The sequence below is a fragment of the Podarcis pityusensis genome (genome assembly GCF_964106645.2).
Source record: "Podarcis pityusensis genome assembly, chromosome: 2".
Lineage (NCBI taxonomy): Eukaryota > Metazoa > Chordata > Lepidosauria > Squamata > Lacertidae > Podarcis > Podarcis pityusensis.
In genome coordinates, this window is record NC_138029.1 from 87809544 (window position 1) to 87881632 (window position 72089).

The following is a 72089-nucleotide window of genomic DNA, read 5'->3' on the forward strand; positions in this document are numbered from 1 at the left end:
GCCCATATCTCTCTGTTAATCATCTCAGAGTTGAATTTTATGTGTCACTTGCCTGTCTACTTCAGATGACATCAGTTTCCATTTGGCCCCAGCCTCTATAGCGAGGGCACCCTGGCTCCTCGTGCCTATGGTAACTCATGCAAGTACTGAGATGAAGCCCTTCAAGCATGAATAATAAACTAAAACACACTCTGGAAGATAAATTAAAGCACCCCAGCACTTTGAGATAGTGTTTGTAATGCAGATAAAGCACTTGTACTTTAATTTTCCAGCCACCGACAACAAAATAAGCAAGTGCGCAGGAAAAGCATTTTTCTTTTAAAACCAGCTCCCAAAATTATTCATATTGAAAGAAAACAAGTGAAAATGGGTTTTTGAGCAACACGGGAGGCGCATGCAGAAAGATTATGCTGCCTTATCAGCATCGCAACTGTAACCTGTCCGTTGGAAACACGAAGCATGAAGAAGACACAAAGCTGTTTTGTAAAGGATCAGAGTGTGCTTTAAGTCTAATTAAACAATAGATTAATGGGGTTTGTGGAGGACTTGGAGACTATTGGAAGGAGAGCCAAATATGATCACAGCAGACATAAAAGAATAATTTATGGTGGGCGCTGCTGTGGTTTATATATATTACCTTTCTCTACCAGCATTTCTCCAAGGTTCTTGCAGTGGCTTATGTGGTCCTCTCCCTTCTTTCCTTTTATCTTCACAACAACCTCATAAAATAGGAGAGAGAGAGAGAGAGAGAGAGAGAGAGAGAGAGACTGCTCCAAGGTCACTCGGTGAGTTCCCTGTCAGTGCAGAGTTTAGAAGCCAGAGGCAGGAGGCAGTATTTGCTGCTAGCCCTACTCAGAGTAATAGGCTTGTCTAACTTAGGTGCATTAATATCAATGGGTCTACTCTGAGTAGGACTTAGTTGACTATAACCCCCTGAGATTAGAATCAAGTCGTATTGCTGGTCCTAGTCCAACATCTAACCCAGGAGCTCTCAAATCTTCTATCTCCAGGGCCCACTTGAGAGGACAGAAAATTACTAAGGCCCACCTGTCACAAAATGTTGGTGCAGGGGCAGAGCCAGTCACAAACTGGTGGCAGCGTTTGGCATAATCAGCTAGCTGGCAGTTACTGACTTTCTTTTCTATAGATACCTAATCTCTCTGTCAAAACTGCTGGGAGGGTTTGCCATAGCCTTCAAGGTCCACAGTTTAGCTGTGTAGGTATTTGCATTAACATCACCACACACCACCATTAGACCAGACTAGCTCTTTTTAGGTTAAATAACTAAGAGGTGCTTTGCTTGTGCCTCAGACCAGCTGGGACCTGTGCCATGACAAAAAGAGTGTGAGAGGAAACTCATGTCAGTTTGGAAGCAGAAGAGGTAACTAGAGCTCCAAATGAATGCAGCAACACTGATACACTGCAACATGTTACAGATGCAAACAGGAATATTGTTGCAAAAAACCCAGCTTTTACAGCAAGGACCACTGCTCCCCTCTCCCCATTACAGTGGTACCTTGGTTCTCAAACTTAATCCGTTCCAGGAGTCCGTTCGAAAACCAAGGCGCAGCTTCTGATTGGCTGCAGGAGCTTCCTGCACTCAAGCGGAAGCTGCATTGGACGTTCGGCTTCTGGAAAATGTTCTCAAACCGGAACACTTACTTCCGGGTTTGTGGCATTCGGGAGCCAATTTGTTCAACAACTAAGCCGTTCAGGAACCAAGGTACCACTGTATATTACACCAGCTTTCACCAACCTGGGGCTCTCTCCAGATGTTTTCAACTGCATGGAAACTGTGTGCCAAAACATCTGGCAGGTGCCAGGTTAGCAAAGTTGCATTACACATTCCAGAACACTGTGCTTTGTCCACAGCAGAGTCTTCTGCACTGATTGAAATGCAGATAAGGACCTGTTTCTCTGAGTAAAAGATACACTAGAAAAGCAGCCCTGCTATGAAATGTCAGCTCTGCACTACACGCAGTCTTGCTCTTTATGCGCATGCATCAAGATGTGTGTGCATTAGAGTCTTGGAGTCAGTAGCGTCTGGTGTAGGGAGGCAAAGCCACAGAGCTGTGCCCACCCAACACTGGCATTGCTTTTGCCTACCTAGGCAGCACTGAGGTGGGCCAGGGAGGCAACATTGTCCAGGCTGCATCCACACAAACTTGACTTCACCACTGCCCCACTCCTATGCATCAAGGTAAGCTGTCAGGGGAGCTCTGCCCCAGCACATGGGCCAATACCACTCTGAGTTGTATCCAATGGTTGCATGGGTTGATATTTCTTGGTTAATTTTCCTGAGCATTTTTTAAAAACAAAATTTCACATAGTAATGTGGAAATGTGGGGGACAGAACTTAAGACTAGAAAAACCAAAATTAATTGAATCATCTATCCCAACTCCTGAAGAATGATTTCTGCAGCAACCCACATTAACAACATTTGAAGAAGCCACCTCCCCAATGTAAAAACAGAGCCAAAATGAAGACAGTGATTTACCCCAAGACAAGGACTGGAAAATATGGGCTATTTACCTGATCCAAGTGAGCAGTTTGTGTAAATGTACATATTTGCCAATAAAGTAAGACTGATTATTCGAATTAACAACTCTGATCATGCAGAGGCTTTGGAAGAAGAAGAAGAAGAAGAAGAAGAAGAAGAAGAAGAAGAAGAAGAAGAAGAAGAACTGGACGCAAAGCTAGAAGTAATAGTTGCTATTGGACTAGTAGCTAATAAAAAGCCAAGAGGCCGACTTCCGGGTTGGTGCCTCCAGCGATGGCGGAATTCCTCTGATCGGGAGGAATTTGCCCCGTGGGAATTTGTGTCTGTACCGCCATGGCGAAGGCGGAGACCCGTAAAAATCACAGGCGGGAGAAGCCTGTGAACATGGGATTCGGCGGGCACCTTTTGCACCTCCCCTACTCACGGGGAAACCCAGTTTCAGGGATCCGGAGCGATGTGGGGTGAGTGGCGCGGTGCTTCGAATCGTCTGCTTCTTCCACGGAGCGAAGCCGCATAGCTGTTGTCGGAGAGCACTGACTTTTTCCTGTGGACAATTTGACTATAAAGTAATTACCCGTGAGTAGAGCTGAATCGGGAAGAATTGGATTTTTAAACGTTTAATCTGGCATCGAAACGGGGAGGTTCAATACAGGAAGTCCGCCTCCCTCTTTTGTAGATTAACTGAAGCAAGGAGACTGCAAGCTAAAGTCTTGGAAAGCCTTTTGTAAAGGACTAAGTTTCCATCGGTAAAGAACTAAATCCCCCCTTTTTGGAGGCAGGAGAAGAGGGGGGGAAGTGGTGGACTGAATATGCCTGTAGGAGAGAGTTAAGAGAGTTAAAATACCGCCGCTCTGACCCTGGAAATGGGCTGCTAGCAGGATTGATGTTTTTTGGAACATCCATTGACAGCGTTTAGAACGTTCATTGACAGGTAGCTAATCAAGAGAATACATTGTTTCTACTGTCTCAGGTTGTTTTTTAAAAAGGAGGAAAGTAACTGAAAATTGAAACTAACTTTGGATTATTGAAACTGTGTTTAAAAGAGGACATACTGACTGATACAAATACAACCTGTTTTCCCCTAGTGGAAGCTTTTGAAATTGGTTACTTTATAGGAGCTGGGCTAGGGGAATTTTCCAGCTGCAAGATAAAAAAGTGTGAGACTTTGGAATTGACCTTGAATCTCTTAAGTGTTATGGCAAACGGAAAGGAAAAAACAGACGGGATGTCGACAGAGGAGGCCTTAGTGGCTGCATTATTGAAAATAAACGATTCGCTGGAACAACTCCATAAGAAAACAGATGTGATAAATGTGAAATTGGATGTTGTAAATATTGAAATTGATTTAATTGTAGAAAGTTTAGATAACTTGGGACAAAAAGTGAATACCAATTCAGAAACCACCCAGAAACTGACACAGGAATCTACTTTGATACGGCAAACTGCAGATGAAGTCAGGGAAAAAACCCTTGCTGGTGAATCTAAAGTAATACAACTGGAGAGGAGAGTCCCATCCATACAAAGACAACTTGATGAACATAAGCTGACATTCGTTATGATTGAACTTAAAGAAGAACGGATGAATTTGAGGACCAGAGCCCTATCTGAATTGGAAAAGGAAAGCTTGACAGAGTTTCAGGAGGCGACAGGACTAACATTGGTTGAGAAAGAGAGGTATTTGGGGGTTAGTATGACCGCCAAAAATGTGAATCTGCTTAAGGATAACTGTGAAGGATGTTGGATTGAAGAGAAGGGGGATTTGGAAATATGGACAAATCAGAAGTTGTTACTGTTGGGCCGAGTTATTGTGGTGGGGATGAGGGCTGCTGTGTTGCTGGGGATGTTGCTTTTGTTTCAAACATTGCAAGCTTTGGATGGGATGGAGGGTTTCAGGAGGTGGCAGAGGGATGCTCCTAGAGTTGTATGGCAGGGCAGGAAGCCTCGAGTAAAATTTAAGATATTGATGGATGCCAAAGAAGGAGGTGGACCTGCCCTGCCAGACCTTTAAACTTCGCTGTGAACCATCTGCTTTTTGCTGGTTGAGAGAATGGTTGCTTTTTGAAAACACTGAAGTGTTGGACAATGGCAGACGAAGTTGATGGACTATATGGAATTGGCGGAAATGACTGGCAAGATCCGAGACCAGGGTGAAGAGTCGGTGGAAGAAGATTGGAAAAAGTTTAAAGACTATTTATAGAAATATTGTAAAATTAAGGAATGTTAGAAAAATGTTGGAATGAAATTACATGGCTTTAGTAGAAATGTCATAAGGAATTAAGTATAAATAGATTAATAGAAAATTAAAGGAAAAGTATGGCAAGAATGTGTTAAGATAATTATAGAACAGAAAACAGAGTAAGATGGAAAGGAATTGCTGAAACAAATAATAGAAGTGGAATACAAAAAGGGAGGTGGGAGGAGGTCGCTGGAAATAAGTGAATGAAATATAAGATATTGAAAATGTTTGACGTGTTTTTAAATTGTTTTTGTTTGTTTTGTCAGTCCATGTAGCGTTTTTGTATTGTATTTGTATTGTTTTTCTCTTTTTTTCTTTTTTTGTTGTAGTGTTGTGTTGGAAATGTTGAAAAAGTAATAAATATCATTTAAAAAAAAAAAAAAAGCCAAGAGGCCCAAAAGCCACACAAACTCTCTTCTAGAGCTTGTAGTAAAATCCATTAGAATAAATCTCTGCACTTTTAATGCTAGTGTTCCAGGAAGGTTTTTTCCTCCCCCCCCCCCCACCTGCTTTTAACCGTTGGCTTGGTAACAGCAGCTGTTACTGTCAGGGGTGGCATGAGGGCAACAGCAACGCTTATCACTTCAGTTCTTCAGGAGAGCCTCACAGTGTCTCTGGCTGGCTGGCAAGATTTAATAACAGCAGGACCCTCCCTAGAGCAATGCCACCGCGCTTCTCTCAGGTTACGATCTCGTATGCAATTTGGCGAGGCTTCCTTTGCCCACGTTTCACAGGCAGGCGAGAGGGCAGAGCCCTGGGCTGTGCTGCCACTGCACTGGGCCAGCCAACAGGGGCCGTTTTGACACAAGATGGTGGGGAAGCCAAACGTTGGCTTAGCAGAGAGCCGAGGGCAGGGGCCGCAGCTCAGCGGGAGAGCGTGTGCTTTGCATGTCAGAAAGGCCCCCAGGTCCAATCTCTGGCATTTCCAGTTAAAAGGATCAGAGCGCAGGCAATGGGGAGGCACACTTTGCCCGAACCCCATAGGAAGCCACTACCTATAGCTCCTGAATGTGGCCTGCGTTCCTGAATAATAACAATAAAGGCGCAGTGTTTAAACACAGCTACACAGAGGGATGAAGCAAGAGAAATAATACAATAACAGCTAGCGGCTGTGAGATGTTTTCAGGAGCACTGAATGGTAAATTAAATGAAGGACCAGCCCTGCGAGCAAGCTTACAATCTGATGGGGAAAGGGAATCTAGAAGGAACACAAAGGGAAGCGAAGGATGGGGAAGAAGAAGCTAATTGACGGCGGCCAGGGCGGGGGAACAAATGTGTCTTCTTCCGCCGCTGTTTCAAAAAACCAAACCTGATGGAGATGTTCTAATCAAGAGGCAGGGCGTCCCGGAGAGAAGGAATGAGAGGAGGGGAAAGGGTGCCAACCCAAATAACAGAAGAGATGCCAGTTTTGACAAGAAGCTCTGTACGTGGAGAGCTCTGTGTGGATAGAGCAAGAGGGAGGATAAAGAAATAAGAAAGCAGAAAGATAAGAAGGACTCGGAGTATGAAGACATTTATAAGTTAACAAAAGAAGTTTAAATTGAATCCTAGAGAAATGGAATTCAATGCAGGGCAGAGAGAAGAAAAACTCGGATAAAATGAGGAATTGGGAGGGCTGAAGAGCGGGGGATGGGGGCAGGTGTGGAGGAACAAAAACAAATGAGCTGCAGAAATTAAAATGGAGGAAAACAGCTGAAAGTAAGAAAAAGGGAAGGCCAGATAGAAAGATCATTACGATAATCGTTACCAGTCTAGACACTGTAGGAGAATTAAGCAGAATCTTTCTAGTATCAATTGAAAGCAAAGAACAAAGTGGATGAGAGATATCGAAAAAGTTGAAAATTGTGAGATTTAGCTGTAGCAGAAAGGGAGAGATAGGAGACCAAAAAATAACCCTAAAATAATAATAATAATTGATTTTTTTTTGTATTATTATTATCTTAGGGTGGTGGTTTTAGTTGTGATGATGATGATGATGATGATGACTAGATTTCTTACTGGCCCTTCACCATAAGGTCCCTGGGTGGATTACAATGATATAAGAATACAGTGTTAGACTTAGAACAATTGTGAACTGATAAGGAAAGGAAAGTGCATTTAGATCTAAAAGAAAGAAAGGAAAAACATTGAAGGAAGAGAAGCAGAACTGGGAAGACAAATGAAAACTTTACTCATAAATAGCAATATTCCCAAAGGAAACATTTTCCTAGAATATGAATAATGCTCAGTTGCATTACAAAATCAAGCAGCCTTTCTCAAAAACGCTTGGAAGAACCCGCACTCCGGTCCTGCTTGCAGGCTTCCCATAGGCATCTTGTTGGCCACTGTGAGAACAGGATATTGGGCTAGATGGGCCTTGGGCCTGATCCAGCACAACTCTTCTTATGTTCTTAAGGCAAAACCAAGCTCCTCAGTGGTGATGTCACCAAAGTTTGTCATCATCTGGTAGTGAATATAAATCTGACCAATTCATGATGCTCTGGTGAATAATGGAGCATAATTCATCTGCCCCCCCCCCCAAAGGTAAACTAAGAATTTGCAGGTGCATTTGCTAAGCAACATTCAGACTGTTTTGTAGACTCATATGTAAAATTATGGTCCATAAGGGACAACCTTTCATTGACCAGCTAAGCAAATCACAGTAAAGTGTTGCTTTCCTTTTCAGCTTGAGTCTATTTTTTGTTCAAGTCATAGACAGTAATCACAGCTCAGACAGAGCTGTGAAAACACCCCCAGAGGGTGATTTTTAAGGCTCCAGGAATTGTGGGAAATCCCAGGGAAGCTCCAGAGCCTGTGATTAGCCTCCACAACTACAACAAAAATAGATGAAATTGTGAGGAACAGTCAATAATAGGAGTATGTTAAAGTACAGTCATTTTTATGAGTCAGTTTAGACTCTAACCACTCCCCCCCACACAATGTCACTATTTCTGAGCATGCACAGTTCCTCACAGAGCTTTGTGACATGTAGTTTTCCAGGTGCCTGGGGATGCAGCAAGGATTTCAGGTGCCCTGAAAAATAAATGTCTCAGGGTGTATAGACATCACACTCCTGGTGCTGTTTAGTAAATGAAGGACTGTAGCTTAATGGTAGAGCATCTGCTTTGCATGCAGAAGGTCCCCGGTTCAATTCCCGCCATCTCCAGGAAAACATCACCCAGCTGAAACTCTGGAGAGCCACTGCCATCCAGCGTAGACCAGAGGCAGCCAACATTGCTCCATCCAGATGTCATTGGACCACAACTCTCATTATCCCTGGCCATTGGCTGGGGCTGATGGGAATTGGAGTCCAATAACCTCTGGAGGGCACAACACGGACAGACCCTGGTGTGGACAATAATAAGGCTGCTTGTTAAAGTGCAGCAAAGCTGATGTGCTTGTGAGTAGAGAACATGGAAGGCTCAGGTGAGAGACTGCAAGGTCCACAGCACGGGGTCAGGAGGAGATCAAGCCCTGTCGTACATCTTCTAAATCTTATCCGGAATGCAGTGAAGTCTCTGAATTTTGGAACTGGGCTTGGAAAAATGACAAGACTCTTACTGAGTTCCAGACTGAGCCAAGGGCAGTTTGCCCTGTCATTTGTTTTCTTAGATAAATTTGTGTTTTTCAATAATAATAATAATAATAATAATAATAATAATAGATGGATATCTTTGATGAGTCAACTGTCAGACAGGCAGGGATAAGAAGAAGAGTATATCAGGAGTGGAAAGATGACAGCTGTAGATCATAAACACAGAAATGATAAAGGAACAGGCAAGGGAGCCCAAATGAAGTAAATAACTAGAAATGGACCCAGAACAAAACTCTGCTAAACATAATGAAAGGGTTAGAGGGCCTGTCAGTTAGGAAGTTAGATGAGAAAGGTACAATATTGCCTTCTTACACAAGAATAATGGGAACGATAAGGGGAAGCTCCTGGTTTGGGATACTGACCACAGTTACGAGCTATGGGTATGAAGGGCCATAGCTCAGTGGTAGAGCATCAGCTTCCATGCAAAAGGTTCCAGGATGGATCCCCAGCATCTCCCAGGTAGGCTGAGAAAGATTCCCCAGAGCTGCTGACAGTCAGTGTAGACAATTCTGAACTCAGTAAGCCAATGGTCTGGCTCACCACAAGTCAGTTCTTATATTCCAAACATCAAGAAGCAAATTACGCACGATGTATATGATCGTCGGATTTTTGAGGCTGTCATGCGTGTTCAGTGGGTTTGATTGCGGCTGCTGGAAATGGTGATTAGTTGTAGTTGTTTGATTTTGTTACAAATGCCCAAATGTGAGTTAAGTTGGGCAATTTAAAAGTTTTATAATAAAGTAAGTTTGGTTTGGTTTTATGAGTTTCCAAAAAAAGAAAAAAAAGAAGCAAATTAAGTCTAAAGTCTAAAGCCACCTAGTGACTAAGGTATGTAATGAAACTATCCAGAGGGAGAGGGGCATTTTTCACAGAATCCTTCTTCCCCTCCAGCCACTTCTGTCCCCAAAAAGCATGCTCAGTTAGGTTCTGGAGACCCCCAGCATAGCGTAGGAGTGAGTGTTGGGAGTGGTGAAGTCTGCAGTGGGAAAGGGAAATCACCTCTCCCCTCTATAGGATCCTCTGCTGGATCCCAGCACCTTTCCATGAACAGAAAGAGCTCTTTCTGTTTGCAGACACTATATCTGCAAAGGATTGCATGTCCCCAAAACTGTGGGAAGCACGGCTGTAGCCCTCGTTCCTCTCCCACTCACACAATCCTTTTGACGGTCCCAACATGATCTTATAAAGAAGAAAAGATAGGGACCTTGGGGGCCTCTCTGCCGCACCACCCCCAGTGCTTTCTGAAGAAACAGAAACTGTCTCTGCACTGGCATCAGGCAATTGGCCACCACTCAAGGGAAGCACAATTTTCTGCATGCTGACACTTTAACAGGATGGTGACATGACAAGGAACCATCAGTCGCAGCATTAGCCAGAGAAGAGGACAGAGAGGTACAAGAGTAAAAGGGGAGCATTTAGCTTTTCAGAAGCTGGCCCCATAATTTAAGTGTCAGTACTCAAATGTTAGGTCAGCTGTTTTGATCAAATGTCAGGAGGAATGGTGTGCCAGGGAGTTGTGCTTCGCACTTATCTGACACCGCCAAATAATGGGAAAATATTCCAAAGTGACATATTTTTGTCCCCAACCTTTTTCAAAAGAGAGAGGTGGGAGGAGGAGTATGAGAGAGAGAGAGAAAGAGAGATGAATCAAATATGAATAGGCAATGGCCCTACATTGTTTCAATAAATGTGAAGCTTCTCCTTGCAGAGCACATTTCAAAAATGAAAACAGTGGTAGGCCAACCTAACCAGAAAAGAAGCATGATTTGTATTTCCCCGCTGATGTTTTCTCTTGATCTTTCTTAGGCAGCCAGCTTTTCCTCTTAAGAAAGACACTGCTAATTTGCCAGCTCACGTGACTTGAACAGAGCACAATTCTGTAACCTTTTAGCATTTCACGCAGAGTACCTGTGTGTGACTTACTTTTGGCTCATCAAATTATGCAATGATGACACAAGACCCTGATGAGATGCTTTAAATAGTATATGCCAGAAATCCGTTCTTATTATTTATTTATTTTTATTAAAGATTTTCTGGTTTTACAGAAGTGTATGTAATGTCTCTCATATTTTTTCCATGTAACATTTTTACAAATCAGTTTCGTTTGTTGAGACATTAGGAAGAAAAGGGGTGGGGGGGAAGATGGGTGGGGTTGGGTGGCGATGTTTCTATTTTGCTTAATGTATGTAGGGTTTGGTGTCAGTGTTACTCATGCCGGTTCTCTGCTGTTCACTTGTGTTCCTTTGGTGGTGAGAGAGGTTGGGGGTTGGCCTAGGGTGTGGTTGTTTGTTTGTGATTGGCTGTGGTGATCTTTGTTTTTGTGTGTGAGTGGGGTGGGTGGGTGTTTTGAATCATTCTTATGAGGTCCAAACTGTTATGTACTGAAGTTCTCACCCTGGGCCAGCAGCGGGATACTGTAGATAGTTATGCAAATAAGGGATCAAAAGTGACGTTCAGTGATTGGATAGTTTGTATGCAAATGAAGGATCGAAAGTGACGTTCAGTGATTGGATAGTTTTAGAAAGTTGCAACAGTTACGTTGTATTGAAGCAGGCTGACTGAACCCTTCAGTTCAGTTCTGTTCTGGCCTGTGAATAAACAAGAGCTGTTTGAAGATTCGCTGTGTCGTCTGATATGTTCACCCACAACCTAACACAACCTAGACACAACAAGGAATTGGAATGTCTTTCTCCCAGTGGTTTGTGGTTGTCGCTTACTGGGGGTGGGATTGCCTTGGAGGCTGTAGTCAGAAGTGGAAGAGGACTGGGGAGCAGAAAAGCATTGGGCAGAGAGCTGTTTAACCCTTTCTCTTACTGCCAGATTCATGCGCAATCTACTTCCCTGTAAAGAAACACAGGAACCCTTTTGTCTAGGAGTGCCTTCTGCAATTTAGTCGCCTCCAGATGTTGTTGGACTATGGCTGACCTGGCGGTGGCTGATGGCAGTCATGGTCCAAAATATCGGGAAGTCTGGATTGGTGAGGGCTATGCTAGAGCACCAGAAATTGAACTGAGCATCTCGGATCACTGTCTATTATGCTCAAATTATGTGGTTTCTGGACTTCCATTACTTTTTCTCTGCTTTTTTTCCTAGGCATGCAGCATCAGTGGAAGAACACCCTCCTTCCATTGTTTCTTCCAGCTGTTTCTCACGTCATTTTTAAATTATTTATATTTTTTATCGATATATAAAATATGCCCTTCAATATTGCTACATCCAAGTGCAGAAAGTCACTCAAAAAATTAAAAATATACAATAAAAAGGCAGGATTGAAAACAGCCATGTCAAACACATCCGGGTAGAGAATAGCAGGAAATCATGGCAATGAAATAAAGCACAAATTTGGAAAGCCTGGAAAAAGAAAAAGGATTTCACTCAGAGCCAAAAAGACATAGGAGTAGGCATGAGGCAAATCTCTATGGAGAAGCCATTTCAAAAACAAGATGCCACCGCTAACAAGTCATCAACCACCTAACTTTTGACAGCAAGGGTCCCCAATATGGGTCTTTGAATATGATCTTTGGTGTACTGACTGATTTATGTGAAGAACATGCTCCTTGCCACCTCCAAACTGATTGTTTATCTGGAAATAGAGAGAATCTGAGATAACTTAGTCACATAGATGAAAAAGCATCTTGGGGAAAGTGAGAAGCCCTCTTTATGATCTGTTTATAGTTAACACACCTGGATAGGGATGTGGCTGAGTTTGGGTCTCTGATGCAGTTGGGTCTTTTCTTTTTCCCAACCAAGCCCCACCTTGAAAGCCTGGACTCATTGACTCATTGTAGGGAATAGTAAAAGGAGCCCAAAGACACCTGAAAACCTTGTCAGGTCACCAATTCTGTTGTTCACAGCATTCAGATTGGCTCTCTTTCTCTGAGCCTGACTCCCGGGTCGTTCTTTGACCATGTACAAATTTGTGTACAAGACTGGACTTTGCCTCTGGCCTACTGGTTTGACCCTTGACCCAACCCTGACCTATGTTCCTGCTTGGTGATTGTATTACTTTTGCAACTGACATTGCAATTTGACCCACTGACCGTTTCAACTTGCTCTGTCCTACTTTCCTCGCTGCTTCCGCCCCAGACACTGCTCTCCATTGGAGGTGGCTGGTTAATATATTGCAGTGGTGTGCACAGTCTGGTAAGACTGCTGAGTGAAGGGGAAATGAAAAATTAAGGTTAATTGTTGTTGTTTAGTCGTTTAGTCGTGTCCAACTCTTCATGACCCCATGGACCAGAGCACTCCTGGCACTCCTGTCTACCACTGCCTCCTGCAGTTTGGTCAAACTCATGTTCGTAGCTTCGAGAACACTATTCAACCATCTCGTCCTCTGTCGTCCCATTCTCCTTGTGCCCTCAATCTTTCCCAACATCAGGGTCTTTTCCAGGGAGTCTTCTCTTCTCTTCTCATGAGGTGGCCAAAGTATTGGAGCCTCGGACTTCCGGTCGGCGCCAGCGTTAATGGCGGTCCTCTTTCCGAGCTCCGGAGGAGGACTGCTCTGCGAGTTCGGGTCTGACCCGCTACGGCAAGCGGGGGACCCCTAAAATCACAGGCGCGGAAGCCTGTGAACAAGGAGACTCGGTGGGCACCAGAAGCGCCCCCCCTTACTGCGAAAGAGCCTTTTTAAAGGCTCCGGAACGGCATCGGGAGAGCGCGGTGCTGAGAGTCGCTACCCAGCCCGCAGAGTGAAGCCGCGTCGCCATGAACGGAGAGCGCCGATTCCTTCCTGTAAACCTGGGACTGAAAAACCTGTGAGTAAGACTGAACGTCAATTTGGAAAATTTTAAATCTGAAATTCGGCTGAAAACGGGGAAGGTGAAAATTAAGGAAGTCTGCCTTCCCCCGACTGCATGACAGTCAAAGCAACGGAACTTTAAAGCTGCATCTGTATGAAGTACTTTTGGATTAGTTAAACCTGACATTGGATTTAGTTTTCCCCTCTAGCAAGCAGGGCAAAGGGGAAGAAGAAGGGACATTAGGAACCTGCACGATTTATCTAAAAGGAAAAAGCCTTCCGCTGTCTTAATACCCTGAAATGGACTGCCAAATAAGACACTAGGACACTGAACTGTCTTTAAACTTTTGGGAAAGTTACATGGTTGAAGTTTTGTGTGATACAAAGTTTTAAGACTTTACTGTTACAGTGTGCTGAAAGAGTATCTATTGGAAAAAGTGTTGCAGCATATATTTTCAAGCCTCCTGATATACTTGTTTTCAACTTCTTTGTTCCCTTACTTGGACATTTTGCCTTGCTCCCCCTAGAGGGCTGAAAGTAACGGTTGCAACGGTTTAAGACAGTGGGATTTTCCATCAGGGAATTGCTTTTGTGGGAACATCCTTGGGACATGAGTGGCTCAGCAGAAGAGATAACTACCAGAGCCAAAGCTAAACAGCAACAACAGCAACAACAGCAACAAAAGAAAAGAGGCTCAATTTCAAGTTTAACTCCCACAGGAACAGCAGGACAAGAAAAAGTGACAGCTGCCTCCATGGAGTCAGTGACACAGGCGTTACTCAAGATAAATCAATCTTTGGAGACTTTGACAAAGCAGAGTACAGAAAATACACAGAAATTAACAGAACTAACAGCGAGATTGGACTTGAACACAAAAAGTGTGACAAGTAATACAGAATCTATAAATAGGTTGATTGAAGAAAACTCTGCAACACGTAAAATTGCAGAGGACGCCAGAAGTATTGCTGGAGAGACACAGGAGAAGCTAGAACCGATTGCTAAAAAGGTTTATGAACATGATGCAACTTTGTCTTTGATGGAATTACAGAGAAAGGAAAGAAACCTGAAATTAAGATTAATTCCTGAGAGCGAAGGGGACAGCCTTGCGGAGTTCCTAACACAAAAGTTTGCTGACTTTTGGGAAGACTTGGAGGAGGAGGAATTTAAGATAACAACAGCATTCAGATTGGGCAGGAGACTGAACAGAAAGACCCCGAGGGATTGCCTGATTACCCTTAGATCCAAGGAAGAAAGAGACAAAATATTAAAACTACATTACCAAAAGGCCTTGGAAATTGAAAATTCACCTATACAAATTTTCAAAGACATCCCTAAATATATCTTGGAGGTGAGAACCTTCTATAAGGATCTGGTCTACCTGCTGAAGAAGAACAACATCCTCTTTAGGTGGGAGTTCCCACAAGGACTGTCCTTTAACTACAAGGGAAAGAAGGTGAAAATAAAGACAATTCAAGATAAAGAGAAGTTTTTGGAGAGAAATCAAGAGGACCTACAGAAGGGAACGGTGGATCCAATTGCAGAACAAAGGAGAGCACTAGATATTCTGAACCTATCGTTTGGACTAAACCCACCACCATCAGAGGAAGAGCAACAACTTGGAGCGGTTGGAGGAGTAACAGGAAAGTAACAAGATGGCCCTGCAATTCCTTAGTTGGAATTGTAATGGGCTAAATATGCCTTTGAAGAGACGCCAAGTGTTTCATATTCTGAAAAGAGAACAATTGGATTTGATTTGCCTACAAGAAACCCATGTAACCAGGGTACACAGGAAACTACTTATAAACAAAAGATTAGGACAAGAATTTATTTCATCGGACAAAGTCAAGAAAAGAGGAGTTGTGATTTATGTAAAAGAGAAATGGGCTCCAAAAATGATGTTTAAAGATGAACAAGGAAGATACCTGGCAGTTGAAATACAAGTACAAGGAGAAAAATTGTTAATAGTTGGAGTTTATGCACCAAATGAAGGCAAGGCGGAATTCTTTAAGAAGCTTCATGAAACTCTGATGGATTATTTGGATTATAATGTAATAATTATGGGAGATATGAATGGTGTGGTCTCTACAAATATGGACAAGGCACAAAGACTGACAATCTCCAAGGAAGGGAGACTTCCGAAGACCTTCTTTGAAATGACTGAAAATATGGACCTAATAGACATATGGAGAACGAGGAACCCTCTTGAGAGAGAGGGAACTTTTTTCTCTCAAGCAATGATGACCTGGACCAGAATTGATCAAATTTGGATTACTAGTGGGATGGCTCCAAAGATTAAGAAGGTAGAAATCTGCCCAAAAACTTGCTCCGACCATAACGCCGTGAAGATGGAAATGAAACTTACAACAACTGGTCAATTTAGATGGAGGATGAATGACACCCTGTTTCGAGATGAGGAGATCCACATGAAGGCCCAAAAAACTTTAAAGGACTACTTTGAAATAAATCTAAAGGCCGATGTGGAAAAAAGAGTGATCTGGGACGCAAGCAAAGCTGTGATGTGAGGATTTCTGATTCAACAAAATTCAATAAAAAAGAGAAAGCAGAATGAGAAGAAGGAAAAGATTTTGGAAAAGATAAAAGAAGGAGAGAAAAAATTAAGATCAAAACCAAAGTCCCAGGAGATTTTGAGAGAGATTAAGTTATATCAAACACAATATATGGAATTGATGAATCAAGAGATTGAGTGGAAGATAAAGCAAATGAAACAAAAGACATTCGAATCGGCAGATAAATGTGGCAAACTTCTGGCTTGGCAATTGAAGAAAAGGCAGAAATTAAATACAGTTACAAGCCTAGAAGTGGATGGAAAGAATATATCTAAACCTAACGAGATTAGAAACTGTTTTTTGAGCTATTTTAAAAAACTATACTCTCAAGGGCCACAAAATGAAAAGGACATAGATGAATTCCTTAATAAATATGGATTACAAAAAATCTCTCATCAAAGTAAGGTGGATTTAAACCAGAGAATAACAGAACAAGAGATAGAGGGTGCCATTCAGGACATGCAACTGGGCAAATCTCCAGGACCAGATGGACTGACTTCCAGATATTACAAAGCCTTGAAGGAGTGGTTGGTTCAACCGTTAAAGGAAGTCTGTAACGAGATTTTAGAGGGGGAAAAGGCACCAGAGTCGTGGAAAGAAGCTTATATTACACTCATACCAAAGACAGAGACTGAAAAGACTCAACTTAAGAACTACCGCCCAATATCATTACTCAATGTGGATTATAAAATTTTTGCAGACATTTTGGCAAAAAGATTTAAAAGAGTGTTGATGGAGAAGATTCACAAGGATCAAGCAGGCTTTCTCCCAAAAAGGCATTTATCAGACAATGTAAGGAATATAATAGACATTTTGGAACTACTAGAGGTGAACTTAAACACTAAAGCAGTGTTGATCTTTGTGGACGCGGAGAAAGCCTTTGACAATATTTCTTGGAGTTTTATGAAAAAGAATCTTCATGGGATGGGGGTAGGTCAAGGTTTTGAGAACGGTATGGGTGCGATATATTCTGAACAAAAAGCTAAGCTGATTGTAAATAATGTGATAACTGAGGAACTTAAGATAGAAAAAGGAACACGACAGGGGTGCCCAATTTCCCCATTGCTTTTCATTTCTGTTCTGGAGGTGTTGCTAAATATGATTAGAGATGACCAGCAGGTTAAAGGTGTACAGGTCGGAGCCAAACATTACAAGTTAAGGGCCTTTGCAGATGACTTAGTATTGACCTTACAAGAGCCAGACACTAGTACGAAAAGGGTGTTGGAGATAATTCAACAATTTGGCCAGGTAGCCGGATTTAAACTGAACAAACAGAAGACTAAAGTCTTAGAAAAAAATCTAACAGTTATGGAGAAGGAGAAATTTCAAGAAGAGACAGGTTTGACAGTGGTTAAGAAGGTGAAATACCTAGGGGTTTACTTGACATCTAAAAATTTGAACTTGTATAAAGACAATTATGAAAAGTGTTGGTCAGAAATTAAAAAAGATCTAGAAATATGGTCAAATTTGAAATTGTCAATGTTAGGCCGGATTGCAGTTATTAAGATGAATGTATTGCCTAGAATGTTATTTTTGTTTCAAACTTTGCAGATTCTTGACAAGATGGACTGTTTCAAGAGGTGGCAGAAAGACATTGCGAAATTTGTCTGGCAGGGCAAAAAGCCCAGAATAAAATTTAAAGTACTTACAGATGCAAAAGAAAGAGGGGGATTTGCCCTGCCGGACTTAAAACTGTATTATGAAGCAGCAGCGTTTTGCTGGCTGAAAGAGTGGATGCTCCTCGAGAACACAGATATCTTGGATTTAGAAGGTTTCAATAATACATGTGGTTGGCATGCATATCTATGGTATGATAAAATCAAAGTGCATAGGGCCTTTAAAAATCACATTGTCAGAAAAGCGTTATTTAATGTTTGGATAAGATATAAAGACTTGTTGGAAAACAAAACCCCTAGATGGTGTCACCCTTGGAGGCTAAGGCATTGAAGAAACTCAATATGGAGGCCGAATGGCCAAAGTATTGGGAAATCTTGGAACAAGATGGAGACAAATTGAAATTACAGAGTCATGAGAAATTGAAACCTAAAGTACGAGACTGGCTCCATTATTATCAAATAATGGAGGTTTACAAACAAGATAGGAAAATTGGCTTCCAGGTGGAGAAATCAAAATTAGAAACTGAATTGTTAGAACCCAATACCAAGAATTTATCAAGAATGTATAATTTGCTGCTGAAATGGAATACACAAGATGAAATAGTTAAATCGGCTATGATTAAGTGGGCACAGGACATTGGTCATAACATTATGTTTGCTGACTGGGAATGGTTGTGGAACACCGGTATAAAATTTACGGCATGTAATGCCTTAAAGGAAAATATTATGAAAATGATCTATAGGTGGTACATGACCCCAGTCAAGCTAGCAAAAATTTATCATTTGCCTGATAATAAGTGTTGGAAGTGTAAAGAAACTGAAGGTACTTTCTATCACCTTAGGTGGACGTGCCCGAAGATTAAGGCTTTCTGGGAAATGATATATAACGAAATGAAAAAGGTACTTAAATGTACTTTCCCGAAGAAACCAGAAGCCTTTCTCTTGGGCATTGTCGGCCAATTGGTGTCAAAGAAAGATAGAATCTTTTTTATGTATGCTACGACAGCAGCAAGAATACTCATCGCAAAGTATTGGAAGACACAAGACCTACCCACTCTGGAAGAATGGCAGATGAAAGTGATGGACTATATGACACTGGCTGAGATGACTGGCAGAATCCGCGACCAGGGGAAGGAGACGGCGGAAGAAGAATGGAAGAAATTTAAAATCTATCTTAAGGACTATTATAAACTTGATGAATGTTAGAATGTCGAGGTTTTGAGAAAGAAAGGGTTACAGTGATATAAGATTAGACTGAAGGAAAGATTAAGAAGACATATGTTTGACAGAACTACTTAGAAGTTGCTGGAAAATTTTGGACATTGGGATGCAGAAAGGGGAGGTATGGGGGAGTCCGAGAAAGAAGGTTTATGAAAAAAAAAGGTCATGAAACTATACGTGTTTGTATGTCTTTTTATATGTTTGTATTGTTTTAAAAATTTTGTAAAACCAAAAAAAATTTATATATAAAACAAAGTATTGGAGCCTCAGCTTCACAATCTGTCCTTCCAGTGAGCACTCAGGGCTGATTTCCCTCAGAATGGATAGGTTTGGTCTTCTCACAGTCCATGGGACTCTCAAGAGTCTCCTCCAGCACCATAATTCAAAAGCATCAATTCTTCTGTGATCAGCCTTCTTTATGGTCCAGCTCTCACTTCCATACATCACTACTGGGAAAACCATAGCTTTGACTATACAGACCTTTGTTGGCAAGGTGATGTCTCTGCTTTTTAAGATGCTGTCTAGGTTTGTCATTGCTTATCTCCCAAGAAGCAGGCGTCTTTTAATTTTGTAACTGCTCTCACCATCTGCAGTGATCATGGAACCCAAGAAAGTAAAATCTCTCACTGCCTCCATTTCTTCCCCTTCTATTTGCCAGGAGGTGATGGAACCAGTGGCCATGATCTTAGTTTTTTTGATGTTGAGCTTCAGACCATATTTATTACACATAGCAAACAAAGTCATTATAAGTACTGTGCAGGCTGACATGTGGCCAGGATGGAGCCAAGAAGTTAGCACCAGCACATGATATGTCATACTCATACTGGCTTCAACCAACTAACTTGGGGAAGAAGCAGGAAGTAAAGTCTAAACGGAAGTGCTCTGCTTCACCAGCAAGTGGTTAATTAAAGAGGAATTAAAGAGGAATCAGTGAGGGGAGAATGGGTTGCCTTTCTATCGCCCCCAACTGGTTCAGGTAATGTATTGCAAGCATGGTTGCTTTCTTCCCAACATCCATCCCATACACACTGCCCATGGCTCAGCATGATGCAGTAAAAGGAAACAAAATGTAGAGGAAAGGATCACAGAACTCTGCATAAGACATATATTAAGCCTTTGATTCATGTAATATGTGCACAACATAAACGCTGTTATGTTTTTACTTCAGTTGCCTGTGGAGCATTTGTAGTCACTGAGAAGTAGGATGGTCCAGGAAGCAAGCAAACTGGCTTAGATCAAAGGGGTTGTCGTCTTTCTCAACTGTAGTCTCAAAGAATAATTGTGCATGAAACATAGCATTGCATCATTTTCCAGCATGTAAAACAGAAATTGCAATGCTTGATCTTGCACCATAGTTATTCTGAAGACGCATGGGTAAAAGCCATAATTTTTAAATTGCCATATAAATTATCAGCTGTAATAAGTGTCTTGCAATGATGCTACAAGTGTAGTTTCCTATACAGAGAAAAAAGAAATAGTGTTAAATATTCCTACAGAAGAAGAGGAGCCAGAGAAACAAACTGATTTATTTATTCCCCGCCAAGTCTATTAACTAGATGCCTTTCCCATAAAAATGCTGGAGGCAATGAACAGTCAAATGTTTAAATACAAAAATCACACAACATCAATATGAAAAATCACATTAAAGTCATGTAACACCCTCCCCAACCCAGCACTCGAATAACCCAAGAGCAGTGATAACAACATCCCAAAGCTGAAACACGTTCTGAGGTCAGTTGAAATCTAAACTAAATAGCAAGTGATTTTTTTTTTAAAAAATTGCTTTTACTTCCCAGATATAACACTGAGCGTAGTGATTATTTATTGTTGTTGCTTTCATTTGTTTGGGGACAGGGGTGCCAACTTGAATAAATTATTGATGGGGGGCAGGTAAGTCCTGCCCTGCATAATCGACCAGAAGATGGGGTGCACATACACCATTTGAATGGCAATGTCCATCAACTTGGGGGGCAGCCCCCTCAAATATTTTATTGTAGGGGCCAAGGAGTTGGCTCCTATGTCTGTTGGACAGACACAAAATCTGTGCCACTCCAGATGTTGTCAGACTCCAACTCCCATCAACCCCACCCATTGGTCAGGGAAGATGGGCACCGGTGTCCAATGATAACTGGAGAGCTACAAGTTCCTCATCCCAGCACTGTGGAGATCTCTCAGTGCCAGCATATTATGTGCTCAGGCAAGGAAGGGTCATGTCCATAATATCTGTTTTAACCTAGTATTGCTCTGTGTCTGGAAAACCACCACAGGACCATGCCTAACGTTTGCAGTTTGGGAGCATTTATATACTTTTCTATATATGAGCGTATGTATATTTTGTATTTTTTTATATTTATTTGTATAGTTTCTGTACTTATTTTTGCATATTCCCCTTTTGTTCAAAATAAGAGGATGCAGCAAATTCTTTTTTCCATTTTCAGAGCAGCACAGGATAGCAACTGCATCTGGAAACAGTGTATGTGTGTTGAAAATCAGTCAATTTGTAATTATCTTACACATGCTTCCTGCTTTACGTGATCCGATCTCATGACCAACAACATCTGGACCATTCTTGTCTCCATAATATGTGCCTGGCTTCACCACAGTTATCTGTTGCTAGAGAGATCAGCAATGAAGCACAGTTGATAAAGGAAAGCTGCAACGCCAGTACCAACATCAGCATCTGTGGAACCTGAAGATCCTGAGAACAAGATACCACCCCTTGAAAAATAATCAGATAATTCAGGATGTCTCTGCAACTCTTGAGCTGGAATATTAATGGTTGTAACATTCCGGAAAAAAGGAAGAAAATATTTCATATATTAAAAAAAGAACAATTGGACATTATTTGTTTACAAGAAACACATGTGACGAGGCTCCACAGAAAAGTGTTAATAAATAAAAGATTGGGCCAGGAATTTGTATCGTCGGACAAAGTTAAGAAGAGAGGCGTGGTGATATATGCAAAAGAGAGCCTGTCACCTAAATTCCTATTTAAAGATGAACATGGAAGAATTTTGGCTATTGAGATACAATATCAAGGAGAGAAATTGCTGATATTAGGAATCTATGCACCTAATGAAGGGAAATCGGAATTTTACAAGAAGTTGCAGGAGACAATGCTGGACTATCTGGACTACAACAACATCATAATGATGGGAGATATGAATGGGGTCGTATCAACTAACATGGACAAGTCACAAAGTCAAAATGTTACAAAAGACGGCAGACTACCTAAAACCTTTTTTGAAATGACTGACAACATGGATTTGATTGACATTTGGAGGATAAAGAACCCACTAGGAAGAGAGGGAACATTCTTTTCTGAAGCCCAACTGACCTGGACAAGAATCGACCAAATATGGATTTCTAGAGGCCTGGCACCTAAGGTCAGAAAAGTGGAAATCTGCCCAAAGACCTGCTCCGACCATAATGCAGTAAAGATGGATATGACACTATTACCAACTGGATCCTTTAGATGGAAGATGAATGACAATTTGTTTAGAGATCAGGAAATTACCAAGAAGGCCCAAAAAGTTTTGAAGGACTATTTTGAGATAAATATGAATAATATGGTGGAAAAAAGAATAATCTGGGACGCAAGCAAAGCTGTAATGAGGGGATTCTTGATACAACAGAATGCAGTAAAGAAAAGAACACAAAATGAGAAAAAAGATAAGATCTTGGATAAAATAAAAGAATTAGAGAAGAAATTAAGAGTGAATCCGAAGTCACAGCCAACTCTGAGAGAAATTAAACTTTATCAAACGCAATATTCTAAATTGATAAATCAGGAAATTGAATGGAAGGTTAAATTAATGAAACAAAAAACGTTTGAGTCGGCGAATAAATGTGGAAAACTGCTAGCTTGGCAGTTGAAGAGAAGACAAAGATTAAATACTGTTACGAACTTAGAGGTTGATGGAAAAAACATCCAGAATCCAGTGGATATTAGAAAGTGTTTCCAGAGATATTTCAAAAAATTATACACCCAAGGGCCGCAAGATGATATTGAGATTAAACAATTTTTGGCAAAAAACGGACTATCTAAATTGTCACAAGAAAATAGGACAATCCTGAATTCTAAAATAACACAACAGGAGATCGAACAAGCCATCCAGAACATGCAACTTGGCAAATCTCCAGGACCAGATGGGCTGACCTCCAAGTACTATAAGACATTAAAAGACTATTTGATACAACCTTTGATGGAGGTCAGCAATGAAATTATGGAGGGGAAGAGGGCACCGGAGTCGTGGAAGGAAGCGTTCATCACATTAATACCAAAGTCGGAAGCTGAAAAGACACAACTTAAGAACTACCGTCCCATCTCTCTTTTAAATGTGGATTACAAAATATTTGCAGACATTTTGGCAAATAGATTTAAAAAAGTTTTAAATGAAGTAATTCATAAGGACCAGGCCGGCTTTCTCCCAGGAAGACATCTGTTTGCTAATACAAGGAACATTATTGACATTTTGGAACTTTTGCAAACAGACATAAATACAAAAGCAGTTTTAATTTTTATAGACGCGGAGAAGGCCTTTGACAATATCTCTTGGAAATTTATGATGGGAAATTTAAGAGAGATGGGAGTGGGACGGGGTTTTGAGAATGGGATTGAGGCGATATATTCAGAACAGAAAGCTAAACTGATAGTTAATAATGTGGTCACAGAAGAGTTTAAAATTGAAAAAGGGACACGACAAGGTTGCCCTATTTCCCCTTTGTTATTTATTTCGGTTCTGGAAGTGCTATTGAACATGATTAGAGGGGATCGGTTGGTGGAAGGAATTCAGGTCGGTCAGAAACAATATAAATTAAAAGCTTTTGCAGATGACCTGGTTTTGACTTTGCAGAAGCCAGAGCCCAGTACGAAAAGAGTATTACAACTGATTAATGACTTTGGTCGGGTGGCTGGATTTAAACTAAATAAACAGAAAACTAAGGTTTTGGGGAAAAATTTGACTGATACAGAGTCAGAACGGTTTCAGAATGAGACGGAACTTAATGTGGTTAAAAAAGTAAAATACCTAGGGGTAAACATAACAGCAAAAAATCTAAGTCTATTTAAGGACAATTATGAAAAATGCTGGACAGAAATTAAGAGAGACTTAGATAGTTGGTCAAAATTGAAACTTTCTTTGTTAGGCCGAATTGCTGCTATCAAGATGAATGTATTGCCAAGGATGTTGTTTTTATTTCAAACACTTCAGGTTTTGGATAAAACGGAGTGCTTTCAGAAGTGGCAGAGAGACATTTCTAAGTTTGTCTGGCAGGGCAAAAAGCCCAGAATTAAGTTTAAGATATTAACCGATGCAAAACAAAGAGGGGGCTTTGCCCTGCCAGACTTAAAGTTGTATTATGAAGCCGCAGCGTTCTGCTGGCTAAAAGACTGGCTACTTCTTGAGGACACTGATGTGTTAGATTTGGAAGGGTTTAACAATGCTTTTGGATGGCATGCATATTTATGGTATGACAAGGTTAAAGCAAACAAGGCCTTTAAGAACCATATTGTCAGAAAATCATTGTTTAATGTCTGGACAAAATATAAAGACTTGCTGGAAAATAAAACACCAAGGTGGCTTTCACCTTTGGAAGCCAAGGCCCGAAAAAGACCCAATATGGAGGCTAAATGGCCAAAATATTGGGAAATACTAGAAAAGGATGGAGACAATTGGAAATTGCAGAGTTTGGAGAAAATGAAAGACAAAGTGCGAGATTGGTTACATTACGCTCAGATTAAAGAAGTTTTTAAAAATGATAAGAAACTAGGGTTCCAGGTGGAGAAATCGAAATTAGAAACAGAATTGTTAGAACCAAAGATTAAGGTACTTTCAAGGATGTATAACTTGCTGTTGAAATGGAATACACAAGACGAAACGGTTAAATCGGCTATGATAAGGTGGGCACAGGATATTGGGCATAATATCATGTTTGAGGACTGGGAGAGGTTGTGGAGTAATGGATTGAAATTTACTGCATGTAACGCTCTGAAAGAAAATGTAATGAAAATGATTTATAGATGGTATATGACCCCAGTCAAACTTGCCAAAATTTACCACCTGTCTGATAATAAGTGTTGGAAATGCAAAGAGTGTGAGGGAACGTTCTTCCACCTCTGGTGGACTTGCCCTAAAGTGAAGGCGTTCTGGGAAATGATTTATAATGAACTGAAAAAGGTATTTAAATATACCTTCACTAAGAAACCAGAGGCTTTCCTTTTGGGTATTGTCGGCCAAGGGGTGGCAAAGAAGGACCAGACATTTTTTATGTATGCAACAACAGCAGCAAGGATACTTCTCGCAAAACATTGGAAAACTCAAGATCTACCCACACTGGAAGAATGGCAGATACAACTGATAGACTACATGGAACTGGCTGAAATGACCGGCAGAATCCGTGACCTGGGAGAAGAGAGGATTGAGGAGGACTGGAAGAAATTTAAGAACTATTTACAAAAGTATTGTAATTTGAGTGAATGCTAAATAAGATGCTAGATCAAAATAACTGAGCACCACTAAATTTAGAAGTTTTTAAGAAAATAAGTAAAACTGTGAAATTTAGCTCCCTCTGAGAATTATAAGATTATGAAATATAGAAGGGATATAAGAACTTAAATAAGATGATAAATTGCTGACAAAATGTTATAACGATGAAAGTGGGAGCGGGAGATGTGAGGAAGTCCAAAGAAAATGTGAAAATATGTTAAGATCAATGTTATATTGCTTACTATGTTTATTTTTATTGTAAAACCTAATAAATTGCTTTAAAAAAAAAAGATAAAGGAAAGCTGGCATTTATGAACTAGGGAGACAGTAAATAAATGTAAAATGGTTTGTTGAATTGAGCAGTAGGGTGCCATAAGAGGCTTCGCAAAGCAGACTGTGGCTTTTGCATCGTCTTTCTCCAGTTTTCCCAATCGTCATTTTTTGTGTGTTGGTTTATATGCGACAATGGCTGCAAGAATTTTAATAGCGTCAAATTGGAAAGGAGAAAAGGTACTAACAAAATTGGCGTGGCAACAAAAACTAATGGAGTATGCAGAACTGGCCAAAATATCAGGAAGAATAAGAGACCATGCAGATCAAGCATTTTTTAATAAATGGGGTTTATTTTAAAATTATATAAAATATGACAACAACATAAAATCTGTGGCAGCTTTTGAATAACTTCTGTTATACATTGAACAGGACTAAGAAAGTACAATATCTTAGCTAGGCAATTATTTAAAATAGATACAAATAGTGTGCTAGATAAATAAACATTCAAAGCAAGATGGAATTGGCAGGAAGTCAACGGAACTAGAAGAAGACTGTGATAAAGTGTAAAGGATATTGACAATTTTTTAATGTTTATTTGTTATGGATAACTTTGATTGTATGTTAGTTTTTTTTTCTTTTTAAAGTTCAATAAAGCAATAAAAAAAATTTGTGTGCATGTTGAACTTACAGCAGTACTAACAAGGCTGACTCTGGGCTTCTGGGGGAAAGCAGAGACTTCCCCAAAATGCTTTCTGGTGGCCTCAGTAGCAGAAGGCTAAGTCACTGCTGTTGGAAGGAGAGGGGGAGGCAGCAACAGGATCATCCGTGTGACCAGGAATGCTTTTTACCAGCTCTGGCCAGGATACCAGCTACAGTCATTCATAGACCACGGCAGCCTGACCACATTGGACCATGTATTGGTCTGATTACTGTCATGCACTTTATGTGGGGCTGTCCTAGTATCTGGTCCTGAAGCTTCAACTGGTCCAGAACGCAGCAGCCAGATTGCATTAATTCACAAAGCCCTAAACAACCTGAGCCCAAGAGGGCTACCTGATTCCTTATACTCCACCTTGATCACTGAGAGTCTCTGATGGAGCACTCCCAGTGGTTACCCACACCCCTGAAGTTTCGTTGGCCATCACCAAGGGCAGAGCCTTAAGCGTGGCAGCCCCTGTCCTGTGGAACTCCCTACCTGGAGAAGAAGCAAGGTGAGATACCAATGCTGTATGCAAATTTGGGTTGAGATGCTTTGGACATCCCATAGTTTGTACAAAAACAAACAGTATAACCCGAAAGGACTGACTGCATAATCACTATTTTGATATATTACATATACCAGAACATAATTTTGATCACCCCCCCCCCCCAATTTTGCAGATGGGAAACCAAATCTGTGCGACATTACCAAGAGAGCCAATGGTAAGAAACCAGAACTGCAAAGTCCAAATTCAGTTCTGTTCTCTTGAGCACACCAGCTTCCTATGAATCCAGGTGTAGACTGTTCCAGCTCCTCTTCGTAGCCTCATTTTAAAAAGCTGCCTTCTCAGTATCATTTTGATGCATCTAAGTTCATCTCATCTTGCTGAAGTTAACTATAAAGGTAAAGGTAAAGGGACCCCTAACCATTAGGTCCAGTCGTGACTGACTCTGGGGTTGCGGCGCTCATCTCGCTTTACTGACCGAGGGAGCCGGCGTACAGCTTCTGGGTCATGTGGCCAGCATGACTAAGCCGCTTCTGGTGAACCAGAGCAGCGCACAGAAACGCCGTTTACCTTCCCGCCGGAGCGGTACCTATTTATCTACTTGCACTTTGACGGGCTTTCGAACTGCTAGGTTGGCAGGAGCAGGGACTGAGCAATGGGAGCTCACCCCGTTGCGGGGATTCGAACCGCTGACTTTCTGATCAGCAAGTCCTAGGCTCTGTGGTTTAACCCACAGCACCACCTGCGTCCCTGAAATTAACTATAGCTTTTCCCAATTTAGATTATTCAATCCTGTCATGTAAACTTTCTCTCTCTCTCTCTCTCTCTCTCTCTCTCTCTCTCTCTCTCTCTTACAGATATACAGGATCCAGAAGTTGCAATACTTAATTCTTTACCATTCTGGTCACTGGTGATTAAAATTCTTTAGTTCTCTTACAGTGTTAAGTGGCTCTGATGTTGAGCAAAAATGCTTCCCATCCAACCCTGTTAGGCTTTGATGCACGGCACTGAAAGAATCTGCTGAGAATGCCTTTGAAACGCAGCCATATATACATGGGCATACATATATCATACCCAGTCACATACAGATGCAGGGATTACTATATAAATAACATTTACAAACAAACAAACAAAACCTGTTACATGCTACACTGGCTTCATGAATTTATAGCATATGGCACCGAAGCAGTCGGAAAAACTGTAAACTATAAAGAGGGTTTACACAATTCCTTCATTTATCAAGTTGCAATGAGTAATTTGTTCACCAGGCAGGAAGGAGGAAATATGCACAGCCAGAATGAGTATGCATCTCCAAGGTTCACACTAGAGATTGTCTTAGAAAACACACGCATGATTTGAATTCCAACTTGAAAGAACTCAGCAGCAGTCCCAGAGCTAATGTTATTACAGCAGCAACAGAAGTGCTTTAAAACCTAAAATCTGGATCTGGCTCACCAAAAGTAGTCCATGGAACCTGGAGGGGCATCCCCATGCTAGTCTACAGTTAAGGGATATTCAGACGAAGAAGAGGAGGAGGAGGAGGAGGAGGAGGAGGAGGAGGAGTTTGGAGTTGATATCCCGCCTTTCACTCCCCTTAAGGAGTCTCAAAGTGGCTAACAATCTCCTTTCCCTCCCCCCCCCCCACAACAAACACTCTGTGAGGTGAGTAAGGCTGAGAGACTTCAGAGAAGTGTGACTAGCCCAAGGGCACCCAGCAGCCGCATGTGGAGGAGCAGGGAAGTGAACCCCGTTCACCAGATTACGAGTCCACCACTCTTAACCACTACACTATGCTGGGAGTTCTAAGCTGCATACCAGGAAACTACAAGATGTTACAGTCACATATGTGGGTAGTGAAGATTGTGCTTACTACCGGAGAAGGTGAAGCAAGTTTGGGGAAGTGAGTTGGTTTCACAAGAGCTCCACCTCAGCTTTAATTGTGCAGCCAGAATTTCCTGGCATGTGGCTGAATCCCATCCCTAAAGAGTGACTGTCTGGAAGCACCCTCTGATACAAGTTGCATCTTGTGGTTGGTGCATTCACATCAAGCTCCAGGGCTTGGAAGGATACTGAGTCTTAATTTAATTCCAGAGATATGAATTTGAGTCAACTTGCCCCAGCAGGTTTAGCATTGTGAGCCCTGTTTTGAAATGGAAGAAAATGACTATTTTGGTGGTTGAAATAGATCAGAGGTTCAGAAGACATGGAGTGTGCTTTGAGCTCTGCAACTAATTTGCTGCCTGACTTTGGGAATTTCATCTCAAGCTTCCTATCTGAGAGGGAACCTTATCAACGTCGATCTCACAAAGGTAACTTGGACTGACAGCTCTAAAGCATGTGTCTTGAGATTATTCTTTGCTGTTTCTCCTGTTTTCATCTATTCCAAAACCCAGAAAACAATAGTAGATAAAATGGGAACTTAACAGGTATGTTTATGGGAACTCTTACCTTGCTGTAACAAAAGCAACCCTTCAGCCTTAGATCTGCAGGTTGGCGTGATCAGAGTTAATGAAGATTATTGATTCAGTCATATTATCCTGAATCAACAATTCTTGCTTACGCAGGCAAGTAATCTCAGGGCATGTAAACCACACATCTTTCTTTACTATCTCAGATCATGGCTTGTTTGCTATGAATTATGAACTCTAACCATATCAGAATGCATGCTATTATTTACACAGTGGTTAGCAACTGGCAGGCCCTGGACTCAACTCTTCCAAGAAGAATTGCCAGCTGGCTCACAAAGAAACCCCTATCCCAGGTTATCTTCAGTCTCTTCAGACAAGAATAGCAGCAGTCGTTGTCACGGGAGCTTTACACCTGCCTTGGTGCTTCCAGAAAGCTTAATAATTGGGAGTTGGCAGGGGGCAAGATGAGGATTTGAAGAATCACACAGGTAGCTGCTAGCTAATCCATTTCCTGTTTATTTCTTCCAGGTTATTACAGAATGGGGGAATGCTTGCACAGTTTCCAGGCAACCACTCATAATTCCTTTTATTTTCCTCAACCACTTTGATGATGAAGGGCTTATCTCCACATTAAAGAAAAATAGTATGTTGTCCTCTGCTCCTAAGATTGCATCACTTCAGCAAGCAAGGGTGTGAGTGTGTGAAAAAATGTGTGTGTACCATGTGTGCAAGGAAACCAAGTTATCTCTGGCCCATAGCAGCTAACTCCTAGGGAATGAGGTCCCTTCACTCCCCCAATGAAATATTTGAGGGGATGCGGTCCCCACCCCAAGTTGATGGGCATTGCAGGGCAGGGCTTATCTGCTCGCTCCTCAGTAAATTATTCAATTTGGCACCCCTGCTGTGGCCTCATTTTCTACATCAGAAGCCCAATTTCATTCAGAAGGTAATCTGGATGTCTTCAGTTGTGAATAGCTCCTGCTGGTTTTTTGCTTTGCTTTTCGTTTGCTTGTTTTCTTGCTAGGATGTGGCCCTCCAGATACAGTGGTACCTCTGGTTACAAACTTAATTCATTCCGGAGGTCCATTCTTAAGTTGAAACCGTTCTTATCCTGAGGTGCCATTTAGCGAAAGCGTTCCTCTGGCATGAGACTTCCGCTCACATCCCGGGGCAAAGTTCTCAACCGGGAGCAACTACTTCTGGGTTAGTGGAGCTCGTAACCTGAAGCGTGTGTAACCAGAAGCGTTCGTAGCCAGAGGTACCACTGTATTGCTGGACTATAACTCCCATTGTCCCTGATTACTGGCGGGAGCTGTAGTCCAACTGCATCTGCAGGGCCACCAATCCCCTGTCCCTATTTATATTTTTGCATTGGTTTTGTTGCTTAATTTTAGCATGAACAGCTCTGAGAGCCTCTGGATAAAAAAAAAAATGTGTAAAACCAACAGCCCTTTCACCGAGTTCTGACTACTTTTGTTTCTCTTGTGGCTGATGATAAAAGTCTCTGGGTACCCATGGATAGAAATATGTTCCCACAGCCCCCTCTTTCAGACTGCATGGGTCTGTAGGTCTGTGCATATTTGCAAGGCATTTTTAAAAGTGCATAATACATGTCACATGCTCTATCTGGGAAATGGATTTCTATTCCCAGTGGAGAGTATGAATTGTGTAATTTTCATCCTTGCCATCCTGTCCCAGTGCAAGCTGTTCAGATCTTCCTTTTGTTTCAGCCAAGGCCCCATGGAACACTTGAGCTGGGTTTGGGCTCTGGGGTCATTGCTAAGCAGTTTCCCCTTTCATCTCTTTCAGCGCTGGCAGATGCATCTTGAAACAAACCTATAAGGTGCGGCTTTACAGCATCCCTTATTCGCCGACACCTTTGAGACTCCAGTTCATTGAAAGTAATAAAACCACATCATCAAAAATAATACAAAATAATAAAAACCTTTTGAACAGGCTTTGGGCTCTGCTGCGCTACTTGGTAACGGATATTCATCTTCCTGGAAATTGTGTTGCTTGATTCAGTGCTGCAGTATGAAAGCACCAGCTGCCTCCCTAGCCTTGTTAACCCACTGAGTGCCAATGCTGCACTCTTTGAACAAATATGACATTTTCTAATTGATGCCAAGTTGAGTGTGTGTGTTGTTCAGGCTGCAAGCAAATCACACATATGTTTACACATATGTAGGATGTGTCACAGATGACAAAATTAGTTTTGAGACACTGGTGGCCCTCACAGGGGCCTCCAAAAGCTGCACTTGGATCTAAGTTTCCTTTTTGTGGTTAAGGTGGATGGTGCACTAATTGCATTTGATGTGATTGAAAGGAGCTCCTGTTTTACCTTTTAGTAGTTTTGGCAGTTATGGTGGGTTTGCTCCAGCAGATAGAAAGTTTTGCTCATCTAACACAATAAAAAGTGGCTCGCCACCAAAAATGGGCAGGACTTATTCCATATTGACAATATACTAACCAATCAGCATGGACATGGAGAAGAAGCAAAAAAACCCCAAAGGTGCCATGAAGTGGCAAGAAAAGTATAAGCAAAGCTAATTTCATGCATCTGCAAGGGATGCAGATTACTGTCATTGCTGTTCTGCTTATAAACTTCGAACACTCTGTAGCCAAATGGGCAAATACTCCTCCCCTGCCTCCAAAATCAGAGGAAGGTATTCATTGGGACCATTGTATGAGTGAGGGATTGTAAAATACTCCCTCCCTCCCTTGCTGCAATTCTGATCATGATCCTTCACCCCACTCCACTACAATTTGGAGGTGGGGGGGGAAAGGGGGGGGAGACAAAACTATTTAGAAATGGAAGGGTTAAAGTGGTAGAGTCAGTCCCTAAAGAGGAAAGAGAAAATACAGGAAAAGGAAATGTGCGGAGCAATCTATACATGCCAGAACAACAGTTTGATAGACCATCTATACCTAGGGAAATTGCACAGCTATTTAATTCAATTTTTAAAAATCTGAGTTGGGGTAAGAAGGATGCTGAACAAGAAAAACATGAGAGGAGATCTTTCTTTGTGATGGCATGCTGATGTCCTGTAAAGAGTAACTGAACACAGTCTCAGATAGGTAGCCGTGTTGGTCTGCCATAGTCAAAACAAAAAAATTCCTTCCAGTAGCACCTTAAAGACCAACTAAGTTAGTTCTTGGTATGAGCTTTCGTGTGCAAGCACACTTCTTCAGATACACTGAAACAGAAGTTGCCAGACCATTCTATATAGTGAGAAGGTGGGGAGGGGTATTACTCAGAAGGGTGGTGGGAATGGGTGATTGGCAGATAGCTGAGATGAGCCTGTTGACGACTCTTAACGACTGCAATAGTCGAAATAAAAAAATTCCTTCCTGTAGCACCTTAAAGACCAACTAAGTTAGTTCTTGGTATAAGCTTTCGTGTGCATGCACACTTCTTCAGATACACGAAAGCTTATACCAAGAACTAACTTAGTTGGTCTTTAAGGTGCTACAGGAAGGAATTTTTTTATTTCGACTATGGCAGACCAACACGGCTACCCATCTGCGACTGCAATAGGTCTTACAGGAAAAAGCAAGGGGTGAGAAGGTGAGAAATGGCTTTGTCATTTTTCTGAAATTCCTTTAGAAATAGACTGGAAAGAGAAGCTGCTGAATTACAACTCATTACCAAACTTAAAACCACGGAGAGACCTGGCCTGAACAAAGACATTGGATTCTTATCTCATTATACATGACAAAGCCATTTCTCACCTTCTCACTATATAGAAGGGTCTGGCAACTTCTGTTTCAGTGTATCTGAAGAAGTGTGCTTGCACACGAAAGCTCATACCAAGAACTAACTTAGTTGGTCTTTAAGGTGCTACTGGAAGGAATTTTTTTGTTTTGAATACAGTCTGGTTACTGCATAGTAACTCTCTCCATAGTAACTTATCTTTGCATTAGCAACCATTCAAGGTACAAAAGCTCTTAGTCCAGACAATGTGAATTTGGGTCACCTGTGTAACAACTCTGCAGCAACTAACCATTTTTCTCTTCTGCAGCTTTGCAACTGGCACTTCAAACCTTAGAGCCATTTTGCCCATTGTCTGCCATTTTGTGTAGACATTTTGTCTGTATGTAGCTCAGTATTTGTTGGTGCTTACTACTTCCCCCAGTTAAGCAAGCATGTATTGTCTTTACTAAACTAGCACTGACATGGTACAAGAACCACTGTGATGCTGTATCCATATTAAAGATTTCCAAAGTTACAAATCTGTGGGTTCACATGTAACATTTCTATTTATATGCACATGTAAATGGAAAACCAGCAAGTTTTGAACGATCCATTAACAGATCATTTAAAAATACAAAAATATGGCAAATACGAACAGAATAATATGAGAAGGAAAATAGGCATGTGCCTTTAAATACCACTGAAACCTAATGAATTTGAGTCTGGAGTGCCAGATTCTCAATGGCTGGTTATTTCATTGATGCCCCCTTAACATATGCCAAAGAAAAGGCACAACTAGATTAACCTTTGTGCTAATGGTTTTAGAAATAGGGGCAATAACAGATTCTGTGTCAAATCCTGCAAATTCATTGCAGGCTGAATGAATAATGCAAATGTTGTTTCATCTAATAAATGAATCACATTTGATGGATTAGACACAAACTCCAATCAGCATCAACTGATTATGTGAGAGAGTGCGCCCTGTGTTTACTAAGGCATCCCCAGATGACTGTAGCGGAATAGGAAAAGGGGAAAAGGCAGTGGAATTGGGGAAGGGGTTCGTGGGGAATTAAAAAGAGCCATGAGGTTTGGGAAAAAGTCAACCAGTCTAGTTCTGCCTCTTCACAAATGAGTGTGCCCTCTACAACTAAGTAAATGGGGCTTGATCCATTATTATGCAAGGCAGAAAAACTAGAAAAGCCATTTGTTAAAATGGCTCTCTACTGAGTTCCAGCATTTTTGCACTTCGGCAACACAAACATCACTGAGAAAGGGCAGCATTTACCTGGCCTCGATTCATTAGAAGTCGAGATCACCAAAGACTTGCAGCATCTTTTAAAAATTTGATTAGAGCATGTGGAAAATGGAAGGATGCTTCTCACCTGTGTGTGTGTGTAACAGACCACCTCTATGTAAGTGTGGTTATATCTTTACTACAGGCATTGGTTTTGTACCAGTTCAACTCAAAACTGCAAATTGTAATTTGTAAAAATTATGTGTTAAAGATCTCTGCACCTCTTCACAGAACTACAATTCCAAGCAGAAGAAATAACTCTCTAAACCAGTTTGTATCTATGGTGTATAAACACCCTTACATCGCTTATGTGTCTGAAAATTTACAAGTCACTGGGCAAGAATTTTCTGGACACCCTTAAGCCGGTGTGTCTGTGATTCTACATGAGTTCACCTTCACGTCATTCACACATGACATTCTGTGCCCTGAACCAGGCAAGACAGTGCCCATTGTCAATGCACACTCTTCACTGGAGGAAACAGCAGCAGCACTGCAAACCAGTACATGTTTGCTTGCATCGAGGCGTTAAAGCATAAGAGTTTTCTGTAGAAACAGCTCATAAGCTACTGGAGCATTCATTGAGAAGGCAGCATCTCTTTATAAGCTCTACATCAAAAGCAGTACAAAACAACTCTAAACCTCCAGGCTACTGTGGGATTATACAGTCATGAAATACTTTATCCTGCCTTAAAAGCTGTCTTTGACTTTCCGCCTTGGGCGGTTTTTAGAAAAAGGCCCCTGCTCCCAGCTGCACAGCGGCAAAAGCTGAGCTTGCAAGATGTATTTGTGAAGGAGAAATGCAGACGCCCCAAATTTTATCCAGCCCAAAGATCCAGGGCAGATAAACTAACATTAAAATATCTCTTCCCGCTCCCACAAGTTGCCTGATAAGTCATAGGCTATTGCTGGAACACCTACTGCTTAGTGACTGGAGGAGAAAGCTAGCTCAGAGCAGGAGAACATTTACTGGGAAGCTGTGGTTGTGCCAGGAGCCGCAATATGTTTTTATCACATTAGAGAACCGGTAAGCTATGCTGTGATTTGGATGCACTGCCTTGACATGGAGATGCAGGAACAGTGTTGGCTGGGATATCGCATTGCTCCCTGCAACAGGCCAAATTGATATTGTCAGAATTGGCTGAAAGAAATGATGCTATGAAGAAAAGAGAAAAGGCTATGCAGAAAGGAATAGGCTTGGTTTTCAACAGCTGGGGTCAACGGGGACAGGGAACAAATTTAGGTTCCACTCCAGTGGTGTCATCACAAGTACATAGGATTTCCTTTCTACCATATAAGGTAATGGTTGCCATTCACTCCTATGGAGAAAAATTAAGTACTGCATTTGCAGAAAGGGCAAATTCTGCTCTAGCCCAATCAGAATTGCCCTCTTGTGTGGAGGCGCTCTACAGACAAACATTGGTACTCACAGAGATCTTCCTGTGATGTGCTTCAAACATGCCAAAGGCCAGGGGCATAGTCTCCAGAGGTCATTGATGATTGGGGTTTGGGTCCATGTGGCCCTGTGATCTACACTCACATGTTCTTTCAGTGTGTGGTGTGAGAGGCCCTTATTTGCTTCTGAACCTAGGGCAATGCAGATGAAGAGATGGGCTGGTGCAGAATAGGAGCAAGCTGGATTCTGATGGGCTCAGCAAAGACAAAGAACAAGTTCAGCCCCTATATCTTTAGCCAGGGGTGGGGAACTTCCAGCCCACAGGCCAAATCAGGTCTGCCAGGCCAGCCAATCCAGCCTGCATCACCCAGGTTTCTGGTTGCATTACCCCTGATGTCGCTGACTTGACACCAGGTGTGGGACCGCTGCAGTTGCCAAGGAGCAAATGGCAGTGCACAACTTAGGGTGCTATGCTAATTATTCCTTTGCAACGGGTCTTTGATTGGATATTGTTCCAATCCAGCAATGAATGCAGGCGCAGATCCACCTGATGTTATATGGTGTCAGGGGTTCAGGAGCAGAGGCAAGGGCAAGGGAGGAAACAGAGAGCGAGGGGGAGGAGGCAGAAGAAAAGATGAGTGATGACGACGACCCGAGATCTCCGAGTCTTTCCAGTGAATCAGAAGATTCACAGAAAGGAGCACCAGTGGCCAGGGCAAGGGGGGAGCCTAGGGGGACACCCCAGGAAGATAGAGCCAGAGGGGACTCAGAGGGGAGCAGTTGGAAATCGGGACCAGCGTCACCGCCAGAGAGCAGGGAAGAGGAAGGGCGCCAGGGATCAAGCGCTGGCAGCTCACAACAGGGGGGAGGGCACGAGTCAGGAGTGGCCACACCTCCATCGGGGAGCGAAGAAACGGTCAGACGGAAGGTGGAAGGTTGGGCGCGCGCGACAAGTTCAAATGCACAGGAAGGTGGCGCAGTAGGCAGCCCGGAAAGGGAGCCAGGTCCTAAAGCCCGCCGAAAGGAGGGAGAAGAGTCAGGGGGGTCAGCGTCAGCGTCAGAGGAATCCCGGAAGGAAGAGACCCCGGGGGGCAGAGGGACCCAGAGAAGAACAGTCAGGCGGAAAAGGTGGAGCAAGGCTAGGATATTAAGTTGGTGTACAAGGGGCGGAGACTCAGATGGAGCTTCGCCGATCTAACCATTAGACGTAGGGTTGCACGCAGCAGCTTGAGAATGGAAACTGTAACTCAATAAAGACTTTTATTTAATGATCGCTGGCTAGCGTGATCCTCTGTGAGCTAGGATCTGGAAGCAACTCTGACAGTAAGCTCCATCTCATGAATTGTGGGCATCTACAGCCTCGCGGAGAGGAGAGAAAGCGGGTGCCTACTAGCGAGCTCACGAACGGCAGACAACATGACGGCCGAACAGCAGATAGTGGAACTCAGAGAAGCAGTGTCGCGCCTGAATGCCGAGGCTCTTGCATCCAGGAAGAGAGAGGAGGACGCAGCTGCCGCCTACAGGGATCTCCAGGTCAGGTTGGAAGTGCTTACGAAGCAAGGGCAACTGACACCCAAACCGGAGGGGATTGGGTTGGGGAGACGAACAGGCGGTTTGGTCTCTCACTTCGATGGGAATTTGCAACAGTACCCCAACTTTAGAGCAGATGTAATGTGTGCACTGCAACTGCTGAACAAAGACTTTAGAGATGAGCAAGAGAAGGTGGGATTCATCATGTCCCATTTGCATGGAGATGCTAAAGCATGGCTGCGCAATTTGTGGAGAGATAAGGATCCGGCGCTCCAAAACGCGGATGCCTTTATTAAAGCGATGGATGGGTGCTTTTTGTCAAGCATTGACGTGGATCTTGCTCGGCAGCAGATACATGGACTGAAGCAAGGGAGGGCCAGCGTAAGGCAGTACCATGCCCGCTTTTTCGCTTTGGTCAGTGCTCTGGAATGGGACAGAGATTCGGCTCCTGTAAGAGACCTGTTTTGGGAGGGATTGCACGGCTCGGTTAAAGATGAAATTGCGAGGGGGGAGAGACCCCGGACCACGCAGGAGATCGTTCAGAGGGCGCTGGCGGTGGGGGTGCGGCTGGAAGGACGTCCGTGGAGCAGTGGCGAAGGGCGTGGAGGGCGCGAACCAGCCAGGGGCTCCTCCTTCCTTCCCAGAGAAGCAGCGCGTGCGCAATCCACGCCTCCGCCAGGAGGAGGAGCGGAACCTATGGAGGTTGGAGGTGCAAGGGCTCAGTCAGCAGCCAGAGCCCTAGCACCGGCAGCAGTGAAAGCGAAGCCTCCTAGAGGGAACAGGAAGTGTTACATCTGCGATGATCCACAGCATATGGCGAAAGAGTGTCCCCAGAGGCTCCACAAGCACACTGCAGCCTCAGCAATGGTAACTGCAGCAACGCAGCAAGGACAACCACAGCAGGGAAACGACGGAGTCTGGTTGGAAGAGGCACTGGGGCCCAGCCAGACGTGTCAGTGAAGCAGTCCCCAGAGATTTTACAGCCCATGGACCCCCTCCCGCCCAAACCGGTAGTGAGGCTCACCGCGTCGCTCCAGCTGCCCAATGGAATCACCATGGACGTGCCAATCACCATTGACTCCGGAAGCAATGCGGACTTTATAGGGCAGGACTTTGTCGACCGGCACGCTATACAGTTGCTGCCTGCCACGCTGCCCCTGCAGGTTGTCACGGTGGATGGCAGGGAGCTGCTAGGGGGGCAAGTGGTGAAGCAGACGCCACCAATGGTGATGCGACTTGGGAATCACAGGGAAATCATCAGCTTCAATGTCACTCAACTATCGGACACGCCCATTGTATTGGGCATGAGTTGGCTGGACAAGCACAGCCCGACGCTGGCTTGGTACCAGAGGCAGCTGACCTTCGGCTCTTCCTTTTGCGCTGAACACTGCATCGTGCCCAGGCAGGAAGGAGAGGAAGAGGAGTCACAGCTGCAGCTAGGCACGCTGCAAGCGGTTCCCCACAAGTACGCAGAATTTTTGGAGGTTTTCTGCGAGAAGGAGGCAGACAGGCTACCCCCCCACAGACCATATGACTGCAAAATTGACCTGCTGCCGGGGGCGGCGCTGCCCAAAGGGAAGCTGTATTCCATGTCTGAGGACGAACTGCAGGAACTCAAAGAGTTCATAGATCATAATTTGGAGCGCGGTTTCATCCGAGAGTCCAAGGCAGCGGGGGGCAGTCCGGTATTCTTTGTTAAGAAGAGGGACACGCCCCAAAAAAGACTTGTAGTGGACTTTCGCATCTTGAACAGTGTGACCAAGCCATCGGACTTCCCCATGCCCCGAATCGACGACCTCCTCGCAAAGGTACGGAAGGGCAGAGTGTTCACCAAGTTGGACCTGCGAGGGGCATACAACCTCATTCGCATGCGGGAAGGAGATGAGTGGAAGACAGCCATGTTCACGCCCCTGGGCACCTACGAATATAGAGTTATGCCTTTTGGATTGCAAAATGGCTCCCACGTTTTTCAAGCTTTCATGCATCACGTGTTGGCGGGGCTCCTCTACAAGACGTGCGTCTGTTTCTTGGATGACATCCTGATCTTTTCGGAATCGCAGCAGGAGCATGACAGACACGTCAAGGAAGTGCTGAGCAGGCTACAGCAACATAGGCTTTACGCCAAGCTGGAGAAGTGCCAATTCGACGTGACGGAGGTGGATTTCCTGGGCTACAAGTTGTCTGATAAAGGGCTCGCCATGGACAGCGCCAAGGTCCGAGCAGTGTTGGATTGGAAAAGCCCACGCAACCGGAAGGAGGTCCAACGGTTTGTCGGCTTCGCGAACTTCTATCGCAAGTTTATCAAAGGCTTTGCGATGCAGACAGCGGCCATCACGGACACGCTCAGCTCCAAGAAAAAGAAGTTCATCTGGACAGAGCAGGCGGAGCAGTCCTTTCAGGCACTCAAGCGTCTCTTCGCGTCGGAAGAGCAGCTGCTTCATGTCAACCCCAGCAGGCCGATGAGGGTGGAGACAGACGCTTCAGACAGAGCCGTGGGAGCAGTCCTGCTGCAGAAAGACCCGCAGGGGGTTTGGAGGCCGGGAGCGTTTTACTCAAGGAAGCTCAGCAAGTCCGAACAGAACTACACCATCTGGGACAGGGAGTTGCTGGCCATTCATGCAGCGTTCAAAGCGTGGAGGCACTTCCTGATCGGCGCCAAGCACACGGTGCAGGTCTGCACGGACCACAAGAATCTAGAGCACTGGCGCACGGCACAGTTCCTGAACCAGAGGCAGATACGTTGGGCTGAGTTCTTTGCGAATTTCGACTTCCGAATAGAATATGTCCCGGGGGACACCAACATCATGGCGGATGCTCTCTCCCGTAAGCCACAGTATCTGGAGGAGGCAACGCCAGCGGCCGCCATGCACATCTTCGCACCGACAGTGTGGGCGTGCGCGGCGGCGACAGTTGACCTGGATGCGGTGCGACGAGCGTTGCAGGATGACTCCTTCGCGCAAGCAAAGATGGCAGAGGTGCACAGGGGCACGGCAGCGACCGACGAGTTCCAGCTGCGAGATGGTTTGCTCATCCGTAAAGGGGCCATCTACGTGCCGGGAGACGAACTTCGCGCCAAGGTACTGCAGCAGCTGCACGACGCGCCCACTGCCGGGCACTTTGGCAAGGAGAAGACGGTGGAATTAGTAGCCAGAGACTTCTGGTGGCCCGGAATGAGAGGGGAAGTCGCGGACTACGTGGCGAGGTGTGACACCTGCCAGAGGGCCAAACCAGTGCACAGACCGCCGGCCGGACTGCTGGAACCGCTGCAAACTCCGTTCGAACCATGGGAGAGAGTGGCCCTGGACTTTGTCACGGATCTGCCCAGCTCGAGGGGCAAGACGGCTGTGCTGGTGGTGGTGGACTTGTTCTCCAAGATGGCACATTTCATTCCGTGTGCGAAGGTGGCCACGGCGGAACAAACCGCCAAACTGTTCATAGACCACGTGTTCAAGGTTCACGGTCTGCCGCGGTCTATTCTGTCCGACCGAGGGCGACAGTTCATCTCGAACTTCTGGCAGAGGCTGATGGGCTTCCTGAACGTCAAGATCAACCTGGCGTCGGCTAGACACCCGCAGACCAACGGGCAAGCGGAGCGGGTCAATGCCATCATGCAGCAGTACCTGAGATGTTATGCGAATCAACAGCCTGCGACGTGGGTGGATTACCTGCCTCTCGCCGAGTTCGCCTACAACAACACGAAGCACGTGTCCACGGGGGTCACGCCGTTCTTCGCCAACAACGGGAGGCACCCCAGAACCTTCCCGGGACTGGAAAGAATGGGGGAGGGGGAGCCGCAGACAGCAGATGCGTTCGCGTCGGAGTTGCAGGAGGTCCACGATCAGCTGCGGCGGCACCTGGAGCTGGCTAAACACGCATACAAGGTACAAGCGGACAAACACAGAAGGGTTGGCGAAGAGATCCATGTGGGAGACTGGGTCTGGTTAGCAGCCCACGCAGTGCCGGCCAGGTCGTTGGCGAAGAAGAAACTAGGGCATAAACAACTGGGGCCCTACCAAGTCGAAGAACAGGTCAACCCGGTGGCTTTCAGGCTGGCTCTTCCGGAGGGTTCCAGAATGCATCCGGTGTTCCACAGATCGGTGCTCACTCCCTACAAGGCACCTCACAGGTTTCAGGAACCAGGAACGGCACCGGGTCCGCTCCGAGAGAGAACCGGGCAAGGGGGAGTGGCACAGGAGGAGCGCATCAACGAAGTCACGGAGATTTTGGACTCCAGATGGGGGGAAGAGGGGGTAGAATACCTTCTCGCCAAGGAGGGCACCCCGGCCAGTGCCAACAGCTGGGTGCCGGGCTACGCTTTAGACGAACCTCTGCTCAAAGAAGAGTTTCATGCCCTCTTCCCACACAGGCCAATGCCAGCAGACTTTTTCGACGACTGGCTTTTCACGCCCACGCTTTCAGCCAGCACGTTCCGGGGGTTCGACTCGGACGAGGAACCGACACGAGACGCCCGTTCCCCGGAGGGGTCACCCTCGGGATCTGCTTCAGAACCCTCGTATTGGTGGGATGATCGACCAGAGGAGCAGTTCCGCAGAAGGTGGCTGGAGGGTCCAGGACGAGCAACGTCTCCAGAAGGCAACGAGGGAGAGATGGACATGGACGTTTTCGGGGACGACCCGGGTTTCGAGCACGGCGGCACAGAGATGGAAGCGGAGGTGACCGTCGTCAACGAGAGCAGGGAGGAAGAACCGGAAGACTTCGGATGGCGGCCCGCCACGGGAAGCGAACTGTATCCGACATTCGTCCCCCTGACACAGCAGCACCCAGATCCCGCACCGGAAGGAGGGGAGGGGGGAAGAGGGGGCTTCGAGGGGGGGATGGATGTCAGGGGTTCAGGAGCAGAGGCAAGGGCAAGGGAGGAAACAGAGAGCGAGGGGGAGGAGGCAGAAGAAAAGATGAGTGATGACGACGACCCGAGATCTCCGAGTCTTTCCAGTGAATCAGAAGATTCACAGAAAGGAGCACCAGTGGCCAGGGCAAGGGGGGAGCCTAGGGGGACACCCCAGGAAGATAGAGCCAGAGGGGACTCAGAGGGGAGCAGTTGGAAATCGGGACCAGCGTCACCGCCAGAGAGCAGGGAAGAGGAAGGGCGCCAGGGATCAAGCGCTGGCAGCTCACAACAGGGGGGAGGGCACGAGTCAGGAGTGGCCACACCTCCATCGGGGAGCGAAGAAACGGTCAGACGGAAGGTGGAAGGTTGGGCGCGCGCGACAAGTTCAAATGCACAGGAAGGTGGCGCAGTAGGCAGCCCGGAAAGGGAGCCAGGTCCTAAAGCCCGCCGAAAGGAGGGAGAAGAGTCAGGGGGGTCAGCGTCAGAGGAATCCCGGAAGGAAGAGACCCCGGGGGGCAGAGGGACCCAGAGAAGAACAGTCAGGCGGAAAAGGTGGAGCAAGGCTAGGATATTAAGTTGGTGTACAAGGGGCGGAGACTCAGATGGAGCTTCGCCGATCTAACCATTAGACGTAGGGTTGCACGCAGCAGCTTGAGAATGGAAACTGTAACTCAATAAAGACTTTTATTTAATGATCGCTGGCTAGCGTGATCCTCTGTGAGCTAGGATCTGGAAGCAACTCTGACATATGGTATCAGGCAATTGACAGGTAGATGGACCTGCAGAAGGATGGCTAATTTTTGATCTGGCCATACCGGACAAAAGTGGTTCCCAACTCCTGCTCTATGGTGTCCACAAGCATCCTATAAAGTCCACGAGCACACTCATTTACTTTTCCCCATATAAAAACTGTGGTTGCCATTCATTCCTTTTCCTATAGAGGGAGGGAAAGAGCACTGGGGCTGTTTGTCCATCTAGTTTAGTACTGTCTACTCCGATTGGCCACAACCCGCCGGGGTCTCAGACAGAATTCTTTCACATCACCTAAGAGGCCTTTTTGATTCGTCTGCTGCCATTTTAAATGGATTGAACCTATGAGTACTCTGTCATTGAGCTATGCTCCCACTGCAATCAGAGATACTGTAGCAGAGAGCAAAACCTGCTTCTAATACTGGCTGGCCTGAGCTCCACAGGCTGCGATTCTGTAGGGCAATGCAACACACCACAGCCCTTTCTCCAAACACGCCCTCCCCGCTTTAACGACGAGTGTTTTTGCTACTTTCCAAACCCTGGTTTGCTTTTTGCTATCCAGTTCCAGGTATGTCACTGTCAGCCCCTCGTAATTGTTTCTGGTTAGCCAACCATGTTCAGGATTGGCTTTCCCAGTGGACATTATCTCCGAAACACATTTGGGGCTGAGAGAAAAGGGCAGGCTGTTGCCACGTTCAGGCTAGCCAAAGTGTCAGTCACCTTTCCTGCTGTGTTGATCCAGACAGAGACATCTAAATGCAGAAACTCATCCAAATGGCGGTGTATTCATCTGCTACCAATAAGCCTTCTGTTCCAGGGAGGTAAGAAATGCACGTAAGTAAGTAGCCAATATTCTATGAATCAACTTTAGCAGCTGTTCTTACACATAGGTTCTTTTACCTAGTCTACCATCCAGGGAGCTCAGGGAAAACTCAGACTTTCTGGGAAAGATACAGAAACTTCAGCTCCCTCATAAGTAGCTTAGTTCGTCAAACAATCACATGCATGTCTGTTGAAATGAATCATGAACCTCTTCCTTTTCCTTGCAAACCCCACCTCCCTCCAAGTGCCTCTCAAGGGGAGGAAAGGTTTCCCAAAAGCCTCCACATGCTACAATATTCCAAAATACACATAGCAGTGATTTCCAACAGAGGGGAATAGCCTAGGGCAGGCATAGAGAACGCTTTTGACCCAATGGGCCAAACCCTTTACTCCCCACCCCACTCCCATCCCTATGGGCCAACACACCTGTCAATCATCTGGTGTCCCAACCAACCACATCAGGTGACTGACACCTGTCAAAGCTCCTTGCGCAGTGCTTCCCAAACAACCGGCTTCAGAAGTGTTGCAAAAGAGTTTCACGTGCATACATGAAGTGGGGGGAATCTTTGGCCCTCCAGATGTTGCCGAACTACAACTCCCAGAAGCTCCAGCAAGCATGGCCAATGGCCAGCAATTGTGGAAGTTGTTGTTCCCCATACCTGATACATGATGTCAGTTGTAGGGCAGGTGTTTGTAAGCTGCCTGAGGTGACCTTGCAGGCCAGATGTGAAGGCCTGGAGCAGGCTTCCTCAAACTCGGCCTCCAGATGTTTTGGCCTACAACTCCCATGATCCCTAGCTAGCAGGACCAGTGGTCAGGGATGATGGGAAATGTAGTCTCAAAACATCTGGAGGGCCGAGTTTGAGGATGCCTGGCCTGGAGGACCAAGGGAACCCCAGCTCCGCCTTGGGGGCTCAGGAGAAAGGCTTGCTACCATTGCCTTCTAACATCTGCTTTCTAAGGCAATCACCTCACTCTTACTCATAGTAAACTGGCAAGCCCCTGTGCCAATTATGTGAAATGAGGCTGCGGCCTGAAGAGTGGCCAAAGGGCCAGATAGGGAAACCTGGAGGGCCGCACTCAGTCCTTGAACCTGAGGTTTCCTGTGCGTGCCTTACAGTTTATATTATACTGGGGGAGAGCGGAGGGCACCTGAACAAAAAGCTCTCCTGTTAGGATACACTGAATTACTTTCCAGCCCACCTGAAAGCAGTGCCAATTATGTTCTATTTTTGCTGTGCCTTTCCGAAGGACAACAAGGTAATAGCTCCTTGCTTTTTGAAGCTACAGGGTATGTGCTTTCCCTATCTTGGCAGTAAAAGGGTCTTTTCCTCTGAACTGCTTCTGTTCTTCTACTGTGCTGTGTTGAATTGTTTCAGCGTGGCCACCTCTGCTCATTACAAATGGAGATGAGGGTTTCTGTTGAAAACGTGCCGCAATTACCAGCTGTATTTTCAGAAGGTGGCATTGATTTGGCAAAGGTTAGGAATGTAAATAATTAAATAATAATAACAACAACACTTAGGATTTATAGGGCGCACTTCAAGTGTTCCAAAGTGCCTCACATATATTACCTCAGTAGTTCTTAGAAATTATCCATATTGCAGGTATGGGTGTTGAGACTGAGAAGAGCTGTTTGCGTGGCCAGGTAGAGACCCCCCCCAACCCCAGGTGACCCCCCCCCCGGAGGAATAATGACTCATGACAATGTGTTATGGGATTAAAATTGGCCACAACTTTATTAAACTTTCAGATATAGGGAGACCTTGGCTTAGGCATTGGGCGTTTATCCCTCCCAGTCCCCAGCCGGGGATCTGGGGAACATCAGGTTTATTCAAACTGTGTGGGGATTGGACTGGCTCTGGAAAACGTATGTTTAAGCAGAGAGCCTGCCCCCCCCCCCTTTTGCTGCAACCCAGGGGAGAGCACTGACAACCTAACGACATATGGCCAGTGACTCCCCTCACACAACCCCTTTAACAGGGAACCCTGGAATCGCCACCACGGGGGGGGGGGAGTCACCACTTCATGCCCCCCCCCATTTAGGGTCTCATGCCAGTGATGGGCGGGGCCAGACACAAAAGTGGACCGAACAACAAATATAAATTTTACTTTTCTACAGTAGGCTAGTTTCTGCACATACTCGCACACCCCTCTCTATCCTCCATCCTTGAATTAGAATTCAAGGACACATTCCAGCCCAGCAAAAACACTTAAGGAAGGTATGAAACAAAGCCTATGAGGGGTGTGGCCTGGGAAGAGAGGGTGTGGCTTGGGAGGGGGTGTGGCCTAGAAAGAGTCACAAGGGCCAGGTAGAAAGGCATGGAAGGCCACATTTGGCCCTTGGCCTGAGGTTCTCTGGCCCCAACATATGACATCAGGGAAAACGATATTGGACTGGTTAAGGTGGTGCTTCACAGGTTCGATCCATCCATATTTCTGAAGTTGCTATGCCAGCTTTTCAAAAGGAAAAGCAGAAAATGAATGGATTCACCTTCAACCCTTTTATGTGCTTCATTTGAGATGCCACTGAGTGAAATCTAAAGGGAAAATGTGGTGAAGTGCTATGGGGCATTGGGAGGGAATGCAAGCACTGAATCTTTCCTGCATAATGGTTGTGATAGATATACAGTGGTACCTCGGGTTAAGTACTTAATTCGTTCTGGAGGTCTGTTCTTAACCTGAAACTGTTCTTAACCTGGAGCACCACTTTAGCCGCTGGAGCACGATTTCTGTTCTCATCCTGAAGCAAAGGTCTTAATCTGAAGCACTATTTCTGGGTTAGCGGAGTCTGTAACCTGAAGCGTATGTAACCTGAAGCGTATGTAACCTGAGGTACCACTGTAGTCGATAACTTTTTAGGTCAGGAAAAATTATTATCATTAAATTATTATTATCATTAAATTCTTGTAACTGGTCCTAGAAATCAATGTCCCCCCTCCAAAAAAATTAATAAATTAAAAATCTAGTCAACCTCCTATTTAGCACAGGAAATCAAATGCTAGGGTATCCCTTCTGTCTGAAGCCTCTGCTTGAAGACTTCCAGCAAGGAAGAGCCTTCCACCCAAGTAATTGGTTATACGGTCATTGTTCTTACCCTCAATAACCTTCCCCTAATGATCAGCCAAAATCTGTCCTCCTTTAATTTGAGTCCATCTCATGTAGTCCTCCTGCCTGCTGAGGGAGCAGAAAACAAGGCCATGTCCACACCACACATTCACAAGCACTGTTATACCACTTTAAACAGCCATGGCTTCCCCTAAAGAATTTGGGAGCTGCAATTTGCTAAGGGTGCTAAGAGTTGTTAGGAAATCCCTAATCCCCTTACAGAGTTCCCTGTGATGAGGAATTGATTGTTAAACCACTCTGAGAATTGTAGCTCTGTGAGAGGAATAGGGGTCTCCTAACTACTCTCTTAACAAACGACACCTCCCATAATTCTTGGGGGGAAGCCATAACTGCTTAAAATAGTATCGCAGTGCTTTAAATGTATGGTGTCAATGTGGCCCAAGCCTTTGCCCTCTTCTCTGTGCAGAGAGGATTAACCAAAGTTGTAGTATATTCAAAAGTAACAGACACCATTCACGTGGCTTAAGTCTGCACTTGTTCGCTGTTGAATCTTCACACCTTTGCCTACAGATTCCTTTTCATTAGATTAATAATTTTAAATTAACATAAGCAGCAGGGCTGTCAGTCATCACAAAAGTCATGAGTTTGAATATCAAACCAGGGAGAGCTAGAGAGGAAGGAAATCATTAATTACTTTTCTGTAACTGACACATGCTTTTTTCTACTTGCTTTTTTTAAATGACATTTTCTCTGCCATTAGTTTACTGTGAGCATCTTCAGCGCTCCCCCTGCTCCCCCTTGCAGCCATCTCCCTCAAGAGCAAAATTAAATTTAAACTGCTAAAGTCAGACCTTTTCTGAAGTCAAGATAATCTTTAGAATAGATTTTTTTAAAGGTCGTTTTGAACTTTGTCGGAGCATACAGGCATGGAACAGAGACCCAAACCATTCAGCTAAATAATGCCATCCAACTAGCTCTGTCACCATTACTAGGACAAATTCATCACTTACTTGAAATTGTCTTCTCCCCTCTTTTCCCTCTACATACCATTTTCTGAGAACCACTCAAACTAAACATCTCGCACAAAAGCCAGGATCTTTGCAGAGCACCCAGTTTTGGCTAGAAATAAAACCCAGAACTGAAGATTTAATTCAGGGGTCAGCAAGGTTTACCTCACCTAGGTCGGTTCACTCCAGTGGAGATCCCTCTGTGGGCCGGATCACATGCATGTGCGCGTGCGATTTCCAGTGTCTGAGTCCGCGCAGACTTGATTTCCGGCGTCTGTGTCTGCACAGATGCGATTTCCAGCGCCGCGGAAGCGAGTCCCCATGCCGTGCTGCGCCGGTTTAGCACAGTGCGCAGGGACTCGTCAAGCGGGCGGCTTGGTACATGGGCAGCTCGTGGGCTGGTTAAACTTGTGGCCCATGGACCTTAGGTTGCCAACCCGTGATTTAATTCAACTTTTCAAGCAGCCTATTCAGTGTGTTACCTCCTCAGCTTAGCACTGGCCAACAGACATGTAAGGTGACTCACCAAGTGTTGGATAGTCTTCATTACTATGCTTGTCCAAGTTTCCAAAACGACGGCTTTTCAAGTGCTTACCAGGCCTCAATTCACAGCTGGTGGAGTGCAATGAACTTGTTGAAATGAGAACTGTGCTTTAACATGTCTTCCAGTTTCTTGTAAGTTTTATTCCCCATTGAAAGAGGCTTCCATTTCTCTCCCTCTTTCTCGGAGCACTTTAGAGTTTGGATGGGTGTAGGGCTGGGCTTATCATATCATTGTGAAATGGACTTTTCTGACCATTGACTATTTCTCCAGTGCTCTGTGGCCTTCCAAGGCTGCCTGCGCTTCTGGATCTAAGAAATATGACAACTCCCCCTGAGCTTTAGTTGAAGTTGGGGAGGTTGGCTACTAAGCAACTGACCTTGGATAGATAATTCAGTATGTAAGAAGGCATTGCTTTCCATTCTGACCCATGTTTGTCGCATGCAGCGCCATTCCAGTTCCGCTGCAGTTCGACTTCTTACAAAAACTATGCTATTTGACTTGCTGTCTGCTGTGGTGAAATTTTACGTAACCAACTACATGATGATTGTGTTATTCCACACCGTTCATTTCAATGCAAAAGAAACACAATGCAAATGTAGGGGGGGGGGAGTCATCAATCACATATTGTTTGAGAACAACAACATTGAATACCAATCACTTTCACTAGATTGATTTCCATTCCAGACATGGGGCAGAACGTCTGGCAATTTCCTCTTCTGTTTCTGGTGGAGTTCTTCGGCATCCCTAGGGAGCACTGATATTGTTTTTAAGTGACGTTCTTTATTTTACCTTTAAAACTGAATAAATAATCATGTCACACCAACTTCTTTAAAAGTTGTTTCAAAAGCACCATTCACTTCAACAAACAAGAACAACAAACAGGTGCCAGATGCGCAATAAACAGCCTTCCTGCATTCACATGCCTACTGATTAACATCCTATGCCTTTTGGGATGTGTTTGTGGGAGCAGATGTGGGGAGTGGGATTATTGGTTTGTTTTGTTTTTGTTTTCATTGTGTGTTTCGTGTTTTTATCTTGTATTTTTTATGCTGTGAACCACTCTGGGATCTATGGATGAAAGGTGGTATACAAATTTAATAAATAATAATAAAAGATAATGCTGGAAAGCCCAGGTGAGGGTGTCATGAAGTTTTCAGGAAATGTGGGCTCCCAGGTAGGCTGCAAAATGCACAGCACCAGAGAGATGATTTACAGAGTGAAATAAAGGATACTCTCAAAGTACACTTGGCCATTAAGTGCAACAAAGCCCCAGCACATGAGAATTTCTTACAAAGTTTCTCTCTCTTTTGAAAATTTTTGAATGTACAGTAGTTTCTTTTCTCATAAATTTGTTGGAGACTGGGGTACGGTGCAGAAGCAGGAAATTTTTTCAGCCCAGCACTAGCTGAGACACAATATGAACAGAACTAGTTTAGAATCAGTATGTTTTAAATATAGTCAGTTCATCAAACCAAGTAACAGGGTTCCAGTTTGCCAGAACCAGAAGGAACAAAATGGTCATCTAGTCCCAATTATTTTCTCAATGGCAGAAGTACGGTCCACCCACTGTAGCCTTGCACTATAGTCAGCTGCTAGATTTTATTTATTTATCATATTTATATACCAACATTCATCAAAATCTATTTCAGGGCAAGTTACAATAATCTTTTTTTTAAAGAGCAATACAATATAGTTGAAATTGTGCAATACAGTTCAACGCTTTATATTCTGCAGTCCCACCTCAGAGCTCTATAACAAGGCAGCTCCTTACATAGAACTGTGTCATACACACTTAAAATCCCAAATCTCTATCTCCCAGTTGTTCCTTATCTGCCCAGTGGGATTAAGAGTGGCCCACCTCACAAAGATTTTGTGAAAATAATGAACTGGAGGAATGTGAACACTGATGATAGTTCAGTCCTCACCATGTTACATGGCTGCTCTGTCTCATTTATTTTAGTGGGATCTATTTCCAAGGAAGCATGTTCAGAATTGGACACCAAGAACTGATTTCAGAATGGCCAAAAATCTAGGGCAAGGCAGCATTTGTGGGGAAAGCAGGTGATATTTTTAAAGCATCAGAGTTCCCATAGTTGAGCCAAAGCTCCAGCGTGAAGCTGAGAGCCAGAGAAAGGCAGAAACTTCCTGTTGCGTTGTCTCTCTCTTTTCCAGGCTCCTTCTGCACAAAAACTTTACTCCTGTTTCAAACAATGTAATTAACCACTGGGATTGCCCCTGCCCCTGCAGCGCTCACACTTCCTCAGTAGCTATTATGCTCCAGTTGAAATGTAGCTAATGAAGGAATGCTGAGCACCAATTATACTCGCTCCTAAATGAAAACAACATACCTTGCAGTGTAGAAGGCAGCAGGATAACCATCTTCCTTCTCCCCACCTCCAGCCCTTTTCTGCCTAGAGAGAGTGCCCCCCCCCCCCCGCAATTGCTTCCTTACAAGGTATAAAGCAAGATGGGAACATTCCAAGCAAAGGATTATGAGGTGGTCTAAATTAACTCTCCAGTCAGATGAGAAGTGGGGAAACTTCGGAGCAAAACCCAGGAGTAGCTAGCTACATTAGTAAAATTAGAAAGGAACGCTGAGGTGTGAATGGAACAGAAGCAGTCTCTTCACTGCTGGTATGAATCAACAAAATTGTTTCTGTTGTACTTGTTTTCCTGTTGCAAAAGGTATGCATGAGGAAGCCAGTCACAGCTGAATGTGTGCAGCTATAATCGCCTAAAATGGGAATATAAACACTTCAATGTGCCTAGGTTTGAAGCCTTAACTTGACAGCCCCGCTGAATTCAGTAGGACTTATTTCTGAGTAAATGTGCGTAGGGTTGGGCTGTATGTCTGCTTAAGTGCTTTTCTACGTTGGGGTCCAAAGAAACAACTAACCAATCTTTGCTATTATCTTCCATCAAGTATACATCTTCTTCCTCCAAAGAATCCTGCTAACTGTAGTTAAAGAATGCTGGGAAGTGTAGCTCTGTGACAGGTAAACTACACTTCTCAGGATTCTTTGGGGGAAGTCATGTGCTTTAAATGTACGGTGTGGATGTGACCATCAAGTTTGCCATGCGGTGGGGGGAAAAAATGCTATAATAACCAGGCTTGAGTCTAGCTAGACTAGGGCTGTGAAGACACCATACCTCTAAAGCATATTCTAAGTGCATTCTTTCCCTCAAAGAATTATGGGCACTGCAGTCTATTAAGAGTAGCCAGGAATTGCAGTTCTGTGAGAAGAGTTTGGATTTGATATCCCGCTTTATCACTACCAAAGTGGCTAACATTCTCCTTTCCCTTCCTCCCCCACAACAAACACTCTGTGAGGTGAATGGGGCTGAGAGACTTCAGAGAAGTGTGACTAGCCCAAGGTTACCCAGCAGCTGCATGTGGAGGAGCAGAGACGCGAACCCGGTTCACCAGAGTCTACCGCTCTCAACCACAACACCACACTGGCTCTCGAGGGCTAAACTGCTGAGGGCTAAACTGCTGAAAGTAGGTCTATTTCTAGCAGGAGGGCAGGGTTGGAGAGGAATAAAGGGAAGCCTCTGAGCCTGGAAGCGGTAAGAGCTTCTTTTGACATCCCCCACTTTCTTCCATCTTCCTTAACCTATGAATACAAGAATGTTTGTAGATTCTGCCTGCAGATAAGGTGCACATGCATTTTCTACTTCTCCCTGAACAACCCAAGGATTAGCAAAGAACAAAGACATGTTGCACTGTAGGCTAATGATAATCGCAGGAGACACGTTTTTTCCAGGAACTCCCATAAAGGTTTGTCATCACTGCAATTAAGCTCAGTGATCAACCTGGGGAAATGAAATCAATACGTACCTTCACTACTGTGCAGACTCTCCTCGTTCCAACTCAGTTATCTGTGTGCTGGAAGAAAATGGCATGATTGCTGGCAAGAAGCTTCAGAAGGGTGGCAAAATCATTCATACCTTTGTCTTAAAACATAATGGTGGCCATGTTTACATCATCAGCAACAGGGACAGTTGGTCCAGTGTCCCTGTTGCTGATGATGTGAGGGGGGAAGTAAGGGGAAAACTGTCTACCTCAGGGAGGGGGAACCTTTTTCACCTCAAGGGCAATTATTATTATTATTATTATTATTATTATTATTATTTACTTATTATTATTTATACCCCGCCCCTCTGGCTGGGTTTCCTCAGCCACTCTGGGCGGCTCCCAACAGAATATTAAAAACACGATAAAACATCAAACATTAAAAACTTCCCTAAACAGGGCTGCCTTCAGACGTCTTCTAAAAGTCAGGTAGTTGTTTATTTCCTTGACATCTGCTGGGAGGGTGTTCCACAGGGTGGGCACCACTACCGAGAAGGCCCTATGCCTGGTTCCCTGTAACCTCACTTCTCGCAGTGAGGGGACCACCAGAAGGCCCTCAGAGAAGGACCTCAGTGTCTGGGCAGAACGATGGGGGTGGACACGCTCCTTTGGGTGTACTGGACTATAGGTCGTTTAGGGCTTGAAAGGTCAGCACCAACACTTTGAATTGTGTTCGGAAATAACCCCTTGCAGCCATCCTTCTGAGGATTTTGTGCCATGGTGGATGTGACCAGACAAAAAAGTGGGTGCAACCACAAATGCACACACCCTTTCTCACACATCCACTCTACCCAAAGGCTTCCAAAATGCCTCAATAAAACCTGTGAGTCCTTAAGATGGCCCAAGACTCTTTGTTGCTTTGACTGCCTTTGACCGCCTTATACATCCTTAGATGTATAAACAGACACAAGAAATAAATACAGGAAGCTGGTTTCTACTAGGTCAGAACACTGGCCCTTCTCATTGTCTGCACTGACTGGCAGCAGCTCTCCACGCATTCAGACCAAGGTCTTTCTCTGCCCTACCTGGAAATGCTAGGGATTGAACCCGAGGCCTTCTACATACAGCAGGTGCTCAACGACTGAGCTATGGCTCTTCCCCAACAAGTTAAGGCAAGGGCAGATATGATAATTCAAGGGTAAGGATTTGCTTCAGCACCATTGCCCCACTTCTACCCTGCTCTTCTCTCCCATCTCGTGGCTATCCATTTCTTCCCCAGCTGCCTCCTTCCTGTCTTGCCGCAGGCAGAGCATTGCAAGGTGCTGAGGGCAGCTGCTTTATGAAGGGCTCCGGGATCCTTCCAATTCCAAAACCCCACATTCAGTCAGTGATAAAACGTTACATTATGATGGGTAGCCAGCCTGCATTATTGCCATCTGTAGTTCATGATTCCCCCCTTAATGAGGCTGCTGTTGAGAACCATACATAATCGGAAAAGATACTGATGCTAGCAGTTTCCTATTACTATAAAAATTAAAGCAGTCAAATCATTACCGCATAAAAAAGATTGTCTTTTTTTTTTTTTTAAGAAAACCTCAGAAACCTTCACATTTGTCGGAAGTACTTTTAATTTTCCGTTATTCAGTTCTTCAGGCACTAGAATGGCCCGGTTCCCATCCATGCAACATAATTCTGTGAATTTTACACTGAAACCTGACAACACACTGCCCTCTACTGTATTTTTCCCCCAACTGGCATGTTAAAATATAAAACGAAGATTGCCTGTCTGCTTGACTGCACCCATCCTTTGGCATAAATGGATATCAGCAGATGGGTTGTTTGGATTTATCAAAGACTAAAACCCAAAACGTCTGTGTGAGAGTATCAGGATTACAGAATCCAAGACAGGAGAGGACGTCCATGCTGCTGGCAGCTCACAAGTTTTCTCTAAAACCCATTGTATCTGTTGAGAAACTGACAAGATATTAAAGGAGACTTTCTCTCATTTTTCCATTTCACACCCCATTCTCAAACTCCAGATTCCACACTGATCCAGCATTTTCCTAGGAGAAAAGTGATAACTAAGACGGATAAAACTGAGTAGATTTCAATAACCACGACTAATGTTTTGAAGAAATGGTTTGGGAAGCATAAGAGCCTATCTGGGCAATCAATAAACACATGTAGCAGCTGCAATCTATCCATTTGGTTTTATAAAGAGACTCATGAATCCCCTTCCAATTTTGTTTCATGTCCTGCTTGTATGCAAAAAGATTCATGAAATGCCAGGGCATGCCTCCATACAAGAAGGGGTAGTAGTCTAGGTGAGTGTTCCTGGGCTCATTTGACCAGAGGAGAAATGAATGCTGTGAGAAGCACAGAGAGAAGAAATGCCATGTTGTGTGCATCTGCAGCAGCACAACCAAATAACTTCATCTGCCGTAGCTGCAACAAAACATGTCTGTCCTCAACTTGACCTCACCCCCAAAGGTACACTCCTCCATTGTCTCCCAAGACAGGCAGGTGCCAATTTTGCTTTGATTTAGAGCTGGATATTTGACCTTTTTGGTACAGAACATACATTCCTTTCAACATTATATGGATGGATTGAATGCATTAAATTTAACTAGAGACAATATTAACCGTCCCATACCAAGTTCTTTACTGCAGAAGGAGTTACCAGATGCAAAAGGCAAGGCAATGGCTGATTTCGTAACTGGGAGCAGGAAGGTATTATAATATTTCTAAACTTTTAGTTTAGTTCCAGATGGGATTGGATGTTTAGGGTACCATCTTTCCTGCATTTTGGAGAGTGCATTTCCCCAAGCCTTCCGGTCTGGGCAGAGGCAGCTCAAGACATTTTGGTGTCTGAGGCAAAAGCGGGTGGCCAAGCACAGCGGGGTGGCAAACTCCACAAGGGCATCTCCTCCAGAAGGCCTCACCAAGCCTCACCAGCCTGCTGGGTGGGTGGAGCTTCTGAAAAGGAGATTGGCAGCAAAACTGGACAGCAGAACACTCTGCTGCCACCAAAGCCTCCTTTACTTGGGTTACTTCTGTGGTGACACTGGAGCAGGCAGGGCGCTTGCGGGGGGCGCCACCTCTTCCGTTTCCACCGCCTGAGGCAGCTGTCTCAGCCCTTGTCATGGGTGGGCCAGCTCTGGGTCTGGGGGAATGTTGGGAGACACATTAAACAAAGACGAAACACTGTCTGTGCTGGTGAATGCATGCTATTAACAGTATTTGAAATCAGTTTTGTGTTCATGTAAGGTCATGTAATGACACCTTGGGGCTAATTTCCCTTTTTATATTTCTGTAATGGTGAAATGACCGTTTGCATTTCATCCTTTCAACAACAAATTCACTAAATCTATTTTAGTATTTTTAGCATTTTTAGGTCTCACTGTCTCTCCAGCTGGAAAGATTTACATCCCAAAACTGTTTGTGTTAACTCAGAGGAAGTTAAGTCCCACAGAGTTCAGTATGAATAGGATGATATTCTTAAGTATGTGCTTAACTCTCCCATTGAAATCAATATAATAATAATAATAATTTATTATTTGTACCCCGCCCATCTGACTGGGTTTCCCCAGCCACTCTGGGCGGCTTCCATAGAAACCAAAAATACACTAAAATATCACACGTTAAAAACTTCCCTGAACAGGGCTGTCTTAAGATGTCTTCTGAATGTCAGGTAGTTGTTTATCGCTTTGACATCTGATGGGAGGGCGTTCCACAGGGTGGGTGCCACTACCGAGAAGGCCCTCTGCCTGGTTCCCTGTAGCTTTGCTTCTCACAGTGAGGGAACCGCCAGAAGGCCCTCGGCGCTGGACCTCAGCGTCCGGGCAGAACGATGGGGGTGGAGACTCTCCTTCAGGTATACTGGGCCGAGGGCCGTTTAGGGCTTTAAAGGTCAACACCAGCACTTTGAATTGTGCTCGGAAACGTACTGGGAGCCAATGTAGGTCTTTCAAGACTGGTGTTATTTGGTCTCGGCGGCCGCCCCCAGTCACCAGTCTAGCTGCCGCAGTCTGGATTAGTTGTAGCTTCCGAGTCACCTTCAAAGGTAGCCCCACGTAGAGCGCATTGCAGTAGTCCAAGCGGGATATAACTAGAGCATGCACCACTCTGGCGAGACAGTCCGCGGGCAGGTAGGGTCTCAGCCTGCGTACCAGGTGGAGTTGGTAGAAAGCTGCCCTGGATACAGAATTGACCTGCGCCTCCATGGACAGCTGTGAGTCCAAAATGACTCCCAGGCTGCGCACCTGGTCCTTCAGGGGCACAGTTACCCTATTCAGGACCAGGGAGTCCTCCACACCAGCCCGCCCCCTGTCCCCCCAAAACAGTACTTCTGTCTTGTCAGGATTCAACTTCAATCCATTAGCCGCCATCCATCCTCCAGCCGCCTCCAGGCACTCACACAGGACCTTCACCGCCTTCACTGGTTCTGATTTGAAAGAGAGGTAGAGTTGGAGTATCATCTGCATATTGATGGACACCCAGTCCAAACCCCCTGATGATCTCTCCCAGCGGCTTCATATAGATGTTAAAAAGCATGGGGGAGAGGACGGAACCCTGAGGCACCCCACAAGTGAGAGCCCAGGGGTCTGAACACTCATCCCCCCCCACCACTTTCTGAACACGGCCCAGGAGGAAGGAGCGAAACCACTGTATAACAGTGCCCCCAGCTCCCAGCCCCTCTAGACGGTCCAGAAAGATGTTATGGTCGATTGTATCAAAGGCCGCTGAGAGATCCAGCAGAACCAGGAAACAACTCTCACCTTTGTCCCTAGCTCGCCGGAAGTCATCAACCAGTGCGACCAAGGCAGTTTCAGTCCCATGATGAGGCCTGAATCCCGATTGAGACTTAACCAATGAGACTTAACCATGCATAATTTTGGTTGAATTGCCCTGTTGCAGTTTGCATTTGCACATTAGTCCTCCAGTCATGGAATTATATCTTCTTCGATTTTGCTTCACCCAAACTGCAAATGCTGATTAGGAAAACTGAGTGATTATGGTAGTTTCTGAGATCATTCTTCAAAGAACAAATGAAAGGACAAAATGTTTGCTGGGGCACTGCATTCTATGGGAAGAGCACTCCGGTAGCAAAGAGAAAAACCATGTAAATAGAATTTAAGAGACCAACTGCTAATACATCTGTGACAAAAGACAATGTAAAAATCTGTGCTTTTGAATTATTATCTGACCTCCCTGCTGTGCATACTTGAGCTGCTGCAGGATAAAATAAATTGGCTGCGCGAATAGAACGACAGGAAATGTTTGAATATTCCTTACCCAGAAATGTTAACCTTTTGTTGTAGCTGGCCTTCCTGTCAAATCTAAGGCTATGCCTTTAGCAAGGAAAGAATCTCAGACCTGCTTAGCTAGAGCTAAGTTCCCAGTCTAGAGCTTCTTCCAGATGTTGGTGTAATGGGAACAATGGGTTAAATCACACGCCACTTGGTCTCTTGTCTCGAGTTAGCATATCCCCCCACATCTGGATGTTCAGAGATAAAAGAGAGCAGATGCACTGGGTTACCATAGCAACACCAGCAAGGTTGAGGGTGTGACTTGCTGAGTCATTCACCTGCCTGTTGGTTCATGAGTGGGTATAACAGTCTCTAGGGCATTGCTTTCATTTTGTCCTGTTGCGTGTTTGTGTCCTGTCCTGTTTGCTGTCAGAGTCTGGCTCTGAATCTCCAAGAGTAGGGGGAAGAGTAGGCTGTGGGTTTTACACAGCAGCATTAGCAAGTATGATGATAGTGTTAGTAAATCTCTCTGTACATATGTACAGTATCTGTATTTCAAAGTCCAGAAGAACTGTATATATTAGATAGCAGTGTTTAGCTTTGTCTTATGTCTGGAGACAATAAACACTTTGTTACTTTGAACTGTGTGGGAGAGGAGCTTTTCTAAACCAGAGACTCTGGAAGAAGCTGTTCTGCTGGAAGCGGGAAATCTCTGAAGACACCACTGGGGCTCTGCATACTTTCTTGATACAACACACTGGCTGAGGTGTGGTGAACTGCCAATTGACTTCCACAAGTCACCAACACCAAATAGGTGTTCCTGGTGGGATCACTGTTCCTAATGCATGCAAGATTCTCTTAAGAGTCCACGTGACGTCCTCTACACCAAAACGCTGGGCTGAATTCCTTCTCATTACAGTGGTACCTCGGGTTAAGTGCTTAATTCATTCCAGAGGTCCGTTCTTAACCTGAAACTGTTCTTAACCTGAAGCACCACTTTAGCTAATGGGGCCTCCCGCTGCTGCCACGCCGCCGGAGCACAATTTCTGTTCTCATCCTGAAGCAAAGTTCTTAACCCGAGGTACTATTTCTGGGTTAGCGGAGTCTGTAACCTGAAGCGTATGTAACCCGAGGTACCACTGTAAGTGTGTGTGTGTGTGTGTGTGTGTGTGTGTGTGTTTTACATAATAAAAAACACTTCAGAATACTTTGCAAAGTAGTACTATTATCACCATTTAGTGGGGGGGGGGGGCAAAGGAATTAACACTGAGAAATAGGCTCAGAGTCAATTAACCTGATATGCTTGCAGAAGCCAGTACAACGGCTTCTGCTAGCACCATAGGGCTTCCCCCTCTTCCTCCCATGTGTCCCCCATATCTTCCCCAAATCCACTCTGGAGGGTCAGGAGATCCTACAGAACACTGGGGGAAGAGGGGCTTGTTCCATCTGCTAAGCCATAGGCAGGCAAACTAAGGCCCGGGGGCCAGATCTGGCCCAATCGCCTTCTAAATCCGGCCCACGGATGGTCCGGGAATCAGTGTGTTTTTACATGAGTAGAATGTGTTATTTTATTTAAAATGCATCTCTGGGTTATTTGTGGGGCCTGCCTGGTGTTTTTACATGAGTAGAATGTGTACATGAGTTAAAATGCATCTCTGGGTTATTTGTAGGGCATAGGAATTCAATCATATTTCTCTCCAAAATATAGTCCAGCCCCCCCCCCCAAGGTCTGAGGGACAGTGGACCGGCCCCCTGCTGAAAAAGTTTGCTGACCCCTGTGCTAAGCAGAAACGCGCTGACAGAACAATTATCTTAGTATACTGTCGAATTCTTCCCATACTGTTTACAATCCCCTCTAGCCATGTGTACATATACCTGTAACTCAGGATAGGACGTCATGCGTCTGATGAAGTGGGCTGTCATCCACAAAAGCTTCCGCTATAATAAACTGGCTAGTTTTTCAGGTGCCACAGGACTCCTGGTTGTTTTTACTGTATTTTCCTGCTCTTCAGAGGAGAAGCTTATCTCTTTTCAATTTGTACAGCAAAGGGAGCTTCTAACCGTGCCCAAGCTGTTTGTGGGTACCCTGATCTCATACCCCTCCCAGTTTGGGTGGCAAATTTGCTGCGTGAATCACACACAGTTGCAAGTTATAATTTACTTAATGGTGCCAGCATATGCGAAACTGCTTCAAATATCTTTTAGCATAATTTGCTACCGACGTTAGTCAGTAAATCTGAGATGACAGCTGTTTCCATGTCACCCAAATGACCAGATACCAATGAAGCTTGCGACAGTCTTCTCTGGAAAGACTGCCTCATTTCATCATTACGCCTGCAAAGTAGATCAAAAGTCCTAAGGATAAATATCTAGGGCTGTCTTCCAGCATATGATTGATTCATGTGGTTATCTACGTAAGGTCAACCCATTACCATCTATTTCAACAGAGGTACCAGTTCCTGGATTTCTCCAATGGATGCCTTGAGCACCTCAGATGCATTTTTGCATTTATTTCCAAAATACCTACACTGACTTTCCAATGCAATTTGCTCAGGGTAAGTAAAAATGTACAAAGCTGCTTTATCCATTTCGGCACTGACATTGCTTATACGGATTGGCGGCTCCAAGGTTTCAGGACTCTTTCCCAGCCTTACAAGAAGAGGCCAGAGATTGGACCTGGAACCTTCTGCATGCAAAACCTGTGCTATATCACTGAGCTATGGAAGTAAGTAAAGGTAAAGGGACCCCTGACCATTAGGTCCAGTCGTGACCGACTCTGGGGTTGTGGCGCTCATCTCGCTTTATTGGCTGAGGGAGCCAGCATACAGCTTCCGGATCATGTGGCCAGCAGGACTAAGCCGCTTCTGGTGACCCAGAGCTGTACACGGAAACGCCATTTACCTTCCCGCCGGAGCAGTACCTATTTATCTACTTGCACTGGTGTGCTTTCGAACTGCTAGGTTGGCAGGAGCAGGGATTGAACAACGGGACCTCACCCCGTCGTGGGGATTCGAACCGCCGACCTTCTGATTGGCAAGCCCTAGGCTCTGTGGTTTAACCCACAGTGCCACCTGCGTCCCTATGGAAGTACATAACAATAAAAAACATGAAACCACAAAGTATGTAAAAGCTCATAAAATAATTAGGAAAACATCACTTTAAAGAGCAACAGAAAAAACTTATTTAGGAGTGGTCTGCACCTGGCTTTCTTACTTTTGTTTGCTTCAGCATAGGAAATCTGTACTGTTTGAAGTGATCCTAACCGCTAACTTTCCCCTTTCCCCTTTTTTGCATTTTCTCTTATTTGAGCAAAAGATTATGGCTACAACCGGACAGAAGTTTAGACATGCAATATGTCATCCATGCAATTTTTATGTGTGTATATAAACTCCCAAATACTTTCCCACAAGCATTCATCTGCATTCTACATTCTTTTTTTATATATTACCCAGAAGAGAAATTTAGCTTAAAGGAGAAAAGGCATTTCTCCACACAGTCCTCCAGGTGGCAGATTTTGCCAGGTTTTTGCAGTCCTGAGCTCCAAAAGCAAAATATAAAAAGCACATGCATGTAAAAGTTTGCAGGCAGATGTTTTAAAGTATCACATACATCTAGGAGATTTCAAACCATAGTCTTGTGATATGTTAAAGGTTAATGCATGTACTGTAGCACAAGTTCCCATGGCTTAGAGTCTGCTTCATCAGATATCTGTGACAGCTCCATGTGAAGCTTTAAGTTAAACAAAGTTACTATTTGCAATAGCACTACATGGTGGTAACATAAGCACACCAGTTTTGCTATGTTAATTAAGACATAATTAAGGCAGCAGGACAGGAAACCATTTATATGGGTTCAGTCCCAAAAGGATACAATCAAACTTCTTCGTAAGTTCAGCAATTTCATTTTTATTTTTTGCTTCGAGAATGGCAATTAGGGACTTAATCAGGGATACTCCTTCAGCTTTACAATTTGTGGGAATAAGAACAGCCTGCTGGATCAGTTCAGTTCTCACAGCATCACTGTTCTCACAGTGGCCAACCAGATGTCTGTGGGAAACCTTTAAGCAGAATTCAAGCACAAGAACAAGCTTCCCTCCTGTGGTTTCCAGCAAATGGTATTCAGGAGTATTGCTGCCTCCAACTGTGGAGGGAAAGCATAGCCGTCATAGCTAATAGCCATTGAAAGCCAGTGTGGTGTAGTGGTTTAGAGCGGTAGACTCGTAATCTGGTGAACCGGGTTCGCATCCCCACTCCTCCACTTGCAGCTGCTGGGTGACCTTGGGCCAGTCACACTTTCTTGAAGTCTCTCAGCCCCACTCACCTCACAGAGTGTTTGTTGTGGGGGAGGAAGGGAAAGGAGAATGTTAGCCGCTTTCAGACTCCTTCGGGTAGTGATAAAGCGGGATATCAAATCCAAACTCCTTTCTTCTTCTTCTTCTTCTTCTTCTTCTTCTTCTTCTTCTTCTTCTTCTTCTCCTCCTCCTCCTTCTCCTTGAATTTGTCCAATCCTCCTTTGCAGCCATCTTGATGGGGGGCCATCACTCTTGTGGGAGGAAGTTCCATAGGTTATGTGTGAAAAGGTACTTTATCTGTCCTGAATTTTCCTACATTCAGCTTTCTTGGATGTCCAACAACAGTTCTAGTACTACGAGATGGTGAGAAAAATGTTCCCCTAGCCACTTTCTTCATGCCATGCATAATTTTATTAGCGTCTGTCATGTCACCTCTCACTCACCTTTTCTCTAAGCTTAAAAGTCCCAAACACTTCAACCTTCCTTCTTAAGGGAGTTGCTCCACCCTCTTGATAACTTTGGTTGCCCATATTTGCTTCAAACATGCAAAACTTATTTTGAAATTGAAAATATTGTTACGGAGGTTGCTCACCGCCCAAAATCTCTGCTGAGCAGCAGCAAGATTACAGGGGGTTCCAGGCGCTCACCCAGGGTAGTGTTTCTGTTGGGAAAATCGAGGAACAGTGGAGGCTGGTGTCTTTAAGAAAGATGGTTTGTTTTACACATATAGTGGTACCTCGGGTTACATACACTTCAGGTTACAGACGCTTCAGGTTACAAACTCAAGCTAACCCAGAAATAGTACCTCAGGTTAAGAACTTTGCTTCAGGATAAGAATAGAAATCGTGCTCTGGCGGCATGGCAGCAGCAGGAGGACCCATTAGCTAAAATGGTGCTTCAGGTTAAGAACAGTTTCAGGTTAAGAACGGACCTCCAGAACGAATTAAGTACTTAACCCGAGGTACCACTGTATTTACACCTAAAGTCTTCAATGGAGGGGGTGCAGAACATTACACCCCAAGAGCGTCTCTCATCGTCCCTTTCATGGCTTCAGCAAGCTTGTGTCAAGGACCCAAGTGCAACCTCTTCCAGCCAGCACTGCATGGAGTTCTGCCGACTTCCTCCTTCTTTTTCCCAGAACACCTTTAGATTTCAAAAAGGACACATTTTTCTGTGACATCATGCCCTCACCTTGGCAACTTCCCAAATCTCCTGTCTCTGTCTGTGCTTCGGAGCAGGTGGGGAAGGATAGCTTTTTGCATTGCCAATGGCCTCAATGACACAGTACCTGGCTCTTCCCGTTGTTTCTCAATAGCTCTGCACTTAGCTAACCCGGCTAGGATGGTTTGCATAAGCTAACCAAGGAATTTCTTGTCTGGCAGTTCTGCAGCTTGTATCTTCCCTTTATATCCCAAATATTATCTAAATAATACCGTCTATTAGTTTCTACCATTCACTAACAGACTCAGGTACCCAGATCTACAATATGCAGTCATTATTTTGAAAATAGGTAATGGAAGCCCAGCCAAGCAGCCAATGTATTTTTCACCATACAAAGCAACACTATATAGCGTAACACAAGGCAAGTGGGCATGGCAAAGGCATTTCAAGGCGAATAACACTGGCTGTATACAGATTATAGCATTGTGGTTGTTTATTCATCAGTTCTTCCAGTTGATTGATTTGTTTCCACAAAGTTCATGCAGAAGTTATGCAACATCCACTGTATGCTGAGCATTTATTCTGAGTTGAATCCAACTAAATCATTGTGTATGTGCGTGTGTAACTTGTACAAGAGCAACATAACTTCCCCTCCTTCTCTGCTCCCCTGAGATTCATAGAGTTCCAAGAGAAGATTTTGGGGGCAGGTGGGGGAGGAGAGGGAGAAGTTCCATTGTGTTCATACTGCATGCTCTGAGAGCAGGATGCTGGACTAGATGTGCCATTGGTCTGATCCAGCAGGCTCTCCTTATGTTCTTATGAAAGTACTTTGAATAAGCACAGCTCCTGCCTCCTTCCTCTGATCGCTAGATATGACCCTATTTCCTTTCCAGGCTTTCACATAATCATCAATTCTACATGTGGTCCTATGAAAGGAACCCAGTGCGAGGTCACATGCAAAAATAGGAGGCAATATCCATGGGGCATTTGCACAGACCTTCTACAAGACAGATTTGCAGCTTTCTAAGAATATGGTGAGCCTGTAGCTAGACACATTCACGCAGGATCCCTCTTTGTGATGGACAGGAAAGATGCAGCTCTTACTGCAAAAATTTGTGTGTGCTGTATTAGGGAAACTATTCATCTGAAGCCATGCTGTTGCAATGGCATCTCTGATATTGGTCAGACTGGCTGCACACTTGAACTTGAAGTTTAAAGTAAACTTCTGGACTTTCATTAGGTTGTTACTCACTGTACGTTGAGCAGCACTTGTCCTGATTTCACTGCTATTAGCTATGTCCATGATTCATTTGACATATTTGAGTGTGTTTCTAAAGCAGTAACAGGTCAAATGATTGACAACCTGGTCCTGAGCTTACATCCTTGATAGTGTTTGTTCATAAGTAAGATCCAATGGTGTCACTGAAACTTGTGTTTAGTAATACATGACACTGCATTATGTAGAACTTCCTCCTCCATAAATATTTCTGGGTTAGAGTTGCATGCACAGTAACTTCCTGGGCAGATCCAGAGCAGGCTATAAATCTCAAGATGATGTAAGCTATCTTTGTGTCTTAAATCCACTTGCCCAAGAAATGTGTTATGTATGCTCCCAGGTTAACTAATCACCAATTACTCTTAATACAGAAATTATATCCAAAGTCTTCACTAAATCTGCTGTTTTCTAGCTAGATCAAGCAGGCTTTGCTAACTATATTCATGGATCAGAAAAAGTAAGAATATTACTGAATATAATTACAGCAAATAAACAAAGAATCCTCATGCATTAGGAATCTTGTCATCAGATGCTGAAAAATATTTTGTCTGTGTTAGTTTTTTGCTAACTCCCTATTTATTCACTATTGAAAAACAGGCATATCATTATTATTTTTCCCCATGCTAACTCCTTGGTGATACCTGATGGGTTCTTATTTTTATATGTTTTGTTGCAAATATTCTGTATGTGTGTTTTAAATTCTATATTCCCTCTCTGATTGTTTGCGGGGAGTTACTGGCTTGTTCCTGTTTTTACTTTGATTATGTATTTTGTGTTTTCATATTGTGATTTTATCCTGTGAACCACTCTGAGACCTGTGGCTATAGGGCGGTATATCAATTTAATTTAACAACAACAACAGTCCAGCATCTACTACAATCATCATCAATGGCTGCTGCTTAACATTATTTGCTTTGCGCAGAGATACGAAACAGCATTTGCCTTCATCTCTGTTTTAGTTAACCTTGCACTACAGTAACTTGTGCAGTTCGGTAGGATAAGAGCCTGCTGGATCAGGGCAATGGGGCAATGGCCCTTCCAGTCCAAAAATCCTCTTCTCACTGTGTCCACCCAGAAGCTCATGTGAAGCTTGCAAGCAGCACATGAGCGCAACAACACTCTGCCCACTTGTGATTCCCAGCAATTGGTATTCAGAGAAATACTGCCTCTGGCAGTGTAACTAGAGATTAAGATATGATGGAGGCAGACCAAAATACTTATATATGTAGATGGCAAGCCTTTCACACTTTCACTTATTGAATAGTTTTTGGAACTTACTAACAGCTTCAGTGAAATGTCAAGATCTCAAAATTAACTGGAGGAAAGTAGTACAGCAGGTCCCAATCTGCTGGCTAAGTAGCTATAGGATTTGGCAGAAGCACCTGGAGACTGGCTTTGGATGCAGAAGGCCCCTGCTGCCTTTCCTGGTAGAGCTGGGAATGTCCCCCACCTAAAACCCTGGAGACCTGCCTCCTCTTAGTGTAGACAACACTGAGCTAGATGGACTCATGGTCTAACTCAATATGCGGCAGTTTCTTATGTTCCTAGAATACCAGACACATGGCCACCATGACAGATGTACCAGAAGAACAGCCTTGATACACCCAATGAACCCAGCAAAGGTGTGTCAGTGGAACAGTTAACTGGGGGAGTCATTGCATGGACGCATAGCATGGACTCTGTATCCTACACTCCTTTAATGGTAGCATGGGCTTCTGCCAGCAGAGTGAGGCTTCTACAGATTCCTAAAGCTCTGCAGCTGGCAGACTGTGAATAAAGGATTGTGTACTTTGGGTCCTTAGGTTCAGTATGGCACAATCCAATTCGGAACATGGGAAGGAAAGTCTCTACTGGGGGGAGGGAAGAGACCTTTGAGGATGTTACCAGTAACAATGGTGTTCTGCCAAGTTTTGTAGCATGGCAAAACAGGTGTTCTTTGCCATCCCACATAGATGGCATTACTTCATTTGCAGCTTATACATCTATTTGACAACAAAACCCAGTGTGAGATGCTTGTGCAATTTCAGAGACTCCATCAGCAATAGAACTATTACAAAATACACCAGAACCACCTCACCCAGTGGTGGCAGTTTATGATGCGTAATATTTCAAAAGCACGTGGAAGCTTCGAGTAAGGAGTTCAAAAAGGCCATTCAGCCTAATCAATGGAAGGCAGTGTTGCAGCCCATTACGCAAACAAGACTGAGTATAAGATTATAATTAATACAACTCCAAATTATTTGCAGTGTTTCCTGGATGCCTCAGTAACATGCAGTGTGTGCTCAATTTGTGCATATGCTATGATCACATAAACTTGTTTTATCATTTCTTCAGTGAGGTGACTGGCGTTGAATGAATCTGATTTTGAAGAAGGTAGTAGATTTTAAATATAACTATCATATGTACTTAGATAGTTTGAGTGGTCCCTATTCAAGCATTACTGTCATAGAGTGGTTGGAAACAGAAGAATAATGGGGGAACCAGATGGGGAACCCGCAAGGGAAGAAGACTTAGAACCTGGGGATTTGATTGGAAGACCCAAGATTTACCCACACTGGAAGAATGGCAGATGCAACTGATGGAATACATGGAGCTGGCTGAAATGACTGGCAGGATTCGAGACCTGGGAGAAGAGATGGTGGAAGAGGACTGGAAAAAATTTAAGGACTATCTACAAAAACATTATAAGCTGTATGAATGTTAGGACAATGCACGATTGAATGAAATATGGCTTCAGTGATCTTATTGTAAGACATATGAAAATAGATGAAAAGGAAGTAATTGGGAGTAACACTATTGGAAATTTAAATAATAAGAATGAAAATAAGGTAATAAATTGCTGCATGTAATGATAAGATTGAGAACGCAGGGAAGGGAGATGTGAGGAAGTCTGAAGATTATGAAACTACGATTGGTGAACAACACTTATCTTAATCTATACCTTTTGTTTTTTTCTATTTTTTCGTTTTTTCTATGTTAATTCTACTTTATATTCCTGTATGTTATATGGTGATGGTAATTTGTATGTTTGGTGTTTCTCAAAAAAAAATTCCAATAAATATCTTATAAAAAAAAAATAGAACCTGGGGATTTGTGGTGGGGCAACGATGGGTGGTCAGAGCGAGATGACTGGGAGGAGGTGTCAGAAGCTGAAGAGGTAACAGGGCTTGGTGAGCTAGGAGAGTCTATGTCAGAGAGAAGTCCAGAATCAGAGTCAGAAGCTGAAGCAGGAGAATGGGATACGGGATAGCAGGAGGCAGAGATGATCCTGCTGTGATGAGCTCACCTCCCACCTTGATTCCCAGAACCAGAAGAGGCATGAAAAGGGCAGAGAAGAGGTTGTCTTCACATAGGAGCAGTCTCCACTTGCTTGGAAAAAGCCCTGGAGAGGTGAGGGACTTTCAGTCTCGGCAACTAATCCATCAGGCATGACCTACCGGGGATGAGCTGCTGTGCTTATTAGGCTTGACACTCCACCAAATCTGTGCAGATTGTGTTCTTGCTAATGAAGAGCTAACTCCAACTTGCATGGTGTGAGAGCCAGTGTGGTGCAGTGGTTAAGAGCTGTGGAGGGAAAGCATAGCCATCATAGCGAACAGCCATTGAAAGCCAGTGTGGTGTAGTGGTTTAAAGCGGTAGACTCGTAATCTGGTGAACCAGGTTCGCTTCTCCGCTCCTCCACATGCAGCTGCTGGGTGACCTTGGGTTAGTCACACTTCTCTGAAGTCTCTCAGCCTCACTCACCTCACAGAGTGTTTGTTGTGGGGGAGGAAGGGAAAGGAGATAGTTAGCTGCTTTGAGACTCCTTAGGGTGGTGATAAAGCGGGATATCAAATCCAAACTCTTCTTCTTCTTCTTAACTCCTGACAATTACATGCCAACTTCTAGTTCAGCTGGACTGACCTCTTCATGACCACAGCAGTTGTGAAAGACCAACTGTGGGAAAGCCTACAGAGGAAGGGGGAGAGAGAAGTAATATACCCATTACATGCCTGATTTCCTGGAACAGCTAAAAATTTGACTCTTTTCCTGCACTCCTCCCACATGATCAGAGGAACTAAACATTTTCTATGTACGGGAGGTTTTTTTGTTTCTTCAGCTTTTTGTTCTGGAATTCACTGCTTGAAAATTCTGGCCTGTTTTTCCCTTATACACATCGCACTGCTCCTTACATACTGAAAAGGGACTGACATATCTGTCAATTTCTGTTTCTTTTCTTCTTCTTTTTTAGTCTTAAGTTCATTCTCCATATTTCCATATAAGTTTGCATTTTTAAAAAAGTCTTCATAAGAATTCACCAGCATTTTAGTGTGATTTTTGCCTAGTATCCATTTTCCTATGCAATTTTCTGCAATATACACGTTTTCACAAAGCAATCTTCCCTTATGCAATTTCGTATGTTATTTTCACTAATCTGTGCATTCTTATGCACACTTTACCCAAATGTATTTTTTTCCCTTTTGGTAAACATTATTGGTGGAGAGCTGCATTGCAAAATTTGGAGTAGTGCCAATTTCAAAAGCTGTTTTTTGGTTTGTGCATTGATTCAGAAGCTGCAAATTTGGTAAGTAAACCTTTAAGTATGGGCTGAATCAAATTTATTCCCCATTCCTAATTATTGTATTCTAGTGTGTGTGTGTGTGTGTGTGTGTGTGTGTATAATATATATATATATATATATATATATATATATATATAACATTTGAATGGTTTTAATTGAATGTTTTAATGTTTTGAGAGCCACTTTGAGGACTCATGTGGGAAAAAAATGAAACTCTATTGAATAAATACAAATAAATGCTGTGGTTCGCAGCACCTTCTGATTTTTTTTTCAGGTTTTAGGCATGCCCGGTAATTAGCCAATTTTGTGGGGGGGGGGGAATGTCTAAGTTAACAAAATGAAATTACAGGTTATTATTTCTCAATGGAGTCTCATGTGGTCCTACTACATCATTTGAAGAATTTTGCACTTGAAAGAGATGAATAATGAGTTGATGGCCGCAAGATATGCCTTGCAAGTTACTGGAAGAGATATTGCTCCTATTTCAGACTGTTTTGGAAAACATGGCATATTTTAAGAAATATGGGGAAATGAAAGCAAATTCTGATTTTTTAAATAAGAAAGTGGTATTTATTTATTTATTAAAGAGTTTTGGAACAATGAATGTCAGGATGCTGTGCACAACAGTATTCTTTATATTATGAATCATTGTGTTTGATTAGTGGATAGTGAAATTTGTATATGACTGTTGTCTTCATTGCAAATATACAATAAAGAAAAAATAAAAATCAACACAGAGCACAGGGATTCATCACTGTTGGCAGCAGCAAAACACCAAAGTACTGAGTTCATGAGAAAAGACTGAGATGCACCTGCAATCTAGGAACAGGCAATGAGACAAAAGGGTTCCTTCATTTTGTAAAAAAAAATACTCTGGATTTACTTTTTGGAGTCCATCAACAGCTATTGCATACGCTCCAACATTTCTCCGCTGAAAGCAGGGACGTCCTATTCCATAATAATAATAATAAATTTATTATTTATACTCTACCTATCTGACTGGGTTGCCCCAGCCACTCTGGGTGGCTTCCCAACATAATAAAACATTAAAAATAAAAAACTTCCCTATACAGGGCTGCCTTCAGATGTCTTCTGAAGGTTGTATGATTACCTATCTCTTTGGTTTGGGGGGGGTGTCACATAACTCCATATCCTCCAACATTTCTCTGATGAAAATAGGAATGTATTAAAGAATAGTGGAACATTCTGGTATCAAATCAGAAACTGGGATGGCTTTTGTAAATCTGGGACTGTCCCTGGAAAACAGGGACACTTGTGTCTGCAATTCTTATTGACTGCTATATGCAACCTCCTGCATCAGAGGAGCCATGCTTCTCAATGTCAGTTGCTGGGATACAACAGCAAGACGATTGCTGGATCTAGTCCAGCATCCTGTTCTCTAGTCCAGCAGCCAACCAAAGGCCTGCGGGAAGCACACAAGCAGGACCTGAGCACAACAGTACTCTGTCAGCTTACGATTCCCAAAAACTGATATTCACAGGCGGAATGCCTCTGACAGTGGAGGCAGAACACGGCCCTTGTGGCTAGGGGCTGCTGATATAACTCTCCTAGTTGGTGGCTGTCTCTTGTGGGAGCGAGTTCCACAGCTCATGCATTGTGTGAAAAAGAGGTTCATAGAATCTTAAGAGTTAGAAGGGACCCAAGGGTCTTCTAGTCCAATGCAGGAATCTCAACTAAAGCATCCATGACAGATGGCCAGCCAACCTCTGCTTAGAAACCTCCAAGGAAGGAGAGCCCACCACCTCCAGAGGGAGTCCCTTCCACTGCTGAGCAGCTGTCAGAAAGTTTTTTCTGATGTTGAGTCTGAATCTCCTTTCTTGTACTTGAAGCCAGGGTGCTTTACACAGCAGTATTTATATGCATCCTGAAACTTCCAGCATGCAGCTTCGTCGAGTCTGAAAGGCGCTATGACAGAGCAAATAAAACTTTTGTCCACTTTCCCCATGCCTTTTTTCTTGACATCCTATATGATGCAACCTTTCATCACAGGGAAACTTGCCACATCCCCTTGGTCATTTGGGTCGCCCTTTTCTGAATCTTTATTATTATCATTAAGAGATTCCACATTTGGGTTGACGGAGGGAAGAGTGCGCGAGCCCGGGAAATGTCCTTTGAGGTCTCCTCGAGAGTAACCCTTCGTTTCACAACTGCGCAACACGGGCAGGGAAACCTCTGCGCGGCGCCAAGAATCCTGACCTCCCTTCCTCTCCCGTTTTGCTCAAGGGCCCATCCCTGGCGGGGGCTTATCCTTCTCGCCCGCCCTGAGGAAGGCCGAGGGGTTCAATCGTCCCTCTCCCGCCTCCTCTCCAGGCCCCTTGGCGGGCCCGCCCGCTCCCCTGAGGGCGAAAGCGGAGAGGGGCGGAGTCGAGGGCCGCCCCCACTGCCCATGCGCAAGCAGGGCGAGTGAGTTTACCGCCTCGGCAGCAGCCGCTGCTGCTGCATTTAGCCATAGCGGCTCATCGCCGCAGACACCGCCGCCGCCGTCTCTTCTGCTCCTCCTCAGGCCAGAGAAGCCAGCCAGCCATGCCGCCTCCGGGTCAGGTCCGGATGCCGGACTGGGACGCCCTGAAGCTCCGCGTGCGGAGCCTGATCAGCTCCCACCGGGTCATGATCTTCAGCAAGAGCTACTGCCCCTTCTGCAGGAAGGTGAGGCGCGGAGGGAGGAAGCGGGCGTCGCCTTGGCAACGACCCGGCAAGGGCAGCGGGGGCGTCGGAGGCCCGAGGAGGCCGCGCTGCGCGCCGCCGGGAGAGGGGGGGAACTAGGCCCCCCACCTCTCGAGGGAGCGCCTCTTCACAGCGCAGGCTCACTCCGCGCCGCGGTGGGAGTGAGGGGCAGGGGGCGCGCAGACAGGGCCCTGCTGCCTTCAGTATCCGCGGAGACGCCCGCGCATCCTCCTCACCGGACAGCCCGCTCCCTTGAGGCTTGGCTGCGGTTGCGGGGTGAGTGTCCCGGAGTGGCTCCACCAGGGTCGGCTTTGTGAGCGTCGAGTGACCAGAGCCTAGCAGGAATGGCGAGGGGCCTCGACCGCCCTCTGCCTCGGTGGATTTTATTGGTTTATCTAATGGCATTCCTATTGCAGTCACCTTTTCCTCGCCCTCCTCGTTCTTGCAAGGCTATCCAGATGCTTGGAAAGGCTGGTGCGAATTCTAATCTGATTCGGTGTTTTAACTTATTGTATGCGTTAATGAGACCTCCGGGTATAGGGGCAATGCTGTATATAAATTCAATTAATAATAGTAATAATAATGTGTAGCAGTTTCCGCACCCCCCTCCCCCCGGTTTTATGGTTTTAGCTTTTTGTAAACCGTTCTGAGATCTGCTTGCAAGCAGGCTGTGTATAGGTTTTATGAAATAAACAAATAGGTTTAATCTCCCTTGCCAGCTCTGTGAGGTAGGTTAGGCTGAAAAGCGGTGTCTGGGCCAAAGGTCACTCAGTGAGCTGCATGGCTGAGTAGGGATTCATTCACGCTCTTGCCTCTGACACACTAACTACTACACCATACTGTCTCTCGATGTTGACCTGGTATTGCTTTATTGGGGGAAAGGACACGATTCAAGGTGGGCCTGAACTAGAAGTCCGAGTCTTCATAACCCACTGCCCTTCTGCTTCTTTTTCAACTTTAATGCCAGGGTTTCCTAATTAATTACCAAATGGACTAAAATTTTAAAGATGCTGTTTTGGAACGAAACCTCATTGAAATAACAGACAACTGTGTCCAGGATCAGACTTCAGATCTGTTTGTAGGTCATATGTCTTTGATCAGTTTGTGGAATCCAGTTGTGATTCCTGACTTACTTTATGTGTTAGAGGTGTGGGGCATAAGATTGGAAATAGAAAAGGCAGTAAAACCAGTATCTCTTAAATAGGGATTAAATGTGGTGTTTTTTAAAGACATATTTGGGACCTGTAGCTCAAAATAAGTTCACTTCAGCTGACTTGAAGATAGCTCAGCTGTG

At 44.3% G+C, this 72089-nt stretch overlaps 1 protein-coding gene and 1 long non-coding RNA gene across 3 annotated transcripts in view; both read left to right on the plus strand.

Moving 5' to 3' along the window:
- Positions 1-28430: 28430 nt before the first annotated feature.
- On the plus strand, positions 28431-30784 carry LOC308472442. Its single transcript, XR_013983520.1, has 3 exons — positions 28431-28728; positions 29356-29470; positions 30637-30784. It is a non-coding gene; the product is annotated as an uncharacterized lncRNA (long non-coding RNA).
- A 39748-nt stretch (positions 30785-70532) lies between these two features.
- TXNRD3 (thioredoxin reductase 3) overlaps positions 70533-72089 on the plus strand; it is a 29021-nt gene continuing 27464 nt past the window's right edge. The window contains exon 1 of one of the 2 annotated variants that reach the window (XM_080996941.1): positions 70533-70777. In XM_080996941.1, coding sequence (XP_080853067.1) covers positions 70655-70777 — 123 coding nt within the window. In that variant the 5' untranslated portion in view covers positions 70533-70654. Of the gene's footprint in view, positions 70778-70989; positions 71072-72089 lie in introns of those variants that run through there. The other variant, XM_080996942.1, reaches the window with a different exon arrangement.